This window comes from Arvicanthis niloticus, chromosome 1, assembly GCF_011762505.2.
Source record: "Arvicanthis niloticus isolate mArvNil1 chromosome 1, mArvNil1.pat.X, whole genome shotgun sequence".
Lineage (NCBI taxonomy): Eukaryota > Metazoa > Chordata > Mammalia > Rodentia > Muridae > Arvicanthis > Arvicanthis niloticus.
This window is the reverse complement of record NC_047658.1, coordinates 76,390,251-76,462,339: the sequence shown is the minus strand read 5'-3', so window position 1 is coordinate 76,462,339 and position 72,089 is coordinate 76,390,251. Positions and strand designations below refer to the sequence as shown.

At 36.9% G+C, this 72,089-nt stretch overlaps 5 protein-coding genes and 1 pseudogene across 6 annotated transcripts in view; 1 reads left to right on the top strand and 5 right to left on the bottom strand.

The window, feature by feature from the left end:
- Positions 1 to 2,083, bottom strand: part of LOC117703118 (olfactory receptor 10T2-like) — a 4,439-nt gene extending 2,356 nt beyond the window's left edge. Inside the window, exons 1-2 of one of the 2 annotated variants that reach the window (XM_076940451.1) lie at positions 1,908 to 2,083; positions 840 to 1,200 (exon numbers count right to left, since the gene is read on the bottom strand). The gene's annotated coding sequence lies outside the window, so the exon portion shown is untranslated. The remainder of the gene's footprint in view (positions 1 to 839; positions 1,201 to 1,907) is intronic. The other variant, XM_076940457.1, reaches the window with a different exon arrangement.
- Positions 2,084 to 15,835: 13,752 nt separating this feature from the next.
- On the top strand, positions 15,836 to 17,987 carry LOC117715814 (putative ATP-dependent RNA helicase DDX5 pseudogene; annotated as a pseudogene).
- Positions 17,988 to 19,542: 1,555 nt separating this feature from the next.
- LOC117721319 (olfactory receptor 5P80) lies at positions 19,543 to 24,195 on the bottom strand. The gene has a single exon (XM_076918273.1). The coding sequence runs from the start codon at positions 24,182 to 24,184 to the stop codon at positions 23,252 to 23,254; it is 933 nt and encodes a 310-aa protein (XP_076774388.1). The 5' UTR covers positions 24,185 to 24,195; the 3' UTR covers positions 19,543 to 23,251.
- Positions 24,196 to 30,337: 6,142 nt separating this feature from the next.
- On the bottom strand, positions 30,338 to 34,701 carry LOC117717200 (olfactory receptor 5P79). The gene is made up of 2 exons (XM_034514498.2): positions 34,641 to 34,701; positions 30,338 to 32,099 (listed from the first exon to the last, which is right to left on the bottom strand). Exon 2 carries the CDS (start codon positions 32,068 to 32,070, stop codon positions 31,126 to 31,128), a length of 945 nt encoding a protein of 314 aa, XP_034370389.1. The 5' UTR covers positions 32,071 to 32,099; positions 34,641 to 34,701; the 3' UTR covers positions 30,338 to 31,125.
- Positions 34,702 to 36,662: 1,961 nt separating this feature from the next.
- Positions 36,663 to 39,744, bottom strand: LOC117716891 (olfactory receptor 5P76-like). The gene has a single exon (XM_034513989.2). It carries the CDS (start codon positions 39,717 to 39,719, stop codon positions 38,775 to 38,777), a length of 945 nt encoding a protein of 314 aa, XP_034369880.1. The 5' UTR covers positions 39,720 to 39,744; the 3' UTR covers positions 36,663 to 38,774.
- A 21,183-nt stretch (positions 39,745 to 60,927) lies between these two features.
- LOC117716969 (olfactory receptor 5P69) lies at positions 60,928 to 64,005 on the bottom strand. The gene has a single exon (XM_076918149.1). It carries the CDS (start codon positions 63,990 to 63,992, stop codon positions 63,048 to 63,050), a length of 945 nt encoding a protein of 314 aa, XP_076774264.1. The 5' UTR covers positions 63,993 to 64,005; the 3' UTR covers positions 60,928 to 63,047.
- Positions 64,006 to 72,089: the final 8,084 nt, after the last annotated feature.

The window sequence follows — 72,089 nt, the reverse complement described above, 5'->3', positions numbered from 1 at the left end:
TACTACATTAATAGTTTACATTAGTTTTAAAGCAAATCAATGATTTTGAACATTTTCAGAACATCACAATGGACTTAGCTGAAGTGAAAGTATTTTGAAAACACTGTTTTATTTCAGACTGTCAATATTTGTCGTAATGGTTTGATCAACATTTTGCTAATATACTAAGCTAATATACTACAGTGGTTTTACAGCAGAGAGAGTCCTGAAGGAAACACTTTAAATTACTCAGATCAGTTTTTACATCATATTTCAACCTTATTTATGCTTTATTTTTTCACACCAAGCAGAAATTGATGGGAAAGAATAACAGATTTAGGAATATTATTTTCATTTAAACTTCATTCACTGCTAAATCATATGTAGTTGGAGATTGAAAAGAAAATGATGGAGAAAGACAGAGAAAGAAATGTTGGCTGGAAATTATTCTAGGGAATTCACAGAGATTAATGAAAAATATGATAAACTAAGATGAGAGTTGCTATTTTATAATTTATACCTTATATTTAGTAACAGAACATAATAAAACTCTGGCCAGTTAACCAGCCTCTATTTGATACAATGCACTATAAAGAAAGTGGAGTTAGACAGTGCTCATGGAACCCTCATAAGCACATGTGGTAGAGATTGTCACTTAGATTTTACAAAGTATGAAAGTTTAATGAGGGTGACTGTATGGTTATTAGCAGTCATGGCTTTTTCCATCTTATATTGACCAAACGCCTATAATGTGCATCTCATTGCCTGAGAAACACAGTGTAGACTCAGTTGTACAGATGGTTATGATGTTATTGTTTTGTCCATTCATCAGCAGAGGCCTGTGTGAGGAAGTTACTTACCTAAGTGGACTATACAATGGTCTCTGAACAAAATCAGGAGAGAGACAATTAGAGCTATGACTAACATAAGGGCTCTCTGTGAGCAATGAAAGTTATCCAGCAATCTTCTCTGATCCTCTTGTGCTTTGTCTTTAAGATCAGGTTTTTCCCTCTGAAGGTGACTCAGTGTAGTTATTTTTAAAACAAAATCCTGTCCATTAAATTCTTTCAGCTTTAGGTTACCTTTTGTGGTTTTAAGGTTTAACCATTTTTGTGAAAAGGCCTTCAGTTTCTTTTGGAAAAACTTTCAGTCTCTTCTACATATGGAATACAGATTTGCCACGTCATGCCTCTTCTGATTTTTTAAAGTTGTTAATAGTATCTGTTGAGATTAATGAGACCACTTTTAACTTGTTTAACCTTTTATACCCAACAGGTCACTTTCTGCATTCCAAATTCTATATTCTTTTTTTTTTTTAAATACAAGGGTTATTGACATAGAGTGAAATTGTATCTCCCAAGCTTATTAAACACACAAACACACACACACACACACACACACACACACACACACACACACACACACACACTTCATTCATCACACTGTGACCTAATGATAGCTTTCTAAGGACAGGCTATGTTAAACAAACTGTTGATAATTTAAAAAATAGTATATAGAGACTCACTGTTTATGAAGTGAAACTCAAATATTCCAGCCTGAATTTTAATGTTCTTTGCAAGTTGAAAAGTTTGTTGGTTCAGTCTCTGCCCTATTTACACCTATCCCAGACTGAAGCTAGATGATGCACTCTGCCTTCCAAATGCAACCTAATCCCACTGTTACTTTGCATATGAGTATGAAGATAAGTGAAGTTTACACAGACTTCATCAGACAATGTTGGTTGATGATCTCATACTCATTTTGATACTTTTCATGCATTTGATTGTAAATTTCTTAATCCATTGTAACGAAGTGGAACAGTGTCGGTGCAATGCCGTTCCAATCCCCCTTTATCCTTGGCTAGCACTGGAGAACAAGATACTTACTTACTGTATTGTAATAAATGATATTTTTTGTCTTGTCCTTACCAAGGCTAAATCTGGCTTTTCCCATCCTATTCTCTGCTTTCAGTCCATCACTTCCATGTATACGTTTTCCCACTTCATCTCTGTAAGAATAAGAAAGAGGATTTCTGCAAATTCTTTCTGGGATTTTTGTACATCTCATAGTACAGAGATAAGCAATGAAGTTATTTTCCCAATCAAATGTCTGTGAAATGTCTTTTTAGTATAGCTTCTTATAATTTAAGGCACTATTTTCAGCATTGCTTATAGGTGGGGCTTGGAACACTGAAAGATTTAATGAGAGTCATGGGGCCACTGGAGATGATTATCTTGAGACTGTTTTAGATAATAGGAAGTGTGGGTTTGTGGGGCTTTCATGGAATGCCCTGTCCATCAAGTGGTTTCTAATTTCTGAGAAATTTCCAAGATGTGATATGAACTTCTGTGGCTTATTATTGTTTTTCTGAATATCTGGGAATGGCTGAAGATAAACTTCTTAAAATATCTTTGGACGCAATAGGTTCTGGGGGTGTATTTACCACTTGCATAATCCCATTTAATTTTTTGACTTGGGAACTTTACTAGTCCTTCAGCTTTCTGCTAGTGTATTTTCATGGTTAAGGAATGAGTACCACAAGATTATTTCTGGGGAAAACAAGAGCCAGTCAGGAAGAGATAGATCAAGTGATATAATCCTTGCCATTCATTTCTCATAAGGCAATTGTGTTTCAGAATACATTGTTCTCAGAATATATCAGCTTTCATACAAATTCCTGCTTAGTGTACTGACATGTATTTTACCTGTAAATTGCTTCTAAATGTCCATATCAGCATCAAATTCTTTAACAATTTTTTACTATCAATCACATCATATCTTCCTATTATTTCTCATAACTTCAGAAATTATGGCAAAAAATCAATGCGTTATTTCTTTTACAAATGAAATTAAGAGCTGAGTGGCTCAGTCTGCAAGGTGCTTGATAATAAGACTAAGGACATGAGTTTGATTCCCAGCATCCATGAAAAGATCTAGGTGGCCCCTGCTCAAAATACTATCACTACAAACCTCTCTGGAATTCATTGGCCTGATAGACAAACCTACTTGTAGAATTCTAAGCCAATGAGAAATACTGAATAGTTCGAATGAAAGTAGATTGTTTCTTATCAATAATGCCCAAGGTTGTCCTATGCTCTACACACACACACACACACGCACACGCACACGCACACGCACACACACACACACACACACACACTCTCATGTGAACACATGAACACACATATACAAACACACTCATACAACTAAATGAGTTTTAGTTTTAAACTAGCATACAACATATAAAAAGTTAAGGCACTTATTTTTTAAATGAAAATTTAATTTATTTTTAACTAATACTAATAAGCTAGTTTGAAGACTATGGGTTATTATGTGATTTGGTGCAAATACATAATGTGTGTAGCATATATTAATTTAAACATAGATTGTTCCTCAAACCCATTATGTCTTTATAAAACATAATTACCATCTAAAGAAATTAAGGCCTCCATTGTAGAATTTCCATATATACATATGTCCACTCTATTTTCTCTCTCAGGTACCCATCTTCTCTTCTGCCCTATCTCAATTCTCTTCTCAGTCACTAATAATCCTTCTTTATTTTCAGACCACTTCTTAAAATATTTTCTGCATATTAGGAGGAACCTGGGATGTTAGCAATGATGCATTTGGCTCATTACAATTCTTCCAATCGCATACATCTTTTCTTCCACACCACAAGGTTTTTAATGACTGAATAAAACAGCCTATGATGTATATACAGAATCTTTTCTTTAGCCATTCTTCTGTTGGATACGCTTCTGGGCTAAATATTGGTACAATAAAGGTAGTTATGCAAGTAGGTCTTGTGTGATGACTTCATCACCTTTGGATCTATGTATTGAAGTGGTATAGTCAGATCATACGGTGATTCAGAAATATAGAGAACTCCATATTATTTTCAGTGATGGTTGTGCTAACTTACATGCCTACCAACAGTATTAAGGGTTTCTTTTTCTTTCTTTTTTTTTATTAGATCTTTCATTTACACTTCAGATACCATCCTGTTTCCCCATTCCCCCCCTTAGAAAACCCCTATCCCATGCCCCCTTTTCCTTTTTGCATTTATACATTTTTTAAAGAAATGTTAATCATAGGCTTTATAAGTTTGGTATTGTTCAATCAGAGGTGTAACCCACTACCCAACCTAGATATATCAACTATCTTTGACTGGTGGAGATACATGAACATCTGCTTCCCTGTCTCCCCCCTCTATCTCTCTTTCATCACCTAGCTTCTCCTCTCCTTCTTCTTCTCCTCTTCTTACTCCTTTTCTTCCTCTCAGTACTCCTCCCACCTTAGCTCCTCCTACACATCACCCTTCCTGTTAAAAGGAAACTTTTCTCTCAAAATACAATTAGAGCATAATTATGCCTATTTGTACCAGTGAGGTACAAGATAGTCCTAATACCCAGTCCATCCTTTTGTTGACTAACCAGCACCTCTGTCATCTATCCTAACTAAAACACTTAGTTCTGAACCTGGCTTTTTCCTTGGCTTTAGGATGAATGTCAGCTGATGACCATACACTCAGATCTTTTCTCTCAAAGTAAATAGCTATAAGTTTTCAACCCCATCAGAAATCCAGAATGACTGAGTTGACTATAATTGTGGGAAGCACAAAGCATAGCTTCTAAAACTTAGCCAATTTATAGAGACCTCTGAACACCTGGACACTCGCTCTACTTCAAAACGTTGGAGCATCTGTTCTTCTGCCTTCTGGCCCAGGATCATCTGACAGACCTTAGTGCTGCAGAATTATTAAGGGCTGATTACTCTGTCTAGGCAGATATAATCAGTCGACTATTCTGCAAGTGTGTCCTTTTCTGGACAGTAATTTGTCTGTAGAAGGAAACTGGCAATTCTTGCCTAGTGGCTGTCTCACCACAACTGGAGTAACTCCAAGGATGCTCAATTTCTTCTTAGAATTTAACATAGGAAGCTGTCCGGAGCAGACAGGTCTCTAATGAAAATGAACATTAATACTGAAATGTTTGTCATGTCAATTCTAAGGATTTCTGATGTTTTGAAAACCAGCTATCCATGTAAGGTAATCTGGACTGTTGCCTGTTAACTCCACTCAGCTATTTCTAAATAAAACATAGAGAACACCCTTATAATAAACTCCAAGTCATGAATTTGCTATAGTCCCTTAACTCACAGGCTGACCATCTCAAATCAGTTAAAAAAGTTAAAGAAGGACTGGGTCTAAGCTTTGTATTCCTAAGTGTGTTATACTGGTACAATGCCTATGAGAGTAACAATATTCATCTCACTCTTATATCACTAAGAAGCTCATGCCAATGAAAACCTTAAAATTTGTAAACAAAGTAAATTGGTGCCATTTAAGAATTTATATCTTCATCTTGATATTAATTATACAGATTTCTACTAATAGGTTATGGCTATGCAATAAACCCTAGCTAATCCTCTCTATTCCGACAAAACCACTACTTTTCCCTAGAGAGACAACCCAACATTTACCACCTTAGTCCTCATGCCCAGGGAATAGGGGCGCTGACTCATCATTAGCTTCTTCAAGCTGATTATGGGCGTTGAGATATTAGAAGAGGAGTGGGGGGGGGGAGAGCAAGTTGACAATCCTCTGATGCTGTGTCTTCGCTGCCTCCAGATGGAATTCACGGACCTCAGAGGTTTGAGCAGGTCTGCCCAGCTTGCTTGTTGAGTAGATACACCAAGGCTGATCATTCTGCAATATACAATTCTCAAAACAAATTTTAGTATCAAGATAGTTTTTTTTTTAAAGAGGGCTGACATTTTATTAAGAATGTTGGTTCTAACCGCTTTTCTATTTTTCCCCTCTTTTATTGGATATAATATTTACATTTCAAATTTTATCCCCTTACCATATTTCCCCCACCACCCAGGAACCCCTTATCCCATCCCCCCTCCTCCTGCCTCTATGAAGGTGTTACCCACCTACCCCCAGCCTCCCTCCCCACCCTCAGATTCCCCCCCCCTCAGTGCTCAGCCTTCAGGGTACCAATGATCTTGTCTCCCACCTATGCCCAACAGGGCCATCCTCCCCTACATATACAGCTGGAGTCATGTGTCTCTCCCTATGTGCACCTGGGCTGGTGGTTTAGACCCTGGGGAGCTCTGGCTGGTTGGTATTCTTGCTCTCCTCACAGGGCCACCAGCCCGTATGGTTCACGGTTCCCTCAATTTACTCTCTAACTCCTCCATTGGGAACTTTGATCAGATTAATGGATAGCTGTGGGTATCTGTCTCTGGGTATGTCCGACTCTGAGAGACCTCTAAGGAGACAGCCTTATCAGGCTGCTGTCAGCTTTCCCATCCTGACATCCCTATCAGCGTCTATTTTTGGTGACTGCCTATGGAATGAATACCCAGACACAATGGTCTCCCTACAACCCCCCCTTATGATTCTGACCCACACTTTGTCTCCATATTTGCTCCCTTGGTTATTTAGTTACTCCTTCTAAGAAAGACCTAGGCATCCTCACTTGTTCTTTCTTCTTCATGAGCTTCGTGTCTTCTGGTAGTTGAATCTTTGTTGTTTCAAACTTTTGGGCTAATCTCCGCTTATCAGTGAGTAAATACCATGTGTGTTCTTTTGTGATTGGGTTACCTCACTCAGGATGATATTTTCTAGATCCATCCATTTACCTAAGAATTTCTCGAATTCATTATTTTTAATAGCTGAGTAATATTCCATTGTGTAAATGTACCACATTTTTTGTATCCATTCCTCTGTTGAAGGGCATCTGGGTTCTTTCCAGCTTCTGGCTATTATAAATAAGGCTGCTATGAACATAGTGGAGCATATGTCTTTGTTATTTGTTGAGGCATTTTCTGGGTATATACCCAGAAGGGGTATAGCTGGGTCCTCAGGTAGTGCTATGTCCAATTTTCTGAGGAACCGCCAGACTGACTTCCAAAGTGGTTGTACCAGCTTGCAACCCCACCAACAATGCAGGAGTGTTCCTCTTTCTTCACATCCTCGCCAGCATCTACTATCACCTGAGTTTTTGATCTTAGCCATTCTGACTGGTGTGAGGTGGTATCTCAGTGTTGTTTTGATTTGCATTTCCCTGATGACTAAGGATGTTGAGCATTTCTTAAGGTGCTTCTCGGCCATTCGAGTTTCCTCAGTTGAGAATTCTTTGTTTAGCTCTGTACCCCATTTTTTAATGGGGTTATTTTGTTGTTTGGCGTCTAATTTCTTGAGTTCTTTGTAAATATTAGATATTAGCCCCCTATCAGATGTAGGATTGGTAATGATCTTTTCCCAATCTGTTGGTTGCCGTTTTGTCTTGTTGACAGTGTCCTTTGCCTTACAGAAGCTTTGCAATTTGATGAGGTCCCATTTGTCGATTCTTGATCTTAGAGCATAAGCCATTGGTGTTCTGTTCAGGAACTTTTCCCCTGTGCCTAGGTATTCGAGGGTCTTCCCCAACTTCTCTTCTAATATTTTCAGTGTACCTGGCTTTATGTGAAGGTCCTTTATCCACTTGGAGTTGAGCTTTGTGCAAGGAGATAAGAATGGATTAATTTGCATTCTTCTACATGTTGACCTCCAGTTGAGCCAGCACCACTTGTTGAAAATGCTGTCCTTTTTCCACTGGATGAATTTAGCTCCCTTGTCAAATATCAAGTGACCATAGGTATGCGGGTTCATTTCTGGGTCTTCAATTCTGTTCCATTGATCGTCCTTTCTGTCTCTGTACCAATACCAAGCAGTTTTTATCACTACTTCTCTGTAGTACAGTTTGAGGTCCGGAATGGTGATTCCCCCAGAGGTTCTTTTATTGTTGAGAATAGTTCTCGCTATCCTAGGTTTTTTGTTATTCCAAATGAATTTGTAAATTGCTCTTTCTATCTCTATGAAGAATTGATTTGGAATTTTGATGGGTTTTGCATTGAATCTGTAGATTGCTTTTGGCAGGATAGCCATTTTTACTAAATTAATCCTGCCAATCCAGGAGCATGGGAGATCTTTCCATCTTCTGAGATGTTCTTCAATTTCTTTCTTGAGAGACTTGAAGTTCTTGTCATACAGATCTTTCACTTGCTTTGTTAGATTCACTCCAAGATAATTTATTTTATTCGTGGTTATTGTGAAGGGTGTCATTTCCCTGATTTCTTTCTCTGCCTGTTTATCCTTTGAGTAGAGGAAGGCTACTGATTTGTTTGAGTTGATTTTATATCCAGCCACATTGCTAAAGTTGTTTATCAGGTTTAGGAGTTCTCTGGTGGAAGTTTTAGGTTCACTTAAGTATACTATCATATCATCTGCAAATAGTGAAATTTTGACTTCTTCCTTTCCTATCTGTATCCCTTTGACTTCCTTTTGTTGTCTAATTGCTCTAGCTAAGACTTCCAGTACTATATTGAATAGGTAAGGTGAGAGTGGGCAGCCTTGCCTAGTCCCTGATCTTAGTGGGATTGCTTCAAGTTTCTCTCCATTTAGTTTGATGTTGGCTACTGGCTTGCTGTATATTGCTTTTACTATGTTTAGATATGGGCCTTGAATTCCTGATCTTTCCAAGACTTTTAACATGAAGGGATGTTGAATTTTGTCAAATGCTTTCTCAGCATCTAGTGATATGACCATGTGGTTTTTCTCTTTGAGTTTATTTATGTAGTGGATTACATTGATGGATTTCCGAATAATGAACCATCCCTGCATTCCTGGGATAAAGCCTACTTGATCTTGATGGATAATTGTTTTGATGTGTTGTTGGATTCGGTTTGTGAGAATTTTATTGAGTATTTTTGCATCAATATTCATAAGAGAGATTGGTCTGTAGTTCTCTTTCTTTGTTGGGTCTTTCTGTGGTTTAGGTATGAGTGTAATGGTAGCTTCATAGAATGAATTGGGTAGTGTTCCTTCTGTTTCTATTCGATGGAATAACTTGAAGAGGATTGGTATTAGGTCTTCCTTGAAGGTCTGAAAGAATTCTGCACTGAAACCATCTGGCCCCGGACATTTTTTGGTGGGAAGATTTTTAATGACTGTGTCTATTTCTTTAGGCGTTATGGGACTGTTTAGGTGGTTTATCTGCTCCTCGTTTAACTTTGGTACCTGGTATCTATCTAGAAAATTGTCCATTTCCTCCAGATTTTCCAATTTTGTTGAGTATAGGCCTTTGTAGTAGGATCTGATAATTTTTTAAATTTCCTCTGTTTCTGTTGTTATGTCTCCCTTTTCAGTTCTGATTTTATTAATTTGAGTGCTGTCTCTGCGCCCTTTGGTTAGTCTGGCTAAGGGTTTGTCTATCTTGTTGATTTTCTCAAAGAACCAGCTCCTGGTTTTGTTGATATTTTGTATAGTTCTTTTTGTTTCGACTTGGTTGATTTCAGCCCTGAGTTTGACTATTTCCTGCCGTCTACTCCTCTTGGGTATATTAGCTTCTTTTTGTTCTAATGCTTTCAGGTTTGCTGTCAAGTTGTTGATGTATGCTCTTTCCACTTTCTTTTTGTGAGCACTTAGAGCTATGATTTTTCCTCTTAGTACTGCTTTCAATGAGTCCCACATGTTTTGATATGAAGTGTCCTCATTTTCATTTAAATCTAAAAAGTCTTTAATTTCTTTCTTAATTTCTTCCTTGACCAAGTTATCATTGAGTAGAGCATTGTTCAGTTGCCAAGTGTATGTCGGTTTTCTGATGTTTTTGTCCATGTCAAAGACAAGTCTTAATCCATGGTGGTCTGATAAGGTGCTGGGGATTATTTCAATCTTTTTGTATCTGTTGAGGCCTGTTTTGTGACCAATTATATGGTCTATTTTCGAGAAGGTACCATGAGGTGCTGAGAAGAAGGTGTATTCTTTTGTTTTAGGATGAAATGTTCTATAGATGTCAGTTAAGTCCAATTGGTTCATAACTTCTGTTAGTTTCATTGTGTCTCGATTTAGTTTCTGTTTCCATGATCTGTCCATAGCTGAGAGTGGGGTGTTGAAATCTCCCACTATTATTGTGTAGGGTGCAATGTATGCTTTAAGTTTTAGTAAAGTGTCTTTTATGTATGTGGGTGCCCTTACATTTGGGGCATAGATGTTGAGAATTGCAAGTTCCTCTTGGTACATTTTTCCTTTCATGAATATGAAGTGTCCTTCTTTATCTTTTTTGATTACTTCTGGTTGAAAACTGATTTTATTTGATATTAGAATCGCTACTCCAGCTTGTTTCTTGGGACCATTTGCTTGGTAGATTGTTTTCCAACCTTTTACTCTGAGGTAGTGTCTGTCCTTTCCACAGAGGTGCGTTTCCTGAATGCAGCAAAATGTTGGGTCCTGTTTACGTATCCAGTCTGATAGTCTATGTCTTTTTACTGGAGAATTGAGTCCATTGATATTAAGAGATATTAAGGAAAAATGAGTGTTGTTTCCTGTTATTTTTGTTATTGGCAGTGGAGATATGTTTGTGTAGCTACCTTCTTTTACGGTTTTTGGAAGATTACTTTCCTGCTTTTTCCAGGTTGTAGTTTCCCTCCTTGTGATGGAGTTTTCCACCAATTATCCTTTGAAGTGCTGGGTTTGTGTTGAGATACTGTGTAAATTTGGATTTGTCATGGAATATTTTGGTTTCTCCATCAATAATGATTGACAGTTTTGCTGGGTATAGTAGTCTGGGCTGACATTTATGTTCTTTTAGGGTCTGTATGATATCAGTCCAGGATCTTCTGGCTTTTATGGTCTCTGGTGAGAAGTCTGGTGTAATTCTTATAGGTCTGCCTTTATATGTTACTTTGCCTTTTTCCCTTACTGCTTTTAGTATTTTTTCTTTGTTTTGTACATTTGATGTTTTGACTATTATGTGGCGGGAAGTATTTCTTTTCTGGTCTAAACTATTTGGAGTTCTGTAGGCTTCTTGTATATTTATGGACATCTCTTTCTTTAGGTTAGGGAAGTTTTCCTCTATAATTTTGTTGAGAATATTTACTGGTCCTTTAAGTTGGGAGTCTTCCCCCTCATCTATTCCTATTATCCTTAGGTTTGGCCTTCTCATTGTGTCTTGGATTTCTTGTATATTTTGGGTTAGTAGCTTTTTGTATTTTGCGTTTTCTTTGACAGTTGTGTCAATGTTTTCCATGGTATCTTCTGCACATGAGATTCTCTCTTCCATCTCTTGTATTCTGTTGGTAATACTTGTATCTATGACTCCTGATCGTTTTTTTAAGTTTTCTATCTCCAGGGTGTTCTCCCTTTGTGATTTCTTTATTGTTTCTACTTCCGTTTTTAGATCCTGCATGGTTTTGTTTAATTCCTTCTCCTGTTTGGTTGCATTTTCTTGTAATTCCTTAAGGGATTTTTGTGTTTCCTCTCTAAGGGTTTCTATCTGTTCTTTGAGAGTGTTATTTATGTCTTTCTTAAAGTCCTCTATCATCATCATGAGAAGTGATTTTAATTCTGAATCCTGCTTTTCTGGTGTGCTGGGGTGTTCAGGGCTTGCTATGATGGGGGAACTGGGTTCTGATGATGCCATGTAACTTTGGTTTCTGTTGCTTAAGTTCTTGTGCCTGCCTTTTGCCATCTGGTTAATTCTAGTGCTACCTGTACTTCTGTCTCTGATTGAAGCCTGTCTTTCCAGTTGTCTCGCTTTTGTTTGGTCTTCTAGGAGTCCAGATGTCTTTGTGATTTTTTTCCAGCTGCCCTGATTACAGTGGTATCTCTAGGATGCCTCAGGATATGGTGCCTCCAAGGTAGCAGTCCAGCTAGATGTCCGCTGTTCTGGGTGCAGTGTCTCCTCTTGGATATCTCAGGGTATGTTGTCTGACACTCTGAGTTCAGTTGTTCCTCTGTGGCTCTGGGTTGAGCGGACCTTCCAGTATGTCTCAGGTGGAATCCGGGGTCCACACAACTGCAGACCTGGTAGAGGTCTGGTCTGGGACTCAGACCCTGCAGGCCTCAGACCGGAGGGGGGGGCGAGCAGCAGAAGGAGCGTGCTAGCGCTGGCTATGGGTTCTATGGATCCCCCAGAGTGTGTCTGGGGGACTCCTGGGTGCACTCACCCGCAGGCCTCAGACTGCAGGAGGGGCGAGCGGCGGAAGGGGCGTGCTAGCGCTGGCTATGGGTTCTATGGATCCCCCAGAATGTGTCTGGGGGGCTCCTGGGTGCACTTACCCGCAGGCCTCAGACTGCAGGAGGGGCGAGCGGGGTTTCTTTTTCTCCACATCTTCACCAGTATTTGTTACTATTGGTACTTTTGATAATAGAAATAAAAGTGTGGCAGGATAAAATTTTGGTTTTCATTTCCTGGTGGCTAAACATGGGAAGCATTTCCTTATATATTTATGAGCCAATTATCTTTTTTGAGAGAAGGTATTATTGTGTGGCCTACAATGGTCTTTTTTCATTTATTTATTAAATATTTTATTTACATTTCAGATGTGACCCTCTTTTTCTATTTCCCTCCCACCCAGGAACCAACCCCCTATCTCATCCTCCCTCCTCCTGCTTCTATGAGGATGTGCCCTGACTCACCCACCAGTTCCTACTTCCCCACCCACAAATTCCCCCAAACTGGGGCAACCAGCCTTCACTAGACTAAGGACTTCCTCTCCCACCTATGCCCGACAAGGCCATCCTCCCCTACATATACAGCTGAATCCATGGGTCACTTCCTATGTGCTCCCAGGCTGGTGGTTTAGACCCTGGGAGCTCTGGTTGGTTGGTATTGTTGCTCTCCCCATGGGACCACAAACCCTTTCAGTTCTTTGAGTCTTCACTCTCACTCCTCCATTGGGAAGTCCATGATCAGTTCAATGGTTAGCTGTGAGTATCATCCTTTGTATATGTCAGGCTCTTGGAGACCTCTAAGAAGACAGCTATATCAGGCTCCTGTCAGTATGTACTTCCTGGCATCCACCTCAGTGTCTTACTTTGGTGACTGCACATGGGGTGGATACCCAGGTGGGACAGTTTCCAGATGACCCCTCCTTCAGTTTCTGTCCCACACTTTGTCTCCATATTTGCTCCCATGAGTATTTTGTTACTCTTTCTAAGAAGGACCAAAGCACCCACACTTTGGTCTTTCTTCTTCATGAGCTTCATGTGGTGTGTGAGATTTATCTTGGGTATTGTGAGCTTTTGGGCTAATATCCAATTATCAGTGAGTGCATACCATGTGTGTGTTCTTTTTTGTGATTGCGTTACCTCACGGAGGATGGTATTTTCTAGTTCCATCCATTTGCCTAAGAATTTCTCCAATTGATTGTTTTTAATAGCTGAGTAATATTCCATTGTGTAAATGTACCACATTTTTTAATCCATTTCTCTGTTGAAGGACATCTGTTTTTTTCCAGCTTCTGGCTATTATAAATAAGGCTGCTGTAAGCATAGTGGAGCATATGTTCTTGTTATATGTTGGAGCATCTTCTGGGTATATGCCCAGGAGTGGTATAGCTGGGTCCTCAGATAATGCTATGTCTAATTTTGTGAAGAACCTCCAGACTGATTTCCAGAGTGGTTGTACCAGCTTGCAATCCCACCAACAATGGAGGAGTGTTCCTCTTTCTCCACATCCATGCCAGTATCTGCTATCACCTGAGTTTTTGATCTTAGCCACTCTGACTGGTGTGAGGTGGAATCTCAGGTTCTTTTGATTTGCATTTCCCTGATGACGGAGGATGCTGAACATTTCTTTAGGTGCTTCTCTACCATTCGAGTTTCCTCAGTTGAGAATTCTTTCTTGAGGTCTGTATATTTTTTTAATAGGGTTATTTGGTTGTCTGGAATCTAATATCTTTAGTTCTTTGTATATATTGGATATTAGCCTTTTTTTCAGAAGTGGGACTGGTAAAGATATTTTCCCAATCTGTTGGTTGCTATTTTGTTCTATTGACAGTGTCCTTTGCCTTACAGAAGGTTTGCAATTTTATGAGGTTCTATTTGTCAATTCTTGATCTTAGAGCATAATCCATTGGTGTTCTGTTCAGGAACTTTTCTCCTGTGCCCAGGTATTCAAGGGTCTTCCCCACTTTCTCTTCTATTAGTTTTAGTGTATCTGGTTTTGTGTGAAGGTCCTTTATTTACTTGGACTTGAGCATTGTACAAAGGGATAAGAATGGAGAATAGGATTCTGATGATGCCAGGTAACTTTGGTTTCTGTGGTTTATGTTTTTGTGCTTGCCTTTTGCCATCTTGTTAACCCTACTGCTACCTGTACTCACTGTCTTTGACTGGAGCCTGTCTTTCCAGATATCTTTCTTGTGTTAGAACTCCTCAGAGTCCAGATGTCTCTGTGATTCTATTATCCTGAGCTCATGGCTGGAAGAACTCCTAAGACTTAGGCTGCCTCTGGGATCCTGAAATCCTGATGCACTGAGTGCAGTGGTTCTTTTGATGCTCTGAGTGCCATGGTTTCTCTAGGATGGCTCACAATATGGTGTCTGCTGCTCTGAGTGCAGTGGCTCCACTAGGATGGCTCAGGATATAGTGTCTTCATGGGAGCAGACCAGCTCTGTGTCTGCCCCATCCAACAAACCAAGCAAGGGGCAGAGTGGAGTGGTATTCTGGAGAGGCTGGGTTTGAGTGGCTGATGGGTCCTGAGATCCCCAGGCTCTCTGTTGTAGCTCTGGGGAGTAGGGTGGTAGAAGAGGGTTCTTGCCTGGTGGTCTGAGTGCAGTGGCTCCTCTAGGATGGCTCAGGATATTGTGTCTTCACGGGAGCAGTCCAGCTAGGTGTCTGCCCCAGCCTAAAGGACCAAGTGCTAGGATGGTCTTATACTTTCTGTATCCCAGCTTGGCCATGAATTTGTAACCTTCTTGTAACAATTTCTTGAGTGCTAGGATTGCAGATATATCATACAATGCCTTCCGCTGTGCATCTCTTTTATTTATATTTTTATTATGTTTGTTAAGTATATAAAACAATGGCCTTCATTGGGACATTTTCTACATACATAGCCTTATATTTCGTTCTTATATGACATGAAATACATGTATATATTTTCAGGCATAGGAGAAAATATTGTTTTTCTACATGGCTTAGTTTTCTTAACACCATATCTTAAATTTCATCAATTTTTCTATAAATTAGATAATTTCTTTCTTCTTTACTAATGAATAAAATTCTACTGTGCATATGTGTAATGCCTTCTTTGTTTTTAAGATTTGTTTATTTATTTTATGTATGTGAGTACACTTTCACTTTATTCAGACATATTAGAGAAGGGCATTACTTATGTGTAATTACCTATGGGTTGTGATTCCCATCATATTATGTGGTTGCTGGGAATTGAACTCAGAACCTCTGGAAGAACAGTCAGTGCTCTTAACCACTGTGCCATCTCTCCAGCCTTGTGTTATGCTTTCTTAATTCACTGATGCCTTGATAAACCTCCACATTGTTCCATGTCTAGACTACTGTGCAAAGTTCAAAAATAAGCATGAACATCCAGGAATCTCTCTGGTCTTCTTACTTAGAATTCCTTGAGTTCATACTAAAGAGTGGTATGAATGGATCATATGGTAATGCAAATGATTAAGAGTGTGTTTGTGTGTGTGTGTGCGTGAGACAGAGAGAGAGAGAGAGAGAGAGAGAGAGAGAGAGAGAGAGAGAGAGAGAATCTTTATTTTCCCTCTCCACCATTTGTGGTGATTTACATAATAGACTCAATATTTTTTTATTTCTATTTCCTTAATGGATAAAAATGCTAAACACATTTTTTCACATACCTATTTGGATTTTTCTTATTATTTTAAGAAATGCTCAATTCATTATTGTGCCAATCATCTGCTTTATATTTGAATTTGTTTTAGTTTGCTTTGAGTTTTTTATTGATTGTAGATATTAATCCACCATTAGACATTTAGGAGTTAGAATCACAGTGTACAAATTGTTTGAGTGCTTCAGCCTTAGCTCTGTGAAATGAATATTGAGAATAAGAAAAAAACCATCTATATCCTGTCCTACTGTGAAGATTTTCTACATGTTAAATGGTTAGCATAATTATTAGTATTAAGGAAGTTGATAGAAATATTGGTTGTAATTATGGTAGTGATTGTCAAACCAACCCTCCAATAAAGGGCTACAAGTGTTCTGAAATTAAAGTTATCAAGAGAATTAGAGTACTGCCGAGTCTTTTGGGCTGAAAGAGTTAATGTTATCCCGTGACCTATCTACACTGGTCACTTAGACTGTATTTCTAATTTTGGAGACATCCAAGACATTTTAAAATCCTACTTCAGTGTGTAATATTAAAACGTTCATGTTTGACCTTACTCATTTTCATCTGTCCTTGGATTTACAGCTCCAGCCCTTGTCACCACTATCTCTGCTGGTGAGGCCCCTGCAAAGGCTTCACTGTCTGGATTCTCTTTCACTGAGTTCCTCCCTCATACCATTGATGCTATGTTGAGTTATTCTAGTGACTGAGACCATGGCCAGGATCAATGGTTTGGTGTACCTTGATTGGAGGGAGTAGAACAGGACTCCTCTCCTGAAAGAAGTTAGGAAATATTGGCAAGAAACTATTTAAAAAGAACTGACCTTAATACTTGCATGTAATTAAAATGGTATAAAAGCAAAAAGGAGGAGGGGGATGGGATAGGGAGGTTCTAGGGAGGGGAAATGGGGAAAGGGGATGACATCTAACATGTAAATAAATAAAATAGCCAAAACAAGAAGAAGTGGAATCTTGATGAGCTGCCCAAATTTGAAAAGAATTTTTATTAGGAACACCCTGATTTGGCAAAGCCCACCACACAAGAGGTAGATACATACAGAAGAAACAAGGAAATTATTGTTAGAGGTCACAACTGTCCAAAAGCAGTTCTGAATTTTTACAAAGCAAACTTTCCTGTGAATGTAATGGAGTGATTTCAAGGCAGAACTTTATTGAACCCACTGCTTTTCAAGCTCAGGGCTGAGCCAGTTTCTCTCAGTGGATTAGATATGGTTGGAGTAGCTCAGACTGGATCTGGGAAAACATTATTGTACTTGCTGCCTGTCATTGTACACATAAACCACCAGCCATTTCTAGAGAGAGGTGATGGGCCTATTTGTTTGGTGTTGGCACCAACTCGATAACTGGCACAGCAGGTGTAGCAAGTCACTCCTGAATATTGTACAGCTTGTCACTTGAAGTCTACTTGCATCTATGGTGGTGCTTCCAAAGGACCACGGACTTGTAATTTGGAAAGAGGTGTAGAAACCAGTACTGCAACACCTGGAAGACTGATTGACTTTTTAGATTGTGGAAAAACCAATCTGAGAAGAACAACTTACCTTGTCTTTGATGAAGCTGATAGGATACTTGATATGGGATTTGAACCCCAAATAAGGAAAATCACAGACCAGATAAACCTGATAGGCAGACACGTGTGCAACTTGGCCAAAAGAAGTAAGACAGCTTGCTGAAGATTTCCTGAAAGACTACATTCATGTCAACATTGGTGCATTCAAGTTGAGTGCAAATCATAGCATTCTTCAGATTGTGGATGTATGTCATGTTATCGAAAAAGATGAAAAACTTAGTTGTCTGATGGAAGAGATCATGAGTGAGGAGAGTAAAATCATTGTTTTTGTTGAAAGCAAACAATGTGATGAACTTACCAGAAAAATGAGGAGAGATGGGTGGCCTGCCATGAGCATCCATGGTGACACGTGTCAGCAGGAATATGACTGGGTTCTAAATGAATTCTAACATAGAAAAACTTCTATTCTGATTGCTACCTGTGTGACCTCCAGAGGCCTAGATGTGGAAGATGTGAAATTTGTCATCAATTATGACTACCCTAATTCCTCAGATGATTTTATTCACTGAATTCTAAAAGTGCTCACAGTACCAAAACAGGTATAGCATACACTTTCTTTATTCCTAGTAACATAAAGCAATGTATCTCTGTGCTTCAGGAAGCTAATCAAGCAATTAATCCCAAGTTGCTTCAGTTGGCTGAAGACAGAGGTTCAGGTCATTCAGGTGTTGAGGAGGCATGAAAGATGATCGATGAGCACTGTGACAGACACTCTGCAGGCAAAAGGGGTGGATTTAATACCTTTAGAGTCAGGTAAAACTATGACAGAGGCTACTCTAGTCTACTTAAGAGATTTGGAGGCTAAAACTCAAAATGGTGTTTACAGTGCTGCAAATTACACCAATGGGGGCATTGGAGATAATTTTGTATTTGCTGGTATACAGACCAGTTTTAGGACTGGTAACCCAACAGGGACTTACCATAACAGTTTTAGGATTTTCTTTGTATAGAAAATACAGGCAAAAGTTTTCACAAAAATAACTGTAGAGTTGATTTCAAATACAATAAATGAAGGCAAAGCAATGCATGGCCTTCCAATAAAAGATATTTGAAGACTGAAAAATTCATATTCTGCCTTCTTATGCAATGATAGAAATGTACATTTTTGTTATTTAAATTTTAACTTTATATAAAGTTTCACTTCATGCGCCTCTGGGCTACTTGATGGCATATGTTAAACACCTATTGATAAATATATAGAGAATGAATGAAACTAGGTTTAGTTTTTATAACTTAAATATAACATTATTTATTAGTACAAATATCAAAGTAAACTTAGAAATAATTATTCTTAGCAAAATCTTCATATTATGATGTGGTAAATAGGAAACAAATCCTATATGACTGTGCATAAACACCTAAGAAAGAACAAGATAATAAATTGATGTCTTGAGAATTGTCAGGATCTTGGGAGCTTAGTTACTCTAGCCTGTGAATTGGATCACTCAGTATCTACCACAGGAAATTGTAATGTTCCATGATACTTCAGAGTTCACATTTGAATCTTTAACATCTTCTGGGATTTATCCTCAAAATATGCAAACACTAAAAGATGACTACATAACTATGCAATCTTGACTTTTCACTGAAGGATAAATGAGTTCTCATTTCAAGGTAGGACTTTTGCTTTTTGTAATGAATCTGGCTGAACGGTTTTCATGTATAAACTGAGAAAAATATTTCTGTACTCAAAATAAAATTGTCTTAGCTATGAGCTGAGTATCTCATATGTTGTTTTCAAACTGAGCAGATAGATATTTCACATTATATGGTAAAACAACATTTTTGTTTCAAATATATTAAAAATATCAATCAATTTTCAGTAGATAATTTTATTGATAATTTAAAATTTCTAATCAGTTGGCATATGAACAATAACTTTATTTATATAGAAAAATCTTACACAATATATTTTAAAAACTTTACAAAAACTTCCAATCATTTTTGGTATAAAGGAGGCTAAAATTATTATTATTATTTAACCATATTATTGCATATATGTGTTAAGTAGTGGGGTTTCAATAGTTAAGGTTCTAATTCTGCTTTTAAAAGCTATATTGACATGCAAGTGAAATAATGTCTTTAAAGTTATTAAAACAGTGATGAAGATAATATTTTAGGCAAATATAATATCAGATTTACTTTTTAATTTTTAATTTTTTATTGGGTATTATATTTACATTTCAGATTTTATCCCCTTACCCCACATCCCTCCACCACCTAGAAACCTCCTATCCCATCCCCCCTCCTCATGCTTTTATGAGGCTGTGCCCCCACTTCCCCCTCTCCACCTTCACATTCCCCCCCACTCTGTGTTTGTCCTTCATTGGACCAAGAATCTCTTCTGCCACATATGCCCGAAAGTCATCCTCCCCTACATATACAGCTGGAGTCATTAATTAGTAGAAATATGCTAGTTTAATTCAAAAGCAGAAGTTGATATTACTGATGAGACAAGATCTGTTATTCAAATAGATTCATTCTAATTACAATTGTCTTGGCAGCTGAAGACTGGATGAAAGGCCATGCAAGGCAAGTGATGACCTAAAGGCAATGGTGAAAAACCTTGCTGATTTTGAACTGAGGAAGAAGGCTAGAAGCTAAGGAACATGATAATTTCTGGGATCTCAAAAAGCAAGCAAATGAATTTTTTCCTAAAGCTCTAGAAGGAGTCTAGCTTTTCTAATTTCTTGATTAAAAATTAATTAAAACCATATTGTACTTATGACATAAGATTCAAATTTCTCAAAGCCACTAACTCATATAACAGAACATATAGAGGGAGCTATTTAGTGTGGATATTCCTCCTCGAATCCTTAGACATTGAGTCTATGTGTTCTGGCTTACACTTTTGCTTAAGGCATATTTATACAAGACAGCAACAATCCAAATTATATGGGGAAATATTTCAGTTAGCATTACAACCTAATTTTTTCCAAGGCTGGATTCACTTGTCAACAGATGGCCAAGTGGGTTAGTGCAAGGCTGGAGTGTAACTGAAATCTTATAATAGCATTCCAATTGATTTTTGTGAGTGAAATCCAGAGAAAAGTTAAATCTGGAGATGTACAGGAAAATACTTCACCTGGGACCTTAAATATTGCCTTCCCAGAGAAGTTAATCTTACTCTTTTGTGCCTCCATAGCATATTCTAAACATTTGCATTTATTAATCTAAATTTTAATTTTTTGAGTCTATCTCTCCTAAGTCTTTGTTCTCACTTTGAGGAAAAAGCCTGGGTCACTTACTTCCTTAATATCTATACCTTAATATGCTTTAATGGGCTTTACTAACATATAGTAAGTGGATAGATTGGTAGATGGATGGATGAATGGGTGCTAAACATGACCTTTCAATCAAAAAGGCCATTGACACTGATAATGTGAACTGTCAAGACCTAAAAAATTAAGGGCAGTTGGATATTACAGAGAGCTTGTATAGGATGTGTATACATATTGTGATACATTTAATTTGAGGAATTTCTAGGAAGCTGAATTCACACATTAATGACAACACTTGAAAAAATCCTTAATCACACTGGAAACTATGATCTCTTGATTTCACTGTGGATTTACATCTCCCCTCATCTCCCCTTGTCCACTCATATGAGACTAAGTCCCATACTCTACCACAATTATCATTTCCTTAAATATATTTCTAAATACCTGATTTTTTCTGTTAATCTTGTCTACTGATAAACTCTTAATTACAGTCATTACACCTCTCTGCCTTCTCTAAACCCCTGTAAGTGGTAACATATGAAGATAATTATAATACACAATCACCCTAATGAAGCTTACTCAGTTCTAACTGAAAAATATAAGAAGAGCTAAGTTTGTTTGGAATATAATTAAAAAATATTGGACAGATGATGGGGAAAACCCAAATCATAATTTTGTGGTTTGGGTACTTAATATGCCTAATTTATTGCCTACCAAAGGTTTCAAATTATTACATGAAAACTACATTAAATATAATCATATGCCATTATGATTTGGATGTTGGGAGGATAAAATCTCAAAAATGAATATTAAGGACAATGAACCAAAGTTGAAATCTGGAAATGACACATATGCCATGCATCTTCTTCTGAACATATTTATGTCAGATATGCTCCCAAGCTAAACATTTAAATTGTTTTTCTATTTTTTTTCTTAGTGAATGCTGTATCACTAGCCTAGAGGTGGCACCACCAATAATGGGCTAGAACTACCCCATCAATCACTAATTAGAAAAATGCTCTACAGAATGGCCCACATCCAAATCTTATGGAGACATTATGGAGGTGTCATCTTACATCATTGTGTTTTGAGTTATGGGAGAATAAAGGTTTTAAGGTCACATATGGAATGCATCCTCTTTCAAAAACCTTTACGACCCCCAAGAAAATCATTTACATTGTTATTCCTTCTTTTTTATTACTGCTAAACTCTGGTGGAAAAATGTGCACTCATAAAAGTAAATCAGTAATTTTCTGATCATTAGAAAAACATATCAGTCAAAATACAAGATACAAAACAGAATTGTATCATTTCCTCTCTTGATATGGTTAAGGAGTTTCACTGACCACATCATGATATTTGTGTAGCATTTATGTATATAATGTTTAGTCCTGAATATGCGCCTCTTATGCTTCATGCAGGAGGTAATTTCAGTTAAGACTTTCAGTTAAAGCTCCTAGTTATTTTGAGAAAAAATTTAATTCATGTAATTCTCTATTGAAACATTATTGGAAAATCCTAAAGAAATAGAATTTAAGAGGCTTCAACCAACCTCTAAATTACTTGACTGCTACAGAGATGCAGAGATTTGGGTGCTGCTTAATCTAATGATTAAGGAATTCAGACTAGGGCTTGAAGATTGAAGAAACACTGCTGGAAATAAAATAGAAAGCATCATCCTAGTTTAGCCTTTTGGCCCAAGTCAAATACAGTATGTGTTCTTATCAGCTAAAAATTTAAAAAATCTTGTAATATAATACATTAAGATTAATCTTATGTTAATTAACATTTTTATTAAAGACAAAAATAATTATTAAAAAGTTATATTTTTGATGAAAGGTTATGCTTTTGATGAAAAGGCATTCATACAGAACACCATCAATATGTAAACAGCAAATGCATAAATCAAAGTGCAAAATTTTTAAATTATTAAATGGAAAATTACTCTGATTCCGGATACTCATTTTTATATTATGACATTATGAGTGTTTTATGCTAAGAATTTCCAGTTTGAGAGGCATCAAAGAAATATATTATTCAAAGATATGGCAGAAATTCACAGTATATCCCAGGACTAAAACAATCCAAGAACTCTGAATTCCTACATCTTCATCTCCACAGGCATGCACTCTGGTGAAAATGTGCACTCATAAAAGTAAGTCAGTAATTTTCTCATCACTAGAAAAACATCTCAGTCACAGAATTGCTTCTTTTCCTCTCTTGATATGGTAAGGTGTTTCCCTGACCCAAATTATCCCCAGTAGGATATCTTTAAGGACCTCCTTTAGGTATTGAGTTCAACAGGTTCCTAAATTGGAAGAGTCAATAGACGAAGGAGAATATGAATAACCTCTGGAGTTGGCTGGATGAGGTTCAGAAGAAGCCTGTTAATAACACAAGTTTTCTATTACCTATTCCTCTGTTTTCAACCTTTAGATTTCTATAATGCAAAAGGTAATTTCTTTCAGGTTAACATCTTACATAACAATTCCACTCTTATTCCAAGCATTCCAAATGATTATTCAATTTCAAATATAAAGGCTACACTCAAAAGAAACAGAACTTATACGAGAGACTTATGTTTATAGATGCGAAAAAATGGTGACTGATGAAAGGCTAAAACAATGAGAAATTTGCTAAATACCACTATATTAGTTAATCCACTGATTTTATGATGAAGATCTTGATTGAAGGATGATAAAATTTATGCATAATATCATAAATACAGTTTTAAATTTCCATAATATACTCTTCATCATTTGGAAGTTCAGAGTGTATTACACTGCTTAAAGTTGCAGATATTATGGCTACCAGTGAGTGTTAGCCATCAGTTTTTTCATGGCCTCTTTAACATCCTTGTTTCTGAGGCTATAGATGATGGGGTTCAACATTGGGATTATCACTGTGTAGAATACAGACACCACCTTGTTTTGGTCTGTGGAGTAGCTAGATTTGGGCATCACATAAATGAATGTGATGGTCCCATAGAACAAAGTGACAGCAGTGAGGTGGGAGGTGCAGGTGGAGAAGGCCTTCTGGCGGCCCTCAGTAGAGCGCATCTTCAGGATTGACACAAGGATGTAAACATAAGACAGTGCAATGATAAACACAGTGACCACAATGATAGAGCCTGAAGAGATTGCTGGAATGACTTCAGAAGAAAAGTCATGAGAGCACGAAATCTTCAAAAGTGGTGAATAGTCACAAAAAAAGTGATTAACTTTATTTGGTCTACAAAAGGACAGATTTAATAAACATCCAGTAAATGTCCAAGCATTCACACAACCTCCTAGGTAGGAAGCTCCCACTAGGAGAATACAGACTGTGGAGGACATCTGCGTGGCATACAGCAGTGGTGAGCAGATGGCTACATAGCGGTCATAGGCCATGGCAGCCAGCAGGAAGCACTCAGCTGACCCAAATGTCACTACAGAACAGAGTTGAGCCACACAGCCAGACACAAGCATAAATGTTTCTTTTCTGAGAAAGCCCCTCAGCATGATGGGTGTGACTGATGAGGAGTACCCAATGTCTACAAATGCCAAATGGCTGAGGAAAAGGTACATGGGAGTATGAAGCTGGGGGCTTCTTCTGATTAGCATAATTATGCTCACATTGCCCATTAAGGTGACAGAGTAGATTATTAGAAACACAACAAATAAAATGGCACGGACTGTATCATCCTCTGTAAACCCTAAAAGAATCAACTCTGTTACAACTGTATAGTTTCCAGGTTCCATCTATGATAGGAATACTGCCATTGGGGAAAAAAACAGACAACTATTAGAGTAGAATACAATATTGCCACTTACTGTTTTTTTCAGAAGCTATAGAATGACAGAAATACAGATACTATGTATACATTCCAGGAGAAACATTTCTTGTACCATCTTACATAAATACTAAAATAGTAAACATCAATTAATTCATGCAAAATAAAAATGAGTATTTTTTCTTTGTAACATATCATTTGTGCCTCATGTTGTTAGTTTACATTCCAATGAAGAATAAAGAACAACTGAAACTGAACAACTCATTTTTTTCAAGAATTAAGTGAAGGGAACTGCATGCACACACTCACACACACACAGACACACTAAAACATACACAAACAGATACAGACACAGGTACACACACACACATACACACACACACAAACTGGCCTTGAATACTGTGTGATCTGATGTTACACTGTTACATTTTCAGTTTATTTAAAATGATCAGTTTATTTTTACTGAACCAAACCATAGGTTTTGTGGCGGTTTTATCCAAGTATTTAACCTACTTTGACTACATTAACCTCTATTTCCCTCTCCTAATTCTTTACTCTTATTTCTTCACACTAGTCTTTTTCCACTTCCCAAATATTCCATCATCTATATCTATATCATGTATGTGTATATAAATATTAGTACTTTTTATTAGCAATCTATGTGAGTTGACTGACAAATAGCAAGTTACATTATGAACACTGTATATTCATGTGTCTGAACTCCAGTGTATTACTTTTCTTATACAGGGTAGATATATAAAATGTGTCAGTGAAACCTAACCTTTAAAAGAAAACATATGAACATAACAGTCTCAAAGATGAAATAAGCATTGTATGGCATAGATGCAAAATGTTATACAGAAATGTAATGACTAGCAACACAGACCAAAGATGAGGATCTGACTTTGTCATTGACAATTTATGCTACCCTAGATAAGTGACATGCACTATACAACACTTATCATTGCTTTACTTTACAGCATACCATATTGTGATATTTTAATTTGAATATGATAGTATATATTATGCCATGTGTTAACTATAAATGCAAGCAAATGTGGAACTAACTATTGCCTTTTAAAATGTGTTTATAATTTCAATTACTAAAATGATAAATAAAAATTTTTGTATCAATATAAAAGGGAAATTATTACCTGTGAGTGGCTCAGCCTCAAGGACAAACAACAAAGGATTGCTAATGTAAACCAAGGTTATGTTTTATGAGAAATAGTGTCTTATGGGAAATAGTCCCTTGAGAACCTACCTTGCTTGTTAAAATTCCACTGAAAACTATCAGGACTGAAAATTGGAGATACTCATATTCATACAAATACCTGTTATCTACGAACATCTATCAACTAATCTTTTTGTGCATTAACTTTATGAAAACTTCAAGGATTGATAAATATTCTACTAGCAGTATTGGAGATACCATGAATGCACAAGAACACAGTACAGTAGAAGTACTTTTAGCTCAAAATTGAAAGATTTCTGGAAAAATGAGCATTTTATAAATCCCTAAATGGTATTATTCTTATTTTTTAAATTTATTGTGTGGAAAATTCACACAAAATAGTAGGAGATAATACCACAGAGATTCTAAGTGTACTCCACACCTTAGTACAATGTCCCAGTAAATATAGTGACACAGAACAGGAGTACAGTCAAGTCACAGATCATGTTTGTCATCAAAAGTTTCTTATGATGTTGCTTAAAACCACAGGAATCTCTTTCCATTCTTAATTCTCCCATTTATCTTTCACAACATATGTCTTCTGCATCTCTTAGTTTTGTTTCTTCAAACTTTTATCATTATATAAATATACCTAGTCATCTTCATTTGTTCTGAGCTCTGTACTGTCAAGTATACATGTGACAATTCATATTTTTCAAATTAATGTTTACAGTGACATTGTTTCTTTTTAAATCTTAACCCATGCCATTAGAGTGCTGAGGGTTTTTTTTTCCAAAATCTACACATACTTAGCCATCTCTCTACCCTCCTACCATAGAGAGCTGGAAAGAGTGGGGAGAAAAAGATATTAAAATGAGAAAATTGTACTTTAGGAAAGCTTAACCTGGAAATAAAAATCCATGGTGTGAACAGACAACCTTTTTAATAGTACTGAAGAGATCAGGCCCGAGGAGATGTTCAGTAGGTAAAAGCGCTTGCCAATCAAAGCTGATGACCTGATTTTATTTCTCCAAATACCCATCAAAGGCTTGATGGGATAATGTGCTTCTGTATTTCCAGTGCTTCTATGATGAAATGAGAGCAGAGTCAGAAGAATCCTCTGGAAGACTGATACCAACTAACCTGGAGTACACAGTGGGACAGACAGTAAAAGAAACCATGCTTCAAAATAAGTTGAAAAGAGATAACAGACTCCTGGAATGAGGTCCTCTGACCTCTTCCTGTGCTTCATATTCATCTGTACACACACACACACACACACACACACACACACACACACACACACAGAAAGAGAGAGAGAGAGAGAGAGAGAGAGAGAGAGAGAGAGAGAGAGAGCAAAAATTGAAACAAAACAAAAAACCCACATGAAACAACAAGCAAAACAAAAGAAAACAAAACCAAGGAAAATATTATACCCCTCAGTTTGACTTTGTGGTTATCTTCATGAAACCATCCTTCAGACCAGTTTTACTCCCTAAATGATGAATTCTTTGTCTTTGGCTACTTCAATATATTTCTGTCTTTCATTTTAAAAGTTTTATCTGGAGTGGAGGCGATAGGACCTGAGTCCTCTGAGCTCCTCTGGGGTCCCAGAAAAAAATAAATCCCCACACTCTAACAGAAAAAAATGCTTAACAATAGAATGATGGTGCTATTGTGCATTTTTTGTGTGTATGGGGAATCTCATTCAGAGATCATGCTTATGAAATGCTTAGTGTGGAGGATTGTATGTCTAGGAGTTATCCTAGAAAATGAGATGAGACCATACATATTTCCTGACACTCACAGAGAGAATACACAGGGAGAATGAAGATGTGGTAGGAGGGATATGATAGATTTAAGGAAAGAGTAAGGGGTTGATGATAATGTGACAAAACTGACTCAAACCTGCTGTATCCTGTGAAAGAGAAATGTCATTGTATATGTCCATTTCCTCCCACACCTAGAAAAGTCATATAGAAATTCAGGTGTTAGTGTAGAACATATCTTACCTTGCCTTCAATTTGTCTTTGCTTTTCATAAGCATGTTTATTCAGTGAAAATTTAATGAATGCTAATTTTGCACTATATATATATATATAAATATATATAATAAATATATATATTTGTGCAAAATATATATTTGCACAAATATATTTTTTGATATATTTGAACATCCAGGCAATTTGCTGACAACTTGGTGTCTAGTGGAGGAAACTATGGTGATTTGGATGAGATATCCCCAATACTCTTGGTAATTTGAATACATGGTCTCTAATTGGTAGCACTGTTTGAGAGGATTAGGATATATGGTCTTGTTGGAATGGGTATGAAATTGATTGATTTGGGTGTTAAATTCAAAGGGTAAAACTCCCAGTTTCTAGTTGCAGCTATTGTGATTCCACTTTGCTATCATAGATTCTTATCCCTCTGGAAATGTAAGTCCAAATAACCTTTTCTAAAAGTTAGAATAAAGTTTTATCTGCATATAAATTTCTCTGTGCTTCTTTAATAAAAGTTATACGTAGCTTTCTGAATTTGTGTCTACTAGGACCTAGAGGGCATCTCAGTGTTGGCCTCTATGTTTCTATTAATTTTCATTAGGATGTTATTAATTGTACTGCTTCTGCTGTTTACTGTGGAGAATTTATATATGCTACTGTTGGGATGTTTTCATGTTATATTACTTTGACTACTGCATCATCACCTCAATGGCATTGTTCTCTGTATTTGTAGCAATATTTGTTGTGGTTAAACTCTGACCAAAAACCAACTTGGAGAGGAAAGGCCTACCCACAGACGCCAAAGTCCATCATTGAGGTGGAAACTCAAAGATAGAACCTGAAGGCAAGAAATGAAGCCAAGACCATAGATGAAGTGTACTTACTGGCTTGCCATTCATAGTATGCTCAGCCTGATTTCTTATACCAGACTGGACCACCTGTTCATTGGGTGACACCACCCACAGTAAATAGGACCTTTCCATGTCAATTGCTGAGTGAAAAATACTTAACAGAAGTATTCATAGGCAGTGTGTTGGAAGCATTTTCTCAACTGCTTTCTTCTCTTCCCAGATAATTCTAGCTTGTTCCAAGTTGACCAAAATATTCTAACCCTCACATCATCTCAGTAGGCTGCAGGATGATAGAGAGCTTATTTCCCCAGTATAATTGTTGGCCTAGGCAGAGAGTGGAAAGTAGGATAGGGTAAATCAGCTCCCTACCCATTAATCCACTCAAAAGAGGGGAAGGGTGTTACTTTTTAATTTTTGTTTGTATGAATTATGGCAAGTGTTTTCCAAGGAGTTTCTGCTCTCTAAGGTCAATGCTCTCTAAGATCATTGTCTCTCCATTTTTTTCTTTAGGATTCTCAGGCATACAGTTTTGTTGTTTGGGTCTATCTGATGTTCTGATTAGGAAGCTCCACATTTTCTTCAGTAAATGAAAACATGAAACTAAAGAGATTCACTTGTGTGCTATCCCTCCAGTCCTCAGGTACCTGAGCAGTTCATCTCTTTTTTTTTAAAATAATGATTATGAAAAGTATTAATTCCAACTCTCATGAACCTTTAAAGAATTAGTTGGTTGAATACAACCCAGCATGAAAGTTCAGAAGTGGATGCCTCCATATTTCGGATGGAAAGAGCTTACTGGAAGCAATGCATCAAAACCAGAGTCTCCTCAAGTTAGGAATCTACAAAGCTGATCATTCTCCTCCTCAAAGAGAGAGCATTAATGGATGGAAATGTCTGTGACCATGACCTTTTTCTTAGTCTGTAGAGGCTCCTTACCTGCTCTGTAATATATTCCCAACCACTGGAATCAAGATTGTAGACAAGGAAAGCATTTTATTCCATTAATTAATTTTTTTATTTATTAAGGCTTACTATTTAAGTTTAGCAAGGTCCTAGAAGTATGTGAAGATTAGAGTCTAGAGAAAAAGAGAGAAAATTTAAATATCTAGATGAAACATCTGGGTTAATCCTCTATTAGATGTAGAGTTGAGAAATATTTTCCCTTGTTTTTTGGGTATCCTCTGTGCTTGACTTATGGGTTCTTTGATGTGCAGATATTTTTTAACTTTATGAGCTAAAAAGATTACCAATATCTTCAGCCAATGGTGTTAGGAAAATGGAGGTCTGTATGAATAAGAATAAATTAGACCCATATTTATCACCTGTGCAAAAATCAACTCCAAATGGTACAAAAACCTCAAAGTGAACCCTAAAGCTCTGAAACTTCTAGAAGAAAACATTGGGAGTTCTCTGCAAGACATAAATACAAGAGAAGACTTTCCAGATAAAACTTCATTTGTCTGTGAATTAATGCCAATAATTGACAGGCAATTAGGACCTCATAAAGCAAAACAACAACAACAACAACAACAACAACAACAACAACAAAACTGCACAGAAAAGGAAATCATCAGCTGAGTGCAGAGAAAGCCCAGAAAGTAGGATAATATCTTTTCAACATATATGATAGAAGATTAGTAACCTGTTGCACTGGCTGGTTTTGTGTCAACTTGACACATGCTGGAATTATCACAGAGAATGAAGCTTCAGTTGAGAAAATACGTCCACACAATTCAGCTGTAAGGCATTTTCTCAATTAGTGATCAAGGCAGGAGGGCCCCTCGTGGGTGGTACCATCCATGGGCTGGTGGTCTTGGGTTCTATAAGGAAGCAAGCTGAGCAAGCCATGGGAGGCAAGCCAGTAAGTAACATTCCTCTATGGCCTCTGCATCAGCTCCTGCTTCCTGATCTGCTTGAGTTTAAGTCCTGACTTCCTGTGGTCAACAGCAATGTGGAAAGTGTAAGCTAAATAAACCCTTTCCTTCCCAACTTGCATCTTGGTTTTGTGCAAGAATAGAAACATTGACTAAAACACCTGTTACACACAAAGAATTAAAAATTCAACAATCAAGAAAACCACACAACTTCGAAAATTGGAAAGTTACCAAAGAATATAATTTATTTAGGTTTATAGTTGTTGATGGTTTACATAAACTGATATAGAGTTTGAGCTAGAGAAATAAAATCTTAGTGAGCCATGGTATTAATTAGGATTCCCCAGAGAAACAGCCTATAAAACATATAGATGCATATATGTATATAGATGTATACGCAGACACACATTCACACACACTGTCTGTCTGACAGATTTGAGATTGTCTCATACAGTTCATGTATACAAGGAGAAATAGGGAGATGATTAGAGGAATTATATATATATAATATATATATATTAGATATAAAATCTCTTCTAATGGCTATAACTATGAAAGACCCATCCAAATAGATAATACAACCACAATAAAAACATCTTTAACATTATCATTGCCTGTGCTACTTTGTAATCTTCTCTCCAATGTACTTGGTTTTAACTATAGTAACTTTATACACTTAAAGGTAGCTGTTACTGAAAATGCATATAGCCTTAAAAATGCAGTCAATATTTCAACATAGAAGGAAATTACTTTAAAATATGAATAAAACTGAAATATATTTTTAACATCTGATTTTTGTCTGGAATTTTTATTTCTAATGAAATGTGTTATTATGAATATATAATTTACTTTATGATGTATGAATACTTACCTGGTACATTTTCTACTAAACTTCAAGACTAGTTATATACCATAACAAGTACTTCAACTATCAATATCAGTTTCTTTTTAATACAATGCCTATGATATATCATTACTGTACAGCATGTGACAGATTAGCAGAAAGTCTAAGAAAATGTTGTTTTACTAAGCTGTCTCTTTAGAGCAGTCTTAATCTCATTATTTCTAAGGCTGTAGATGAGAGGGTTCAACATGGGGATTGCTACCATGTAAAACACAGACAACACCTTGTTTTGGTCTGTGGAGTAGCTGGACTTTGGCAGCACGTAAATAAATGTAACAGTTCCATAGAACACAGTGACAGCTGTGAGGTGGGAGGTGCAGGTGGAGAAGGCCTTGTGTCGACCCTCAGTAGAGCGCATTTTTAGGATGGTGATGAGGATGTATGTGTAGGAGATGACTATGATAAACACTGTGATCACAATGATAGAGCCAGCAGAAAAAGAATCAAGAATTAGGAGGACACTGTTATCAGAACAGGAGAGTTCAACTAAAGGAGCAAAATCACAGAAAAAGTGATTGACTCTATTTGGTCCACAGAAGAGAAAAGAAAAGAAGGAAAGTGTAAAAGAGGAAGCATTAAGAAACCCTCCTACATAAGATCCTACAAGCAACTGGATACAGACTTGTGTGGACATTTTGGTTGAATAAAGCAATGGGTTGCAGATTGCCATGAAGCGATCATAAGCCATGGTGGCCAGAAGAAATGACTCAGTTGATCCAAAAAAAGCAGCTGAGCCAAGCTGGATGGCACATCCAAGGTAAGAAATTGTGTTTCTCTCCAACAGGAAGTTAACGAGCATATTGGGTGTGACAGAAGATGAAATTCCTATGTCAATAGAAGCCAAGTGGCTGAGAAAAAAGTACATGGGGTGATGGAGCTGGGAAGAGACTCTGATGAGAAGGATGGTGCTGAGGTTCCCAGACACAGTCACCAGGTAGATGCATAGGATTATGGTGAAGAGGATAGCTTTAAGGACTGGGTCATCTGTTAAACCCAGTAAAATGAACTCTGTCACTGTAGTGTGGTTTCCACTCTCCAGGAAAGCCATGAGACAGTGAAGCTGCTGCTAGATCCAGGCTGTGATGGAAATAGTACAGGGAGAGATTTGTAAATAAGTGGCTGCATTTCCATTAACATATAGAAATTATTATGAAATGCATTATTCAAGACATAATTGGGGTAGTACATTGAACACCCACTGTATATTCATGTGCCTTAACTATTTAATAAATTTTAAAATGAAATGCTAGTATTTCTTTTAAACAATGTATCTTTATTTTATGTTTATAATAAAACTCACCTAATTATATTTAAGACTATATATGTAAACTGTGAGGCTAATGAAAACAAAAAGTATCACATTTGCAAAACAGGATTAAGCTTTACAAATGTGAAAATATTTAATGTTTTAAATAACTTCTGAGCTTTCAGAATCTCTTGTAAGGGGACTATAATAGTCATAAGAGGGAGATGGAACTAGGGAATTTGGGTGAGAGAGGGGATGGGGAGGGGATGGGGGTTCAGAATCAGATATGGGGAGGTATAGGAGGGATGTCTGTATAATCATGGGAATGAATGGAAATTTGCAACTGACAGGGGTGAGGAGGTAGCAGGCATCTCCAGGAAGAGACAGAAACCTAGGATTAAGGAGGTGTTCAAGAATCAATGGGGATGAACTTAGCTGTGACTCACAGCATTGGGGATATTGAACCTGGAGAGGTCACCTCCTGTATCTAGGCAGGAACCCCAATGGAGGAATAGGGAGAACCAACACACCCAGAAAACATTTGACTCAAAATTTATCCTGTCTAAGAGATACAGGGATGGAGGATGGAATAGAGACTGAGAGAGTGTTCAACCAATAATTGGCCCAAATTAAGAACCATCCCATGGGCAAGTACCAATCCTCAATACTATTAATGATACTCTATTATGCTTCCAGACAGAAATCTAGCATGGCTGTCTTCTGAGAACCTCCATCCAGCAGCTGACTCAGAGGGAGGCAGATACTCAAAGCCAAACAGTGGATGGAGCTTGGGGACTCATACAGAAGTATAGGATGAAGGATTATGGGGCACCAAAGGGGATGGGAACTCTACAGGAGACCAACAGAGTCAACTCACCTGGACCCTTGGGGCTCTCAGATGTTGAACTGCCAACCAAAAAGCATATACAGGCTGGACCTAGGCCTCCAAACACATATATAACCAAAGTGAAGCATGGTCTTCATGTGGGTCCCAAACAACTGAAGTGGTGTATGTATGTGGAGGGGTGTGTGGGGCTATCCCAAAAGCTGTTGCCTGAACATGGGACGTGTTCTTCAGTGGGAGAGGATTTTTCTAGTCTCTGAGATATGTTCTTCAGTGGGAGAGGATTTGTCTAGTCTCACAGAGACTTGTGCCAGGGTAGGGGGACAGTTGGGGGGGCACTACCTGCTCAGAGAAGCAGGGAAGGGGAATGGGAAAAGAACTGTGGGAGGGGTGATTGAGAAGGGGCAATGAGTGAAATGTAAAGTGAATAAGTAAAATTAATAATAATAATAATATAACAATATCCCTTCAAAATTATCTGTACTAAATTTAATACATTATAAGATGCCCAATTGCCATTTCCATGAAATAATATTAAGACCCTTATTAATACAAATTTAAATTGATGGAACATGTGATTTGAAATTGTTAGGTAACTTAGTGTTACATTAGAAGCACAGTGTGAAGGCATGAGCTGCAGCTAGAGTGAATTCAGACTGCTCTTATTATACTGTCTTTGAAAAGTGAAGAGCATGTGTTAATTTGAGAGAGGCAACAGGTCAGTTTTTGAAACAAGAAATCCTTGTTTGTTAGAAAAACAGGTCATCAAGTCTGTCAGCTACCTGTTTTTATAAGGCTAATATTTATAATAAGAGCTACAATTTCTTACAAGAAATGGGGTGGATTCACACTAAAATCATAAATGTGAGGACCTGTAAAATTATTAAACTCTTACTAATTAAACGATTGCTTTATCAAGTAATTTTCTCTATTAGTCTAATCACTTGCAACTATGTGAGTACTACTTCTAATAATACTAGTATAAATTTATTCATATACTTACCAAATCCTCTCCTAATGTAATGATTTTTCTAGCTAAATACAATGGAACGAAATGTGGTTGCCTATAGAAGACAGGGGTTGAATATTCAAACTAGAATCTTATGTTTATTTTGAGCCCTATATTCTTAAGTTTGTTTATGGTGCCTGAAGCCTGTGATGCTAGATCATTTAGTCAGTAAACAAAGTCTGTATTTTCATGAGACATTTGTCATTAAATCACTAATTTATCACAATGTTAGTGAATTTATCAGCATTTCTGTTTCTTGAGAGCTAAGCTTATTTTATACCAGTAGAGACCATGTGGGTTTCTCCTCTTCTAAGTGTTTGGATAAATAAGAAAGCTTTGAGAATTAAGTTTTATACATAGTTATTCAGAGGTATTTGCCTTAAAATAAAATTTGATTCAGTTTTTTTCATGATTATACCTGACTACTTTCCAAACTACAAATACATATATATTCATATATACACACACTTTCAAAGATCAAAATATTCCTCAATGGTAGAAGGAAGCCAGGACACTCACCTTCTGAAATAAGGATTCATTTTAAAGTAAGAAAGTCATAATAATTATACATGATTTTATAGTGTTCTAACTATCTCCCACAATCATCTTTTTACCATTTAGTATAAGTCTCTGAACTGTCTCGAGATTCACATGTGAATCAAATCCCCAGGGACCATTGTCTCAGGTGGAAAATACATTTATTACACATAAGAAGAAATTTCAAGGAGTCAATATGAATTTTTTTATTTTGAGTTGAGAATTGGCTTACTTTCATTTGATAATTGTTAGAAGTATAATGATAACAAAATTATCTCAGCTAAGTGTTGGTTCTAGGTTCATTTTATGCTTCATGTTAGTGGATACTGAGATAAAACTATACAACTTGGGCTATTTTCATTTAATATCTTTGCATTTGTGCAACTTTTTGTAGTTTTTGGTGTTGATGCTCTTTATTATGGACCTTAAGGAATATGTGGAGGGAGGAGAGTAAAGCTGATATAAGGATATAAAATACTGATGTATAGAAAACTGTAAGAGAAAAAAAATTGTGAATAAAAATCTGCACGGCTGATCCTCAGTGAAGAATTGGGATCTCACAATTCACACCATAAAGACGTTTTGGCTTCCTCTTTTCTTCTTCTTCTTCTTCTTCTTCTTCTTCTTCTTCTTCTTCTTCTTCTTCTTCTTCTTCTTCTTCTTCTTCTTCTTCTTCTTCTTCTTCTTCTTTGATGGAGGATTGTAGAAACACGCACTGCTCTCCAGTTAGAAAACCTGGTCTGACTCCTGCTAATCTTAATTTTATGGAATTATCCTATCTTTGATGTCCCCTGATGTAAGCAGCTGGCCACTGAACAATGAACAACTTTCACAACTCCTCTGCTCAGTCTCTAATGTATGCTGTCCAACTTTTTGAGTATGGTGATTCATAAAACTCAAAAAACCATTGCAGGGACCATGAAAAAATATCAGACACAATTTTATCTCATCCTTCTTCCAGAGAGTCACGGGGCTTTTAGGCAGGCTGCTCCTTTGCCTCACAGCCACTGGAAATATAGTCTAAAAACCAAAGATGAAAGTGCTCTTCAAAGAGAAAAGTCTGCTGTAAGTGCTGGCATTGTAAACTTTTAATTTATGATTTTATTTAATATTTGATGTTACTGTGTACATTTCACCTGTCCCTTACCTTTACAGTGAATGTTGTTGATGTTGATTAAGTTTTATATCTTAAATTCTAGTGGTTTTGTTTTTCTTGCATACTTCTATTGCTTCACTGTTTAGTAACCCTGGTTTCCAGTTAGTGGATCAATATTTTCTCTGTGTTTGATAGGGATAATTGAGACTTGTCTATTCATTTAATCAATTAGTCCAGATGTAGCACTTGTTCTTGACTGTATTAGAGCCAAGTTCAAGGACTGATATTCCTTTTTCTACAGTGGCTGCAATCTACATAAGGGTTGCTTCCCTGTAGTTTCTCTATATTTGCTTATATGCATTATTTCTATTGATCATATGTCTCCCAAGGATATATCTAAGTTTATGATTCAGGACTCTCTAATCCCACGTCTCATCTTAAATTTGACTCAATTTTATATCATTTTTTCTGAATTGTCAAATTCTGTCAATGAAAAGAAAAGTGTATTTATTTCTGTGTGGGTATGTGTAGAGGCAGGAGATTTTCTCTCTTCTACTTTTATGTGGATTCTAGGAAATGAACTCAAGTCATCAGGGTTTTGTGGTCAACGCTTTAACCTGATAACTCACCGCTGACATAAAATATAATAAACAAAATTTTAGGTCTAATTCCTTGAGTTGTTGGGTTTGGCGGGTGCTTACAGAGTGCTTATTTTGTAAGCTATAATTTAATGTTGAAGATATACTTAACATCTTATCATTTGTTCCAATTGGGTGCAGCACAGGGCTAGTTAAAGTGAAGAGCTGTGTCATTGTTTCAACAGAAGCCTCAATGTACATGAAACCAATATTACACTCACACAAGTATCTCACATGTGTACTGCTTTATTTTACATGAGTGTCCTCACATCCTGCAATCTTTTCTCAGGTATTAGGTTCTCAGTGAAAAGTACACTGTCAACCCTTTTCCTGTGCACATCAACCTAACACACATGATCTTGGCTTTTGTTAAGTTTTATTTTATTAATAGTGTTCAACCTCTTCTGATAGTCTACATCACTTCCTTTTAGTTTTATTGTCAAGATCCTATATGAGTAAATAAATTGCACTGTTGCCAGTTTTTATTTGTAACCATTTCCACTGTAATAAACTAACATCTGAAATGTGAGAATAATTGTACAGATTCTAGAATGTGGGAAAATATAACTGAATGAGAAAAACATCAATGCCTTTGGTTCTATCAGCAAGATGGTGGAATTTTTTCTGGAATATTAAAGTAGAGGGGAAATGGGAGTAAATGTGATCGTCACCCACATATGAAGGTTGATTTCATCTCTCCCAAAGGCAGTCAGATTTCGAAGGAGATATAGCCAGGTCTGCTCACTTGTTCACATGAGCATAAGTGGCTTGACCATGAAGCCTTTTTAAAAATGTCCTTTTCACAGCCTCACTGTTGAAATTATAAACTTAGTTTTCTTTATACACAATTTCTCTTGTTTTTATTAATTTGTTTCCCTTGGTCCTGGCAAGCTCAAGAATATGACTCAATAGGAAGACCAGAAGTCTCAACTAACCTGGACCCCTGAGACTCTCAGATACTAAGCCACTAACCAGGCAGGATACACCAGCTGATATGAGGCCCCTGATACATATACAGTTGAAGACTGCCTGGTTTGGCTTTAATGAGAGAAGAAGCACCTAATCTTCAAGAGACTTGAGGCCCCAGTTAGTGGGGAGTACTTATGGCGTGAGAGTGGAGTATGAGGTGGGGACATCCTCTTGGAGATGGTGGAGTAGGTATGAGAAGAGGAACAGTCAGAGGTCATACTGGAAAGGGGATAACACCTTGTCTGTAAAAAATTAAATAATAATAATGATAATAATAGTATTAATATTAATAAAGGTATTAACTTTTGAAACTGAGAGAAAATCAGATTAATGAGGAATGGGTTTCCTGTTCTTTTCTATGTATCTAAAAATTGGGATTATCACCACCCTACACCATGTATCAGATTTTTATGGATATACAAAGTCCATATCTCATAGGCAACATTTCTATAAAAATAATTTCTACTAATTACTCCCTGCTTTCTCTCTATCATTTATTTTACAACGTGCACAATACCTATAGTCATCAGACTTATCTCAGGAAATCACATGTTGAAACATACACTCTGAAGGATTGTAATAGGTGTCATTAAGCTGTATGTAGCTAGAACAAGAAGCTAAACTAATCAAATAGCACTGAAGATAAAGATTAACTTTTAGCACAGTTTTTGAAATCTCTGTCTCTTATGACTTGATGTGTACCTGCAGCTGTATATCATTAAAGGAACATATAGTGGGAAAATACCCTCACATTATGGTCAATAAAGAGGAACAATATTCTGAGTCCCAATACCTCCATTATTACATATTTTTTATAAACTAAAGATTGCCCACTAGACTCAAGCTTTGTGATTCTAACCTTTCCCAACATCAATAAAGAACAGACCTTGACAAACACATAAGACTTTGGGGACAGTTAAGATACAATTTGTAATAAAGTTGACTATGAAATATTTTTAAAAAATTAGAAAAGGATGTCAAAATATTTTCAGCATATTGTTTTATATGAATCACCTTAACCTGTTAATTAAAAAAATTTGATTTCATTAAAGTTAATTTATAATGACAGTTTTATTTCTTCTGTAGTCTAAAAACTGAACACTAATATTTATTACTAACTTCCACATTTGCTAATAATAGATCAATAGACTTTTAAACCATAGAAACTCAACTTTTATTACTATATCCATATTACTGTTATAGCAAGTCCAACAATATAACAGATATTTCTTTTTTTTTTCTTTTTTTCTTTTTGGTTTTTTTCGAGACAGGGTTTCTCTGTGTAGCCCTGGCTGTCCTGGAACTCACTCTGTAGACCAGGCTGGCCTTGAACTCAGAAATCCGCCTGCCTCTGCCTCCCAAGTGCTGGGATTAAAGGCGTGTGCCACCACTGCCCGGCTATAACAGATATTTCTAAGAAAATATTTTCCCACCAAGGAGTCTCTTCAGAGCACCCTTAATCTCACTATTCCTCAGGCTGTAGATGAGGGGGTTCAACATGGGGATCACCACCATGTAGAACACAGAAACCACTTTGTTCTGGTCCGTGGAGTAGTTGGACTTGGGCATCACATAGATGAATGTGACAGTGCCATAGAACAGAGTGACTGCAGTGAGGTGGGAGGTACAGGTGGAGAAGGCTTTGTGGCGGCCCTCAGTGGAGCGCATCTTCAGGATGGTGATAAGGATGTAGATGTAGGAGACAACAATGATAAGTACTGTGACTAAAATGACAGTGCCAACAGAAATAGTCGCAAGAATAATAGAGACACTGTCATCAGAACAGGAGAGTTCAACTAAAGGAGTAAAGTCACAGAAAAAGTGATTGATTATATTTGGTCCACAGAAGAAAAAAGAAAAGAATGAAAGAGTGAAGGAGGAAGCATTAAGAAAACCGCTTATGTATGCTACTATAAGCAACTGGACACAGACTTGTGTGGACATTTTGATTGGATAAAGTAGTGGGCTACAGATTGCCACAAAGCGATCATAAGCCATTGCAGCTAGAACAAAGCACTCAACTGTCCCAAAGAAAGCACCTGAACCAAGCTGGATGCCACATCCTAGGTATGTAATGATATTTTTCTCCACCAAAAAGTTGACAAGCATATTGGGTGTGACAGAAGATGAGTAGCCTATGTCAGCAGAAGCCAAGTGGCTGAGAAAAAAGTACATGGGGTGATGGAGTTGGGTAGAGAGTCTGATGAGAAGGATGGTGCTGAGGTTCCCAGACACAGTCACCAGGTAGATGCACAGGATGATGGTGAAGAGGACAACTCTAAGGACTGGGTCATCTGTTAATCCCAATAAAATGAACTCTGTCACTGCAGTGTGGTTCCCATCCTCCAGAGAAGCCATGGGACAGTGTAGGTGCTGTCAGATCAAGTCTGTGATGGAGACATTATAGTAAGGGTTTTATGAATAGATGACCTCATTTTTTCAACTCAACCATGGGGGTGTCACAAATAAATTTATCATTCAAAGAGAATTGACAGTTCTATTGAACAAAATTTAGGTCAAGACTATAGGAGTACATCTGTATTTGTGTATAAATGTGACTTAAAATTTTAAAACAAATGAGAACAAACTTCCATCAAATAATGTATCTGTTATCTTTTTAACTATATATAGTAAAATATACCTCTGTGGTTTTATAAGTAAGGTTTTAAAATGTGAGACTTATGTAAATAGAAGAAGTTATTGTAAATACCACAAGATGTAAAATCCACAACCAAAGAATTGTGTGATAAAGGCTAATAATGGCTAGCCTTACTGATGTTACTAAGCAGCAGGATAAGACATAGAGTTTTATATATTGTTCTTTAATTTTTAAGCATTAAGAACTTTTATGATTTTTATTTCTTTGAGAATATTTAGTTTGTAATTGGTGACTACATAAGAAATCTAGAATGAGGATATGAGCTGCAAACAGGCTGTATTTGATCTAACTTTTAGTAATTGCTATATATGAAAAAGTCACAGTGAAGTTGAGAGCACATGCAAACTTGGGACATAAAGCAGCTATGTGGTTAATATACAAAAGATGAGTTTCCATCATAAGAAATTAGTCGGTTAGTGAATCAAGCCTACATCAAGATAAATTTTCTTATTAGAACATTGAAAACTAGAAAAAAATCTGTGTTTTCTAAGTGGAGTGTGATAGAATGAAATCACATGGTTTTCTACACGGTGCAAATGGGAGGAAATACTCAACTTAAAATGTTAAGTTCACCCATGTTCATCAAGTTCGGGATCACATGAACTCTTACTTCAATGTTTTTGACATTATACCTTTTGATTGTCAAAATATCTGCTGCTTGTCATACTAGAACCTTCAGTCAATATACAAAGCAAATATTTCTACAAGGCATTACAAAAAGTACTCCATGAAAGCATTTTAAAAATAGTGACTTCGTTTCCATGAGTAGTAAGTTCCTATACTGTTTTTGATCATGCTGGACTCTAGATTCACTGGTGTCTAGATAAATAAGAAATCTCTAACACTGGAGATTAATCAAACTGGAGATTAATCACTTAATCAAACTGGAGTTTGATTCAGCTAGGAATTTTGGTCCAGTATACTGCCTGTTCCACCAGATGTGTGTATCCACTAAAGCTTATAAGTTTGGATAAATTTTCAAAGAATGATGTATTTGCTAAAGATAAGGTCAAATAACTAGCCATATTTACTTACAAAACTCTAAACTTACCTCTTCCAACTGGAATTCATTTCAAAGTAATAAGGTCAAAGTTATTTTGCTTTTGTAGCTGCACAGCTGTCTCTTGCCGTCATTGTTTGTCATTGAGGATAAATCCCTGCTGAGACTTTGGATTCAAGTGTGAATTCAAGTCACAGGAGAACATTATCTCATTTCCAGTTCATTTCACACACACAGAAATAATTTTCAATGAGTTTATCTAGGTACTTTCCTCTTATGTAAGAATTAATATGCTTCATCTGATAATTATTCAAAGAATATGATAAAAATTATATCAGGTGTGATTCAAGCATCTTCCCTTGGGCTCATCTTGTTAGTTATTTCTTTGGTTTTAACTTTTGTAGTGCAGTAATCCTATACATTATGACTAATATCCACTTATAAGTAAAAATATGCCATGCATATCTTTGGTTTGGTTGGGTTGGTTTATATCACTTGGAGTGATACTTTTTAGTTACATTCATTTTCTGGAAAATTTCATGATGTCCTTGTTTTTAGTAGCTGAGTAGTATACTATTGTATAAATGAACAACATTTTCTTTTTCCACTCTTCAGTAGAGGAACATTGAGTTTTTTTCCAGTTTCTGGCTAATACAAATAAAGCTGCTTTGAACATGGTTGAGCAAGTATGCCTGTGGTATAGTGGGGCATTTTGGGGTATATGCTCAGGAGCAGTATAGATGGAACTTGAGGTAAAATTGTGCCCAGTTTTCTGAGAAACTGCAAAATTGATTTCTAAAGTGGTTGTGCAAGTTTGTACTCCTATTATCAACGAAGGAGTATTTCCCTTGCTCTACATCCTTGTCAGCATGTGCTGTCATTCAATTTTTTTGATCTTAGCCATTCTGATTGATATAAGATAGAATCTATTGGTTGTTTTGATTTGCATTTCTCTGATGACTAGGGACTTGGCCATTTGATATTCCTCTGTTGAGTGTTCTCTGTCTCTGCATTCTTGTTTTAATTTTAGTTACTTCATCTGTTGTTGTCTATCTTCTTGAGTTCTTTATATATCTTGGATATTACCACTCTGTTGGTTATAGGGTTAGTGAAGATCCTTTATTCACCAAATCTGTAGGCTACAGTTTTGTCCTCTGGATGGTGTCCTTTGCCTTACAGGAACTTTTCAGTTTCTTGAGGTCCAATTTATCATTTGTTGATTTTAGAGAGTAGTTATTTGTGTTCTGTCTTTTTAAAAAGTTGTCTTCCATACCAGTGAGTATAGAGATATTCCCCACTATCTCTTTTAATAAATATAGTTTATCTGATTTTATGTGGATTTTTTTTATTCACTTGGACTTGAGTTTTGTTCAAGGTGATAAATATGGATCTATTTGTATTCTTTTACATGCAGATATCCAGTTAGAACAGTGCCATTTGTTGAAATTGCTTTCTCCTATTTTATGGGTTTGCTTTCCTTGTTAAAAATCAATTGTCTATAGATGTGTTGGTTAATTTCAAGTCATCAATTCAATTATATTGATCAACCTTTTGTTCCTAAAGATACCAATATCATGTAGTTTTTATCACTATTACTCCATAGTACAATCTGAGGTTGGATGGAGATACTGCCAAAAGTTCTTTTATTATTCAGGATTATTTTAGCTATTCTAGATCTTTTGGTTTTTTTTTTCATATGAAGTTGAGAATTGCTCTTTTCAAGGTCTGTAAGCCTTGTGTTAGAATTTTGATGGGAATTTTATTGAATCTTTAGATTGCATTTGGTAAGATGGCGATTTTCACTATGTTACTCCTACTGATTCATGAGCTCTGGGAGATTTTTCCATCTTCTGATATCTTTTTAAATTATTTATTCAAAGACTTGAAGTTATTGTCATCCATGTCTTTTACTTGCTTTGTTGGAATTACAGGGAGATATTTTCTATTATTTCTGGCTATTGTAATGGTGCTCTTTCCTTAATTTCTTTCTCAGCCTGTTTATTGTTTGTATAAAGAAGAGCTACTAAATTTTTGAGTTAATTTTGTATCCAGCCATTTTGCTGAAGATATTTAGCAGATGTAGGAGTTCACTAGTAGAATTTTTCAGTTACTTATGTATACAATCATAGATTCTGTGAAGAGCAGTATTTTGACTTCTTCCTTTTCAATTTGTATTCCCTTTATCTCCTTTAGTTTTCTTTCTTCTGTAACTAGAACTTTAAGCTATATTGAATAGGTAGGGAGTGAACAGTTTTCTCTTGTGCCTGATAATAGTGGAATTGTTTTCAGTGAAAATGTTTCTCTCCATTTAATTTGATGTTGGTATGCTGTATCTTGATTTTATTATGTTATGTATACACTTTTTAATCCCTGATCTCTCCAAGATTTTTCCATGAAGTGTTTCTGTGTTTGAAGTATTTGTGTGACTGTAACACTACAGAATGAGGATGGCAGTGTTCCTTCTATTCCTGTTTTGTAAAATAGTTTTAGGAGTACTGGTATTAGCTCTTTGTTGAAAGTGTGGTAGAATTCTGACCTAAAACCATTGGGTCCTGGGCTTTCTTTGGTTGGGGGACTTTTAGTGACTGTTTCTATTTCCTAAGGCATTATAAAACTGTTTAGACAGTTTACTTGATGTTGATTTAAATTTGGTAAGTGATATCAGCCTAGAAAATTATGCATTTCATTTAGACTTTCCAATTTTCTGGAGTGTACACTTTATAAGGAAGACCTAATATTCTTTGAATCATTGTCTCTTTTTATGTTTCCCTTTTCATTTTTTATTTTTGTTTGGATTCTGTCTCTCTGTCTTTTAGTTAGTTTTTCTATCTCATTAATTTTCTCAAAGAACCAGCTCTTTCTTGGTTTTGCTAATTCTTTGTATTGTTTTCTTTGTTTCTAATTGACTGGTTTCAGGCCAGACTGTGATTTTTTTCCTGCCCCCACTCCTTGTGGATGTGTTTGCTTTTCTTTTTCAAATAGAGCTTTCAGATGTAGTTTTAAATTGCTAGTATAAGAACTCTTCAATTTCTTTATGTTTGCACATAGTGCTTTGAACTTTCCTCTTAGCATTGCTTTTATTGTCTCCCATAAGTTTGAGTATATTGTGTCTTCATTGTGATTAAATTCTAGAAAGTGTTTAATTCCCATCTTTATTTCCCAACATAGAGATCATTGATTGAAGAGTTGTTCAGTTTCTGTGAGTATGTATGCTTTCTATTGCTTCTGTTGTTGAATTTCAGCTTTAATTCATGGTGGTCTAATAAGGTAAAAGGCAATTTTTAAAATTTCTTGTGTTTGTGGAGTCTTGCTTTATGACAGCGTATATGGTCAGTTTTGTAAAAGGTTCTGATATATGCTAAGAAATTATATTTTTGTGTTTCAGCAAGATGTTATGTATATATCAGTTAGGTCCATTTGATCCATAACATTTATAAGTTTTACTACTTCTAGTTATTGACTGGATGACCTGCCGATTTATGAGAGTGGTTGTTGAAATCTCTCACTATTAATGTGTGGGGTTCAATGTGTGACTTAAGATTTAGCAATGTTTCTTTTATAAATGTAGATGCCCTTGTGTTTGGGGCATAGATGTTCAGAATTGAGACATTACCTTGGTGGAATTTTTTCTATTTTGAATATGAAATATCTTTCCCTGGCTCTTTTGATTAATCTTTTTTGTTGAAAGTCTATTTTGTTTAATTAAAAAATGCATCCATATTTGTCATCTTGCACAAATCACAAGTCCAAGTGTATCAAGGTAAAACCAGATACCCTAAATCTAATAGAAGAGAAAGTAGAAATGAGCTCTGAACTCATTGGCACTCGGGAAATTTCTTAAACACAACTCCAATGGTCTCTAAGATCAAGAATTGATAAATAGAACCATATGAAACAAAAAAGTTCTATAATAAATATGACATAGTCAATATTGGCAACCTAAAGATTGGAAAAAAATTTTCACTAATAATAGAGGCTATTATCCAAAATATATAATGAACTCAAGAAAGTAACTACCAAGAAACCAAATAACCCAATTTTTTAAAAATGTGGTATAGAACTAAACAGAGAATTCACAACAGAATGGCTGAGAAGCACTTTAAAGAAATGTTCAAAGTTCTTAGTGATCAGGAAATACAAATCAAAACGAACCTGAGATTCCATCTTACACCAATCATAATTGCTAAACTAAAAAAGTCAGGTGACAGCACATGTTGTCAAGAATGTGAAAAAAAGGAGCACTCCTTCATTGCTGGTGCAATTGCAAATTTGTACAACTACTCTGGAAATCAATTTGAAGGGTCCTCAGATAATTGAAAATAGACCCATCTGATACCCAGATACACTGCTCTTGGATGTATAACTAAAAGATGCCCCACCATTCCAAAGGGGCACATGTTCCATGATGATTATAGTGGCCTTATAGCCAGAAGCTGGAAACAACTCAGATGCCTCACAGTGTAAGGATGGATACAGAAAATGTGGTTCATTTACACAATGGAATACTATGCAGCTATTAAGAACAATGACATCATGAGTTTTTCAGGCAAATGGGTGGAACTAGAAAATATCATCCTGAGTGAGGGAACTCAGACCCAAAAGGACATGCATGGTATGTACTCACTTATAAGTGGATGTTAGCCAAAAAAGTACAGAATATTCAGTATATAATCCACAGAACGCAAGAAGGTTAACAAACAGAAAGGTCCAAGTGAGGATGCCTCAATCTACTTGGGAGGGGGAAGAAAGCAATTACAGGAGGGGAGGATGAAGGGAGGGACCTGGGTGGGAAAGGGAAAGAGAGAAACATGATCAGGTATTGGAGGTGGGGGTGAACAGTAGTGAAGCCCTGAGGGCCAGTGGAATGAATGGAAACAGTCAACCTTGGGAGGTAGGAGTTGGCGGGGGGGGGGGGGCTTCTCGGATGCACCAGAGAACTGAGAGGTGAGAGATTCTCAAGACTCAAAGGGAGGGACATTAGATGAAATGTCCAACAGTGGGGAAAGGAAACTTTCACCTCCAGTAGAAAGACAGGGCATCAAGTGAAGGGATTGGGTTGCCAGCCCACAGTCAAAAACTCTGATCCAGAAATGTCTCTGTCTAAAAGAACTTCTGGGACAAAAATGGAGAAGAGACTGATAGAAAGGAGGTCCAGTGACTGGCCCAAATTGGGATCCATTTCAAGAGGAGGATCCAAGGCCTGACACTATTACTGATGCTATGGTGTGCTTACAGACAGGAACCTAGCATGGCTGCAGTCCAAGAAGCTCAACAAGCAGCTAACAGTCAGATGCAGATACTTACCAATGGACAGAAGCTGGGGACACCTGTGGTTGAATTAGGGAAAGGCTGGAAGAAGCTGAAGAGGAGGGTGACCCTAGAGGAAGACCAGAACCATCTACTAACCTGGACCCCTGGGATCTCTGACACTGAGCCACCAACCACACAGCACACACCAGCTGATATAAGGCCCCCAAAACATATACAGCAGAAGACTGCTGGGTCTGGACTCAGAGAATATGCACCTGGAGAGATTTGGAGCCCCAGGGACTGAGGAGGTCTGGTGGGGTGGGAGAGTGTGGGGACATCCTCTGGGGAATGGTGTGTTGGGGGGACAGGAAGTATGAGAGGGTGGACCTGGAAAGGGATAAAATCTGGACTGTAAAAAATGATTAAAGAATAAATAAAACATAAAAAGAAAATTAAGGATTCAACACTGCATCCAACCTATGAACACAATCAATAAGAGCAAGAGTAATATGGCACCACCACAGTCCACGTAACTTGCTACGAGTCCTAGATATCCTAACAGAGACCATGCACACGAAAATGACTTTGAGTCCAATTTTATGAAGATGATAGTAGCCTTTAAAGGGGAAATAAATAAATCCATTAAAGAAATACAGGAAAATATACTGAAATATGGGAAGGAAATAAATAAAACTGTTCAAAACCTATAAATATAAATATAGAAATACACACACACACAAACACACACGAAAAAATCCTGAGGGAATCCAAGAGATGGAAAACCTATGTAAGAGAACAGAAACTATAAATACAAGTATCATCAACAGAATACAAAAATAGAAAAGAGAATCTCAAGCATAGAAGACATGATAGAAGAAATTGATGCAACAGTCAAAGAAGATGCCAAATCTAAAAAGTTTGAGACACAAAACATCTAGGAAATTTGGGACATTATGAAAAGACCAATCCTAAGAATAATAAAAATAGAAGGAGATGATGTCCAGCTCAGAAATCCAGTCAATATCTTCAACAAAATCATAGGAGAAAATTTCCCACACCTAAAGAGATGCTCGTAACATACCAGAAGCTTACAGAACAACAAATATATGGGAACAGAAAAGAAAATCCCCCCACTATGTAACAATCAAAACACTAAATGTACAGAAGAAAGAATATTAAAAACTGCAAGAAAAAATGGCCAAGAAACATACGAAGGCAGTCCTATCAGAATTATACTCGACTTACAATCAGTGGCTGTAGAAACAAGAAGGGCCTGGGTAGATGTCTTACTAAGAAAGCACAGATGTCAGCCCAGACCACTATACCCAACAAAACTTTCAGTCATCATTCAAGGAGAAAACAAAATATTCCGTGAGAAAACTAAATTTAAACATACCTTTGTACTAATTCAACCCAGAGCAGATATTAGAAATAACACTCCATCTCAATGAGAATAACTATACCCAAGAAAACACAAGTAATACATAATTTCAACCAGTAAAACCGAAAAAGATAATCTCCCCTCCCTCTCTCCCCTCATCTCTTTAGTGAGTGCATGCACATATAAACACACAAGTGCACACATATGTACATACACATACCCACACACTACCAACATCAACATCAAAATAACATAAATTAACAATAATTGGTCACTGGTGACTAATATCTCTCAACATCAATGGAGTCAATTCAATGAATAAAATAACACAGACAAGCAGAGTGGTTGCATAACAGGATGCACCATTCTGCTGGATACAAAATAACACCTCAGCAACAAAGGTAGATATTACATCAGAATAAAGGACTGGAAAAGGTGTTCAAAGCAAATGAAGCCAACAAACAAGCTGGAGTAGCCATTCTAATATCTAATGAAATATTCTTTCAACAAAAAAGTAATCAAAAGAGATGGGGAAGGACATGTAATACACATGAAAGAAAAAAAATTCAAGAGGATGTCTCAGTTCTGAACATCAATGCCCCAAATTCAAGGGTACTCACATTAATAAAAGAAACAGAATTAAAACTTAAATCACACATTGAACCCTACACATTAATTGTGTGATACTTCAACACCTGACTCTCACTAATGAACAGGTCAAAGAGACAGAAGTTAAACAAAAAATAAACTCACAAACATTATGAATCAAATATACCTAGCATATCTACAGAACATTTCACTCAAACATGAAAGATTTATCTTCTTCTTAGCACCCAAACAGAAAATAAAGAGAAATAATGGAATTAACAGGCATTATGAATCAAATGGGTCTAGCAGATATCTATAGAACATTTCACCCAAACAGAAAAGAATATTCTTTCTTCTCAACACCTCACATTATTTTTTCTCCAAAATTCACCCACCAGCTCAGCTTCACTGTTTATTTTTCCAAATGCTTTCTAAGGATGGTGGTTATTGCTGACAACTTACATCTCTAAGTTAGTTCTTTCCAAGGGTGGTCACTAAATCATTAATCTGCTTTAACAACAATGCTTGAGAAAGATCAAATGCTATTATTGTGAGTGCCAGTGATACTGTCCAGTGATGGGCTGGAATCCCCCTTAGAGTTTTCATACAATGAAAGGGATTTGAAGGCAGCAAGTAGAGAAAAACCTCACAGCAGCAGCAAGCTGGCAGGATATGCAACACTCAGGGCTCTGTCTCTTTAAGCACATACATTGTGGTTGTGCTCACTAGTAGGACACAGCCTACAGGTTCTAAAGCCATTTGTTGTTCCTCCTTCGTGGTCCTTGACAAAGATCAACAATTACAAACTGGGACCTCATGAAACTAAAAAAGTTTCTGTAAGGCAAGGGACACCATCAACTGGACAAAATGGTAGCCTACAGAATGGGAAAAGACCTTCATCAACACTATATCCAACAGACCACTGATATCCAAAATATATAAAGAACTCATGAAACTGTACATCAACAAAAATAACCCAATTAAAAATAGGATACAGATCTAAGCAGAGAATTCATGACAGGGGAATCATTAATGGCCAAGAAGCTCTTTAGGAAATGTTTAACATTCATAGTCATCAGAGAAATGCAAATCAAAATGACAGAGATTCCACATTATAGACCTCAGAATGGCTAAGATCAAAAATTGAAGTGACACCTCATGCTGGCAAGTATGTTCAGCAAGGGGAATCCTCCTCCATTGCTGGTGGGAACAAACTTGTACAACCACTCTAGAAATCAATCTGATAGTTCTTAGAAAATTGGAAATAGTTCTACCTGAAGACTCAGCTACATATATACTATGCATATATGTATTTTGTGCATATACTCACCAGATGCTCCAATATATAACAAGGATACATGCTTCACTATGTCTAGCCTTATAAGCAGTCTTATTCATAATAACCAGAAACTGGAAGCTACCCAGATATACGTCAACTGAAGACTGGATATAAAAAAATGTGGTTCATTCACATAATGAAATACTATTGAGCTATTGAAAACAAAGACAATATGAATTTTGCAGGCAAATTAATTACTTATTTTCATTAACAGGGATAATTCACATGAGATAGAGCCTGGAAACCACACTGTCATGACAGAGTTCATCCTTTTGGGGGTTAACAGTTGATCGTACACTTTGTATCATCTTCTTTGTGCTTTGTCTTAGAATATACATTATCAGTTTAGTTAAAAAAAATCAGCACAAGCAATTTAGTAAGAAGCTGTCCCCAGTTCTACAGCACCATGCACTTGTTCCTTAGCCATCTAGCTTTTGTGAACATTGTATTTTCTAGATCAACTATACCCATAATGCTGAGTGGATTCATAGTACATGAGCCAGCCCTCTCTGTGCATGCCTATGAAACCCAACACTGTTTTGTGGTCATTTTTGTGACAGCTGAGTGCTTCCAACTAGCTGCCATGACCTCTATATGGCCATCTTCTCATCGGTACTCTGCCCTCATACATGTATCTCCCACATATGCTTCCTTTTAGTTGGGTTTCCTATGTGGGTGGCTATGTGAGTGCTTGGACACTTACCTGTTTTTAAGTCTGTCCTTCGGTGGAGCAAATCAGACATATCATTCCTGTGACTTCTCCCTATGTTGAACCTGTCTGGTTCTCCATTATTAAACTCATACCCTCCATCTCTGCTGGATCCATCATTGTAGTGACAGTATTTGTCAAAGCCACATCCTACATCTAGATCCTCCTCACCATCCTGAAGACACACTCCAACGAGGTCCACTGCAATTTATTCTCCACTTGTACCTCCCACCTCACTGTAGTCACTCTACAGCAAAATGAATTCATAGTTCTAGCTAGCCCATATAAAAGACACCTAATCCCCATATTTTATTTGTAAACTGTAATCTAGGTTGGGCATGTTTGGAGCTATTCTAACTTATTCACCAGGTATAAATTCCTTGTAACTTCCTATTTCTCCTGGCCATGTGCTCACTTTCTATTTCCACTAATGGCAGCCCACTGCACCTCTGTCTCCCTTTTCTTCTCTTCCTCTACCTGTAACAACCCCTACCGCACTAAATCCTCAAGTTGAACCTTAATCCCTCCACTACCCAATCACCGGCTTTATCCTTTTATTGACTAGTTAAGTTAGGTAGCAAGTTTACCATAGCTTTATTTGTTATGCTTGAGAATCATCTGGTTGTGAGCAATCACATCTTGAGAAACAGCATTTAGCATTAGAACACGAGCAACATCAGAGCAACTCACTACACTCTACTGTAGAGCCATTGCTTTTATTTATATGATGCCAAAGTCTAACTATTCAACTAATCAGAGAACATTGGTATCTCTATTCTGTACATTGGTAATCTCCACCCTAAACCCCTTCATTCAAGGAACAGTGATGTAAAGGAGGCCCTGAGAAAGAGAAATGCTAAAATATATACATAGTATCTGGTATTTGAAGAATGTTATAAAGGTTTAGTTTATCCATCTGACTCTAAGTGTCTACCACATGGTGCTTAAGTTAACATCTTATTGTGCTATTCTAAATCTCATTGGTACATTTCTGTACTGCTCAAAAGCTATCTTGAAGTAATTAAAAATATTCTAACAATTAGAAATTTTACGTTTTAAAATTTATGTAGCCAATAATAATTTGCATTACTGTGTGTCAGCTTCACTCTAAATGGATACTATCTAAAACACAATAACATAGGAAGTAATATCATCTTTATTTTACAAATAACTTGTCTGAGGAGATAGTTAGATCATCATATTCATGTTTATAAATTGTAAGATTAACATTAAACCCAGAAAACCTGATTATACAATTTTTATTTCTACAGTCAATTTCAATAATAAATCTTTGACCTGTCATTAAAAACTCCCAATTCACAGATGAGAAAATATCAGCAAAAAACTGGACTTATATATACATTAAACATGTTGTCCAAAGTGACTCAAGTCACATAGTTCTGTCTTTCATACTCTGTGCTTATATTCTCCATTACATTAAATAATGTGATTTGGGTTCTGAAAATGATATAGGGGACTTACTAGATGGTACGCTGTATCACTGTGTACAAATATAACTATGGCATACAAACACTGAAAAATTGATTGATTTCAACTGTAAGTTTTTTTTAAGTAATTATATCTTAAAATTATCATGAACCATTTGGCTGGAATTCCAATCATGGTGCAATTAAATACATTAAAAACAAACATGTGGACTTGGCATGTTGTAATTTTATTCTATGTAAAGATTTACAAGGGATAAACTCTACAATAAGTGCCTTTTCAGAACTATAGGTTGTTAGGCATAGATCTTTACGTAGAACTTGCAGACAAAGATCACACTACACATACACTGTAGACAGGACTATCTTTCACATGAGTCATCACTATTATGAGTCAGAAAATAGTGTGTCAAATTTTCTACATATGACCTTACACCAGATTCTATCACAACTGATAACAGGACCAGAAACCAAGACCTAGATTCCTTCTCTGCTGAGATGGGGTTAAATATTACGTTTGGAGATGCTTTAAAGTATCTCTTTATCTTAGTTAGGGGTTTACTACCTTGAACAGATACCAAGGCAATTATTATAAGGAGAAAATTTAATTGGTGCTGACTTACAGGTTCAGAGGTTCAGTCCACTATCATCAAGGTGGAAACATGGTAGTGTCTCTGAAGTCATGGTGCTGGAGAAGCTGAAAGTTCTACATCTTCATCTGAAAGCTGCTAGAAGAAGACTGGTTCCCAGGCAGCTAGGATGAGGGTATTAAAACCCAGGTCCACAAAAACACACCTACTCCAACAAAACCACAGCTCCAAATATTGCCACTACTTGGACCAAGCATATACAAAACATCACACTATTCAAATGAATGTATTCATATTTTACTACCAGGTAAAACCATGCCATACTTTTTAATGAAAGGTGCTAAGCTTATGATCACTTGATCTTTGACAAAGGAGCTAAAATTGTGCAGTGGAAAAAAGACAGCATTTTCAACAAATAGTGCTGGTTCAACTGGAGGTCAGCATGTAGAAGAATAAAAATCAGTCCATTCTTGTCTCCTTCTACAAAGCTCAAGTCCAAGTGTATAAAGGACCTTTGCACAAAACCAGATACACTGAAACTAATAGAAGAGAAGGTGGGGAAGAGCCTCAAACACATAGGCACAGGGGAAAAGTTCCTGAACAGAACACCAATGGCTTATGCTCTAAGATCAAGAATTGATAAATGGGACCTCATAAAATTGCAAAGCTTCTGTAAAGCAAAGGACACTGTCAACAAGACAAAACAGCAACCAACAAATTGAGAAAAGATCTTTACCAATTCCATATCCGATAAAGGGCTAATATTCAATATATACAAATAACTCAAGAAATTAGACCTCAGACAACCAAATATCCCTATTGAAAATGGGGTACAGAGCTAAGCAAAGAATTCGCAACTGAAGAAACTCGAATAGCTGAGAAGCACCTAAAGAAATGTTGAGCATTCTTAGTCATCAGGAAAATGCAAATCAAAACAAACTGAGATTCCACCTCACACCAGTCAGAATGGTTAAGATAAAAAACACAGGTGATAGCAGTTGCTGGAGAGGATGTGGAGAAAAGAGGAACACTCCTCCATTGTTGGTGGGATTGCAAACTGGTACAACCACTCTGGAAATCAGCCTGTGGTTCCTCAGAAAATTGGACATAGCATTATCTGAGGACCCATCTATACCACTCCTGGGCATATACCCAGAAGATGCTCCAACATATAACAAGGACACATGCTCCACTATGTTCATAGCAGCTTTATTTATAATAGCCAGCAGCTGGAACCAACCAAGATGTTCTTCAACAGAGTAATAGATACAAAAAATGTGGTACATTTACACAATGGAGTATTACTCAGCTATTTTTTATTTTTATTTACATTTTATTTACATTTCAGATGCCATCCCCTTTCCCCACTTCCCTTCCCTAGAAAACCCCTGTCTCATGCCCCCTTTTCCTTTTTGCTTTTATACAACTTTTTAAAATGTTAATCAAAGGCTTTATACGTTTGGTAATGCTTGATCAGAAGTGTAACCCAATACCCAATCTAGATATATCAACTATCCTTGACTGGTGGAGACCAGTGAACATCTGCCTCCATGCCCCCTTTTTCTCTCTCATCACCTAGCTTCCTCTCTCCTTCATCTTCTCCTCTCCTTACTTCATCTCTTCCTCTCCGAACTCCCTCCCCCTTAGCTCCTCCTACATATCACCCTTCCTGTTAAAATAAAACTTTTTTCTCAAAATACAATTAGAGCATACTTATTCCTAATTGTACCAGTGAGGTACAAGATAGTCCTAATACCCAGTCCATCATTTTGTTGACTAACCAGAACCTTTGTCATCTATCCTAACTAAAACACTTAGTTCTGAACCTGGCTTTTTTCTTGGCTTTAGAATGAATGTCAGCTGAAAACCATCCACCCAGATCTTTTCTCTCAAACTAAATAGCCAGGATTGGCTATGAGACTATAGGTCTTCAACCCCATCAGAAATCCAGAATGACTGAGTTAACTGAAATTATGGGAAGCACTAAACATAGCTTCTAAGTCTTAGCCAATTTATAGAGACCGATGAACACCTGGAAAGCCCCTATACTACCGAACGTTGGAGCATCAAATCTTCAGCCTTCTGGCCCAGAATCATCTGACAGACTTTAGTGATGCAGAATTATTAAGGGCTGATTACTCTGTCTAGCCAGCTATAATCAGTCGACTATTCTGCAAGTGTGTCCTTTTCTGGACAGTCATTTGTCTGTAGATGGAAAGAGGCAATTCTTGCCTAGTGGCTGTCACTGCACAACTGGAGTATCTCCAAGGATGCTCAATTTCTTCTTAGAATCCAAGACAGGAAGCTGTCAGGAGCAGACAGGTCTCTAATCAAAATGAATATTAATATATAAATATTTGTAGCATCAATTCTATGGATTTCTGACGTTTTGAAAACCAACTATCCATGTAAGGTAACCTGGACTGCTGTCTGTTAACTCCTCTCAGATATTTCTAAATAAAATACAGAAAACACCCTAACATTAAACTCAAAGCCATGAATATGCTCTAGTCCCTTAACTCATTCATAGGCTAACCATCCCAAATCAATTAAAAAAGTTAAAGAAGGACTGGGTCTAAGCCTTGTATTCCTAAATGTGTTATACAGGCACAATGCCCATGAGAGTATCAATATTCATCTCACTTGTATATCAATAAGAAGCTCGTACCAATAAAAACCATGACTTTGAAATCAAAGTAAATTTTGTACCATTTAAGAAATTATAGCTTCATCTTGATATTAATTATACAGATTTCTACCAATAGATTATGGCTATGCAATAAGTCCTAGCTAGTCCTCCCTGTTCCAACAAAACCACTACTTTTCCCTAGAAAGACCGAGCAATATTAACCACCTTAGTCCCCAAGCCCAGGGAATAGGGATGCTGACTCTTCTTTAACTTCTTCAAGCTGATTAAGGGCATTGAGATATTAGAAGGGGTGGGGAGTAAATTGAAAAGCCTCTGATGCTGTGTCTTCACTGCATCCAGATTGAATTCTAGGACATCACAGGTTTGGGCAGGTCTGCTCAGTATGCTTGATGAGTAGATACACCAAGGCTGTGTATTCTGCAATATACAATTCTCAGAACAAGTTTTAGTATCAAGAAAAAAAAATTTTTCCTAGAAGGGTTGGTTCTAACAACTTTTCTTTTTTTCCCTTTTTAAAATAGGTTGTAATATTTACATTTCAAATTTTATCCCCTTATCCCATTCCCCCCACCACCCAGGAACCCCTTATCCCATCCCCTGTCCTTGTGTTTCTATGAGGGTGTGATTTTCCAGTTTCTATGATGCTGTTTCCATTAACATAAACTGCCTCCTAAATTTCTAAATCCTTCCCTTTGTGTTATTGAGTCTCCTATTGTTTTCTTTACTTTTTCTCTTTTTTCTCCTGTTTTTCATCTCTTTTTTAAATTGGGTATTATATTTACCTTTCAGATTTTATCCCCTTACCCCACTACCTCCCACCATCCAGAAACCTCCTATCCCATCCCCCCATGCTTCTATGAGGCAGTGCCTGCACCTACCCCCCCCCACTACTCCTTAGTCCCCAAAAAATCCCTCACCCACTCTGTGTTCATTTGTTATGGGACCAAGAAACTCCTCTCCCACCTACTATGCCCAACAAGGCCATCCTCCACTACATATACTGCTGGAGTCATGGGTCCCTCCCTATGTGTTCCCAGGCTGGTGGTTTACACCCTGGGGGACTCTGGTTGTTTGGTATTGTTGCTTTCCTCCTGGGGTCACAAACCCTTTCTGATCCTCCAGTCTTCTCTCTAAGTTCTCCATTGGGAAACCCTTGATCATATATGAGTGGTTAACTGTGAGCATCATCCTCTGAATATGTTAGTCTTTGGCAGACCTCTAAGTAGACAGCTATATCATATTCTTGACAGCATGCACTTCCAGCATTCCACATCGGTGTCTAGCTCAGGTGACTGTACATGGGATGAATACCCAGGTGGTATGGTCTCCTGATGGCCCCTCCTTCAGTTTCTGTCCCATGTTTTGTTTCTATATTTGCTCCCTTAAGTATTTTTGTTACTCGTTCTAAGTAGAACTGAATCATCCCCTCTTGGTCTTCCTTCTTCATGAGCTTCATGTGGTCTGTGGGTTGAGTTTTCGCTAATCCAAGCTTTTGGGCTAACTTCCACTTAACAGTGAGTAAATACCATGTGTGTTCTTTTGTGATTGGGTTAACTCACTCAGGATGATAATTTCTAGATCCATCCATTTACCTAAAAATTTCTCGAATTGATTATTTTTAATAGCTGAGTAATACTCCATTGTGTAGATGTACCACATTTTTGTATCCATTCCTCTGATGAGGGACATCTTGGTTCTTTCCAGCTTCTGGCTATTATAAATGAGGCTGCTATGAACATAGTGGGGCATATGTCCTTATTATATGTTGGACCTCTTCTGGGTATATGCCCAGGAGTGGTATAGCTGGATCCTCAGGTAATGCTATGTCCAGTTTTCTGAGGAACCGCCAGACTGATTTCCAGAGTGGTTGTACCAGCTTGCAATCCCACCAACAATGGAGGAGTGTTCCTCTTTCTCTGCATCCTCACCAGCCTCTACTATCACCTGAGTTTTTGATTTTAGCCATTCTGACTGGTGTGAGGTGGTATCTCAGGGTTGTTTTGATTTGCATTTCCCTGATGACTAAGGATATTGAGCATTTCTTAAGGTGCTTCTCAGCCATTCGAGTTTCCTCTGTTGAGAATTCTTTGTTTAGCTCTGTACCCCATTTTTAATAGGGTTATATGGTTGTCTGGAGTATAGTTTCTTGAGTTCTTTATATATCTTGGATATTAGCCCTCTATCGGATGTAGGATTGCTTAAGATCTTTTCCCAATTTGTTAGTTGCCAATTTGTCTTATTGACAATGTCCTTTGCTTTACAGAAGCTTTGCAATTTGATGAGGTCCCATTTGTCAATTCTTGATCTTAGAGCATAAGCCATTGGTGTTCTGTTCAGGAACTTTTCCCCTGTGCCTATGTATTCGAGGGTCTTTCCCACCTTCTCTTCTATTAGTTTCAATGTATCTGGGTGTCTGCTCCCGCTACCTGGATGGATCTGAAGAGGAGCAGAAGGGGGGTGGAGTTCCGCAGGGGTGGGGTTGGGTACCTGTGGAGGGGCCCTGTGAGCTTTCTACTCCCAGCTGTGGGTCTGGTGCATAGGACAGTGCGCCACTGGCCTTGCCTGTCTCCCTGAGGGCCCTGGGCTTCCAGGGATGGCTCAGGATATAGTCTCCCCAAGGGCGCAGACCTTACTCAGCTATTAAAACTAATAACTTCATGAAATTCTTAGGCAAATGGATTGAGCTAAAAAATATCACCCTGAGTGAGTTAAGCCAATAACAAAAGAACACACGTGGTATGCACTCACTGATATGTGAATATTAGTCCAAAAACTCAGAATACCCAAGATACCATTCACAAACAACATGAAGCTCAAGAAAAAGGAAGATCAAAGTTTGGGCGCTTGTCCTTCATAAAAGGAGTAACCAAAAACTCATGGGAGCAAATATGAAGACAAAGTGTGGGACAGAAACTGAAGGAGGGGCCTTCTGGAGGCTGCTCCACCTGGTTATACATCCCATGTGCAGTCACCAAAGGCAGACACTGAGGTTGATGCCAGAAAGAACATGCTGACAGGAGCCTGATATAGCTGTGTCCTTAGAGGTCTGCCAGAGTCTGACATATACAGAGGTGGGTGCTCACAACTAACCATTAAACTGATCATGGGGTTCCCAATGGAGGAGTTAGAGAGAAGGCTGAAGGAGATGAAGGGGTTGTAGGCCCCATGGGGAGAGCAATGATACCAACCAACCAGAGATCCCAGGGTCTAAATCATCAGCCTGGGAGCACATAGGTAGGGCCCCAGGGCCCCAGATGTATATGTATGGCCTTCTTAGGCGTAGGTGGGAGAGGAAGTCCTTCGTCCTGTGAAGGCTGGATGCTCCAGTGGGGGGGAATATGAGGGTAGGGAGGGAGGAGTTGGTGGGTGGGGATACATCCTCATAGAATTAGGAGGAGGGGAGATGGGATAGGGGGCTTCTGGGTAGATGGGGGAATGGGGAGAGGGGATAACATCTGATAAGTAAATAAAACATCCAATAAAAATTAATCTAAAATAAGATATAAAAAAAGAGAAAAAAAGAACCAAAAAAGAAAGGTGCTAAGCAAAGGTGAAAAGAAAGCAAGGTAAGTTAAATACAGAAAAGTACAAGATTCTATATAGGCATGTGTGTTTTTAAATTTCTTATGCTTCAATGCCTTAATTTAAGTAGATAGACCTAGAAAATTAAAAGAAAATAAGTCATAAACATGACTAAACTGAGTAAAATTGTTTGCTACTAAGTTTAATGACCTGAATTCACACACACACACACACACACACACACACACACACACACACACACACCACATACTACATACAGACCATCACAAAATTAAATGGAGAAAACATAAATATAAAGAAAAAATTAAGTATAGGGAAAGAATTAACACATATTAGCACTCAAATCTCACATCTGCTCCAACAATCAGAGAGGAAAGGTCTCAGTTTCCCCTTTAATTCATGACATGAAATTCCTCTATTCAGCTATGGACAGTACAGGTATAGTCATATCTAATCTCTTTAACCCAGAAAAGAAAGGCTCTCTATTCTCCAGGAAAGCATTTTGCATATCACCATAGCACAAGTTTCTCGTGGTGTTGTTAGGAACAATTAAATTGAGTGCCACCATTTATTCAGCATTTATTAAGCAATAGGCATTGTGTATGTACCAAAACAGCCAGGTTATCATCTGACTCCACATGATTACAGCCTTGTACAAACCCATGTGTTTCCTTTTCTAGAGGTATTTTGTACTTAAGTTTAAATGTGGGAAGTGAAAGAAAAAGCTGTAGACTCAAGGAAACTCAGTCTCAACCAGGGTACCAGGATTGTAGAATAGCACTTTTTAGAAAATAGAGAACATACACAAAATCTTATAATATAACTAGATAAAAATGGGATTAAGTCAATAGAAGAATGAGAATGTGTGAACATTAAGATTAATTAATTGGCAGAGCAGGGTTTGTGGTAAGTGTCATTTATGAAGCATTAAGAATGGGATAAAATTGGTTAACCAGGGAAGATATTTTCTCAATATGTTATATGCATGAGATTATCAAAATGGAAGCTACTCTGTGATATCCATTCACTAGTGAAAAATATATAAAAAGAGAAGTGGCTGAGAAATGAAAGTGGTGACAGATGGTGTCCAGTGGAATGTTTGGATAAATTTAACATCTATCATTCCAGGAGACTTACTAGGAAGCAAACACTAGGTGTCCTGAAGACAGAACCCATGTAAATCAGTTATATAGGGAAGTAAAAGATAAGGAAACTATGGATTGAAAAATATTACGTCACATAACTTTCTGAGTGTTAGATAGGAATCAATCAGAAAGGACAGGGTGGCATGACTCTCATGACCCAGATGTGGTGAATTCATACTATTCTCTTGTTGAGGTTCCTAGGTAAAGTAGGAATGCAGAGGCCAATGTGCATATCAGTAAAATCTGTTATTAATTCTGTGGCTGGCATAGGAACAGGCACTATCAATTCAAGACTGGGTACAGGAATTCCTTAAATTCCAATAGACTAACACTCTACAGTATCCTCAATAAATCTAAAAAAGATTTATTTCTTTTTACTTTTATGTGTATGAGTGTTTTGCCTTTAAGGATGTGTATCATATGTATGCCAAGTCCCTTTAGAAGGTAGAAGAGTGTGTTGAATTTTTAGACTTGGAATTATAGACGGTGGTAATGAAGGTTCTGAGAGCTGAACCCAGGTCCTCTGCAAGAGTATAGTGTGCTCTTAAACACTAAGCCATTGCTTTAGTATACATTCAATCTTCTCTTAATTCTATCCTACACACCCTTGTCATATATTTCTAGTCTGTCTGGCTTGTTTCTTTTAGTGTGTGTGTGTGTGTGTGTGTGTGTATGTGTGTGTGTGTGTGTGTGTGTGTGTGTGTGTAACAGTACAACTTGTATGAGTTTGTTCTTTCCTCCACCATACAGGTTTCTGGGATCAAAGCCAGATTATCAGATTATCATAGTGACATTTACTTTTCCCAGTAAAACTATGCTTTTTCATATTAATAACTCTCATGTTGGGAACTTTATGCCTATCTCTTCTCTATCTCTTCTGACAGCTTAGTCTTTAACAGTTGACAAACTATCAGACAAACTGACAAACACAAAATCTTTGCTAAAATTTTAAGGTGCTTCTGACTACTACACAGTTCTACTACATGAACTTTGGAACTTTAGTTATGTAACCCCCAAATTTCTAAACATAAAGATTAACCTCCCCATAAACCCTGAATCTGCATCTTTAAGATCCATGTGCTCAAATGTTTTTTGTATTTTACATTAGGTATTAGCTGAGCATGAATAGTTGAGAAGTAATAAGTTAATGACTAATAAGAAACATCAATTTATGTTTCAATGAAGATGATATGTTCATTATTTACATGTTTGAGACTAGTTTATGAGTAAAGCAGGAAAAAGGCATTAAACTCATCAGTGTCTTTATTCTTTATGAGAAATTCTTTCTGGAATATTGTGTCAGGTCTTTGAAATTATTTTACAGGTAGATACAGGATAAGTATTGAGCCATTAATTTCATCTAGATGTTTTTGTTGAATATTTATTAGATTGTTGAGCTAAGTACATATAAGAATTCTGCTACTAGATGAACCAATTCTCATGAAATTGATAGTTCAGTGGAAAGCACACTAGAGAAGAATTAAACTTTTAAATCATGGAATGTGGTGGGGAAGAATAAATAAAGATATGAGTAGTAAAGGTAGCTATGGAAGCAAGGGCTGGTGTTAGCTTTTGTAGGCTAACAATGAAATCCCCATGGGGAAAGTAGTATTAAAGCAGGAAAATAAGTTCTTGAGGGAAAAAAGAGTATCTGTGTTTTATTATAAAATGAATTTTAAAATATGTGTAGCCTAATATAACAGTGTTTTAAAAATATATGTTGTATAGACAATGTATAGTGTGAATACTTCAAGTACAATAACCAACAGCCAGAAAAGACATGCCTGTTGTTGCTTTGGTGACAAAATGCCATGGGAATAAATAACAATTTTCTTTCTGAACCTAAGTCTAACTCCACAAGATGAAAATCACACCTAATACCACTATGAGATTCAAAACCTGTGCTATACAGGTCATACCTCGGTGTAGGCTTAGTCTTTCAAAACCTACACTATTTGAGGTTCTTAAATGCTTCAACTTCCCTTCTAGCATACCAATTAGAGGTAGGAGGGAAAGAAGATTAGCAGCAAAAGGAGATTGTGGATCTATTTAGAAGTAGTTCCTTGGGAGTGATCCCACTCTTCATTGTCAGAATACCAACAGTCCAGTTTAATAACAAAAGCCAAACATAAACAGGTAGTGGTGGCTCAATCCAACAGGGATTCTACTGAATCTATTGATTCTGCAAGGTTCAGCTGAATCAGTATGAGTCAGCAGAAATGTCCAGAATCAGCTGGAATACCATGAGAAGTTCTTTGACATGTTTCTCTCTATGAAGTCAAGACCAGTAAAGACCTACAAAGACCAGTGAAGCATTGCATGGCATAGCAATGCAAAAGCATCCTCTCACTATTTCTAGGGTTCCATTTACATGCTTTCTAAACATTATATACACTCTCAAGTGTCTGTTTTCAGAAAAACATCACATGCCCTCTCACAAGACAACTTCAAGAAAAATATCATGTACCCTCTCACAAGACAGCTTCCAGAAAAACATTACATGACACAACTGAGTTTTTAAAGGAACCAAAAACTTCCACTTCATCTAGGGAATAACCCACCATCTTTATTGCCCTAAATGAATATAGTATTAAACCAGTTTGCAATGAATTATCATCATACTCATAGATTAGTACATCGCCTCAATCCTCATCATCAGGCTTCTTTTTGTAGTAGATAGTTAATATTAACTTATCAATGAGCAGATACTTAGGGACTATGGCAATTCCTATAGCATTATATGGTACATCTATATCATACCTCTTTCCAAGCTCAGGAAGCATCATGAAAATATAGGTAGAAAGATTAAAAGAGCCAGAGCTGGTGGATGACCACAAATAAAAAATGTTTTCAGGACACAAGAGAATCATCACAAATATGATCTCATGTTAGCTATGTTGGCATGCACAAGCTCAAACCAGACAGAATCAGAGCATGGAGAGAGAACACAGGCCTGAAGTCCACTGGTAGCTGTGGAGTTATTGGCAACTGATGCATTCTAGAAGGAAAGTCAGTTTTCTATAAGGGCATGACCCCTGTCAGGTTAACATGCTTCAGTCAAAGCCGAAATATCTAAGTATGTACAGATAGCACTAGATGGGTTTGAGACAAAAGAATGATCGGGTGTGTAGGAGATGGAGTTATAATGAGAAGAGTTAGGATAGAGGGTAAATACACAACACACACACACATACTACATTGTATAGTATTCTCCAAAACACATTAAAATACAAAAGCAAAATGAACTAAATATATAAGCTATTTATACTAGGAGAAAGGGGAGATAAGGACAAAAAGACTAACAAAAAGGTGAATGACCAAATTTGAAATGATATTCCTGTTAGTCTGGGGTAATTACCATTATTATATTAGGTTTTATAGATTATTCTAAGTAAATATTTTCTTACCAAGAAGTCTCTTCAGAGCACCTTTAATCTCATTATTTCTAAGGCTATAGATAAGAGGGTTCAACATTGGGATCACCACCATGTAGAACACAGAGACCACTTTCTTCTGATCAGTGGAGTAGTTAGACTTGGGGATCACATAGATGAATGTGACAGTTCCGTAGAACAGAGTGACTGCAGTGAGGTGGGAGGTGCAGGTGGAGAAGGCCTTGTGTCGGCCCTCAGTGGAGCGCATCTTCAGGATTGTAATGAGGATGTAGGTATAGGAGATGAGTATGATAAACACTGTTAGCATAGTGACTGAGCCAGCAGAAAATGAGGTAACAACCACAGAGACACTGACATCAGAACAGGAGAGTTCCACCAAAGGAGCAAAATCACAGAAAAAGTGATTGATTCTATTTGGTCCACAGAAGATAAAAGAAAAGAAGGAAAGGATGAAGGAAGAAGCATTAAGAAACCCACCTATATAAGATCCTGCAACCAGTTGAATACAGACTTGTGTGGACATTCTTGCTGAGTAAAGCAGTGGGTTGCAGATTGCCACAAAGCGATCATAAGCCATGGCAGCCAGAAGAAAGCATTCAACTGTCCCAAAGAAAGCAGCTGAGCCAAACTGTATAGAACATCCAAGGTAGGAGATGGTATTTTGCTTTACCAGGAAGTTGGTAAGCATATTGGGTGTGACAGAAGATGAGTAGGCTATGTCTACAGAAGCCAGGTGGCTGAGAAAAAAGTACATGGGATGATGGAGCTGAGGAGAGACTCTGATGAGAAGGATGGTGCTGAGGTTCCCAGACACAGTCACCAGGTAGATGCACAGGATGATGGTGAAGAGGACAACTCTAAGCACTGGGTCATCTGTTAATCCCAATAAAATGAACTCTGTCACTGCAGTGTGGTTCCAATCCTCCAGGAAAGCCATGGGACAGAATAGCTGCTTCCAGGGCAAGACTGTGATGGAGAAAGTACAGGAAGAGATTTATAAATAGGTCTCTTCCTTTTATTTAATTCTGACAACAGGAACATTACTAACTACTATATTATTTAAAATCACATCAACAATGAATGTTTTACTGAGATTGTCATTATACATTTATGTACAACAATTTCTTCAAAATTATTTAAGCAGAAGTGCTAGAAACGTACTACAAATAAAAATGTTATTTATATTTATTTACAGTAATACATACTCAATTGTCTTTAAGGATAAAGTTTAAAATTATGAGGCTTGGACTGGTGAGATGATTTGGCAGGTAAAGGTTCTTGTTCCAAAGCCTGACAGCTTACAGCTACAGTTTCATTCCTGGAACTCACGAGATGGGAAGAAAGAACCAACTCCTAAAAGGTTTTCTTTGCTATGTTACCAATACCACTGTCTCACACAAATAAATAGAGAAATAAATAAATATAAAATAATGTGATTCATAAAAATATAACAATGTATTTATTTCAGGTATAACAAAAGAACAAAATGTAAAAGCACAGAATTATGTAATAAAGACTTAAGTGCATGTTATATTTTATTAAATGTTTACTACATTACCTGCACAATTAAAAATGAACTTGTATGTTTTCCTATTTTAATTTCAATGAAATAATATTGTCCTTTTTATTGTTCCCATTTTATAACAGAAGCAGATTTTAAGTAACACACATATACATACATTATATATATTATGAAGTAATTAATTTATGGGGTTTCAGAGATGGCTCAGTTATTTAGACCATTTGCTGCATTTGCAAAGGACCTGAGTTGGATCTGTAGCACCTATATGCATTCTCCCAGCAGTTTGTATTTCCAGTTCTGGGGACCTAATGCTTTCCTCTGGTCTTTGCAGGCACCACACATGCATGTGGTGTACTATGTGTATGCAGGTAACATTCATACACACAAAATTAAAGTAGCAAATCCTTAAAAGGAGAAGTAACACCAGGGGTTAAACTCAGAATATTCCCTTTAGTAACTACATAATAAATGAAGGGTGGACATGCAGTTGAGGGCACATACAAAGTTGGGCCAACATCATGGAGGCATTTTAGCTTTCTGATGGTTATGACACAGACATATTTTATTGTTAACAATGAACACAAAGTCTAATGATTCTCTATCTACAGACATGCCTTGATCAACTTTTACAAAGATGATAATTTTTTTTGTTAGAACCCAGAGGAAACACAAGAAGGATCACTCTAAAATTCCAAATGCAACCTCATATTTTAAGCTCATTAAATATTTAAATACTTCTAAATAGATCATCACTCCTCAAAATTATTTCATGTTGATGAACATTAGAAGACATTAAACTAATCATTAAACTACATTTTGTTCCATTCATGTGCACCAATTTTAGTGTTTGATGTAGTATATTCTATTAGGTACTTTGGTGAATATAGGGAGGAGGTATGAAATGCAAAGTGGAATAATTATTTTGGGCATATACAATTTTTATTGACAAAAGTTTAAGATGTCATTATTACTTAGAAATTAGAATATAGAATGAAGTATGTATGATTTCTACTAGTAATTAGCATTTCATAATCATCAAGCAAAATATGCACACTCAGCACATTATTATTAATTATTTATTAAGACACACTGAAGCATTTCCCAATGTCATAATGTTTTCTTTTTATTTACATGAGTAAAAATTATAGATTTTTTTAGTTCTTTAGTACTTATTTAATATTCTGAAATTGAATACAGAGTACTCATGTTGAATACTCAGTGTGGTGGTTGTTCTGAGGAAAGACAGATGTGGGCATGAGCACATGTGGTGGAACATAGTTTTCACTTAAAAGCATAGCTAACAAGACACACAATGGCTGTTTTGACTTGGTCCTTGGCAGACATTACCAAAAAATGAGCAAGGAGTCTATTCAATTAAGGAAATGCAACCCAAAGAGTAAAGAGGAGGAGGGAGAGGAGGAGGAAGGGAAGGAACAGGAGTAGGAGAAGGAGGAAGAAGAGGAAGAGAAAGAGGAGAAGGAGGAGAGGAAAGAAAGAAAAATATAAAGAAAACAAAAAAGGCATTTGATTCTGTTCTTTGTTAGTAAACTTCAATCTTTCAGGAACTTGATGGGTTTCCAACAGTTTTAAAAAACATTTCTGGTAGGATTGGTAGAAATATTAGGAAATGTTGTTTTAAAACAACATTTAAAACAACATTTTTAAAACAACATTTAAAACAACATTTGTAAGTCAGTGAGCCAGTACTTTTCAAATGGATGAATTAATAATGCTTCAGCTATATATGCTCAAAAGACCCAGGCAAGTACTAGAGGCCTTTAAGTCAGAGGGTACAAAAACATACTGAAATTCAGGCTTCTTGTCCTTGATCTTTGAGAAATTGCAACTTGTCGTTTTTTTTTATATAGATCAAAGAAAAAAATAGTCACAATTATCTGGGAAGGCTACAAAACTTTCTGTCTCTTTCTGAGTGTGTAGTTGTATAAAAATGGATACTTCTTACTGTTGTTACCAAACCAGCCTGTCAACAGTTTGACTTTAGTGGCATCCAGGAGAACATAGCTGTCTTTAGGGAAAAAAACATTTAAGAAATTTACAAAAGTGAGAAATAATACATTCCATTAACTATTATATTGTTTTTGTAGTAGATTTTTAAAAAAATACTTTTATTTTTTTATAGTCCAGTCATTATTCACTTCCTGTCTGACCTTTGACAGTTCCTCATTCCATTCCTCCTCTCCCCTGTCTCTAAGAGGATGTCCCCACCCAACCCAACCCCCATTATAGTGTTTTCTATAAAAAGTATGATGGAATAAATTCACATGATTTTCAACAGAAGACACTCACCTATAAATATTCAAACCAACCAGTTAAGTGGTTTATCAAGGTTTGCCCATCATTGCACAGACTGATTCTTATCCCTTATTTTTGATATTTACACCCTCATTTGTCCACATTGGTGCCTGTGATGCTTGAACATTCAGTCCATAAACAAAGCATGAAAATGCACATGATATTGCCTGACAGTAAGCCACCAAAGCACTTCAAAGCTAGTGAACTAGTGAGCTTTTTGGTGAATACTATATGTGTATACCTTTGAAGGTCATGTTAGTTTCTGAGCTTACCGATGGATAGATAAATTTAAAAAACCCCATGAAATCTTAGTTTTATGCTTGATAACTCTGGGTAATTTACTAATAGAATACAAGGTGAAAGTTTGGTTTGTGGTTTTTCGTTATGTTTAATAACTCTATGAATCCACCTACCTTGTTCCTCCACTATATTTGTAAATACAGTATACTGCAAACAGTAAAGTATCTCCACTTACTAACAAACTCAAAATCTTACCTCTTGAAATAAGAATTCATTTCACAGTAAGAAGTTCAAAGTTGCTATGCTTTTGTAGCTATAATGCTGTCTCCACTGTCATCGTTTGTCACTGAGGAAAAGTCTCTGTAGATGCTCTGGATTCCAGTGTTAATTCAAATCCTGAGGGATAATTACCTCATTCCCAGTGTGTAATGAGCAGTTCATTTCACACAAACACAATTAAATTTCAAGGAGTCTGTCAATATCAAACAATCTCTTATTTTCCTCTCTATGTGATTACTAGTACACTTTTACTGGGTAATTATGGGATGTACATGATGAAAAATTATCTTAGGTAAATATTCTTGCATGATGATATTGATTTCACATTAGTGAATGTTAGAAGACATTAAAGTAATCATGGAAAATGAACTATTTTTGTTCCATCCATTTTAACCATTTTTTCATTATTTTTAGTGGTTCATGTAATATACTCTATTACATACTTTGGTGAATATAGGAATATTCATAGTTAAATAATTATTTTTTGCCACATAAAATTTTTATAGGCAAGAGTATAAAATGTCAGCTGGGTCTCAGCTTGCATGCTATAATGGTGACTAAAAGCCACAATAATCCTCTCTCTGAAGACTCAGCTCAACTCTCTCCCAACGCTTATTTTGATTAAGGTCTACACTGAGGCTTTAATATCACTCTGATAAAAGCAGTTCAACACTGAGCATCAGTCATCTGTCATTCAGTGTCTCTTGTCCCTGCTGACAGAGGAAAAGAAGACACAAGATCACTGTTACAAGCTACCTTGTCTACTAGCCTGGAGTATGGAGCAGTGGAATGACAGAAAAGACCCTGTATCAAAAATGGTGGAAGATTAAAACTGACAATGAAGTTGTCTTCTGACTTTCATGTGCATACTGTGGCACAGATGCACCTGGACTCACATGAACTCGTGCACACTTTGGGCAGGTATACATCATACACCAATATACATATATAGCAGTTAAGACTCTCTTTTCTCAGCTTGATATAAACTATAAGATGCTATCATGTAATCCAAGTTAACTTAAATTTGCTAGGCAGCTAAGAAAGACTTTGAACTCCTAATTTTCCTGTCTTAATCTCCCAAATATTTAATTTTTTGATATGCAATACTCAAATTATGTCATACTTGAGATCTAGTATAGGATTGTATGCATGACAGACAAAGATTTTGCCAATTGGCTACACACACACACACACACACACACACACACACACACACACACCAGTCTTGTTTTACAGATGAGAGTGAGCAGAGGTTGAGCTTAAACTAATTTTCTAAATGTAAATTTATGAGTCATGTCATAATTTAGGATTATATCTCAGGTCATATTGGATACTAAAATGTATAGTTTTGCTTACTGTCACCAATGAGGTTTCAGAACCAGAAATAAGAAATTTCATTCATCCATTCCATTCAAAAATATTTGTTGTGTTCTAGAAACTATATCAATACTGTAGATAGGTTAAGGGAACTAGGTATTTTAGGAAATTTACATTTCATTAGATAAGCCACTAGAGATTAAATTAACAAATTAAATACCTTGACACTCCACTCAGTAGCCCCAGATACCATGCCATCCCAACACCAAGACTGACAGTACTATCATGTTATTAAAATCAAGGTCAGATATGTTCATTCTTATTAAGCACAGACCCTTTGATTTAAGATAATATAACCTAAAGAAGCACATACATAAATAAGTAAATATAAGCTGCTGAGTTAATGTTGTTTCTGTATAAATTATTTTAATGCTGACCATTTTATATTGGGGCTAATCTTTAGAAGAGACTAATTCTCCCTTTACTAACAACCCAATCAAGAGGAACAAACCATTCCTGATATTAGAAACCCAACCAGAGACCCAGGGCTTGTGAGGTTGTGCCTTAGAAGAGGCTACACTATTGCCACATTATTAGATCATCATAATTCCTCATTATATTCTAAAGCTCATTCTAACAGAGAAGTGAAGCTCTCATTCTACATCAAAGGAACTTCTCTTTGCAGCAGATGGAGACTACTATAGAAAACCACAATTGGTGTTAATACAGAGATCTAATGATCCTGGGGATTCCAGCCCAATGGTTATATTTATAACACAAGTCCTTCATCCAAAGCTCAGGAAATATCTTGAAAGGAGATAGAAATAATGAGAGCAAGAGTACTAACAAATCAGCTGTGAGACTGTGTCTCTTAGAACTGACAGGAAACTATACTCATAATACCAATTCAGAAATATGACGCTCTAGGTAATATATGAACACTGAAAACACCAATTCCTCTTGCCAAAATGGAGGGGTGAATCTCATGAGGTTCCACCCCTAGACATAATTTTTAATTTACTTTTTGATATTTTCATATACAAGTACACTATTTACATTATTTCCAAATAAATCAAAATAGAAATATTCCTGAAAATAAGATTCTTCATGCTCTCCTCTTTGCCCACTTCCACCTTCTTGGAAATTAGCCAAATGGTGAATATCCAGAGTTCCCCTTTATCTTCCTAGCTACCATTTTAACCATTCCATTTACTACATCTCCATTCCTTTATGTCTATCTGGTGACCAGCAGAACAGACCTTTATCAAGCATCTTAAAGCTACATTTTAGCTGGGACCCAAGAAAGCTGTGTCCTTCATCCTCACTTTCATCCTGCTATTTCTAGAATAATCTTAAACCTGTTGTTGTCTGCTTATCTGAGTCCCTCCTCCCAGACCATCTTCATCTCCTTAGTATTTGACTTCTTGGCACAGGCCCAGGTTTCCCTTACTTACTCTATACCACTCCTTTCAGCCATTGCTTGTAGTCCATTTCCATACTTTTGTGATTACATGGTGACTCACAGAACTTCTCTCTACCCGAGACAACACAGCCACTACAGTTACACACTATACTACCCTGTGCTGGGATACTTAATTTCAGCAGGATCAAGCACATACTCTTCCACTGAGGCCCAACCAGACAGTCCAGTTATGGGAAGAGAATCCAATGGCAGGCAACAGAATCAGAGACAGCCCCAACTCCAGTTGTCCAGAGACTCATATCAAGACCAAGCTGCATATCTGCTCCATGTATGTAGGGAGGTCTAGATCCAGCCCCTCCATGCTCTTTGGCTGATGGTTCAGTCTCTGTGATCCCCATGGGCCCAGTTAGTTGACTCTGTAAGTCTTTGCGTGGTATCCTTGACAACCTCCACGTCCCTCAATTCTATTCCCCACTCTTCCACAAAACTCTCAGAGCTCTGACTTATGTTAGGCTGTGAGTCTTCTGTTTCCATCTGTTGCTGGATGAAGCCTTTCAGGAGACAGTTATATTAGATTCTAGTCAGCAAGCATAGCAGAGTACCATTCATTAATAGTGTTTGGAACATGGGTGGGTCTCAGGTCTGGACAGTCATTGGTTGGCAGTTCCCTCAATCTCAGCTCCATCCCTGTGCATGTACATCTTATAGGCAAGACAAATTTGGGGTTATAGATTTTGTGGGTGGGTTGATGTCCTCCTTCACCCACTGAAGTCCTGCCTTACTATAAGAGGTGGGCACTTCAGTCTCTATATACCCGTCTGGTAGTAATTGCAGCTAGGATCAGACCCATATGCTTCCCAGAGTATCCCAAATCCCTGGTTTCCAGTTATTCCTAGTGATGACCCCAGTGATTTCCATTCTTATTCCCAGTCCTCTGCCTCCCCTCTCCCCATATCGGTTTACTACCACATTCCCTTTGCCCCACTTTCTTCTACCCAGTTCTCTTTATCCATCCACCTCTGTTGGTTATACTGTTAAGTGAATATAGCAAAATCTAAGTATGAAGACAAGGAAGTGTATGCACAGTTTCACCTGTAACAAAATAAACCATTTGCAATTTATTTAATTAGCAAAATGAAAAGCAATTTTCTTTAAGAGAGTGACACTAGGTTTATTAACCACACTTTAGGGCATGTTCCATGACCAAAAGTATTTGGCCAAAACAAAACAGACTCTCCAAGTTTTGTGTGCTTTTGTTTTTTATTGTTGTTGTTGATGATTTTTGGTTTAGAGGGAAAGAGGGAGGCAGGAAGAGAGGAAGGGAGGAAGGGAAGGAAGGGAAGGAAGGAGAAAAGGTGGAAGGGAGAAAGAACATGAAATTCAGTAGTTAAGGAGGTGGGAAAGATCTAGGAAGATCTGGGGAAAGAACATGATCAAAATATCTTTGGTGGATTTTTTTTATTAATAGTAAAAACTGAAATACAGCAAAATATTATTAAAATATAATAGAAAACAGAAAAAGTGAAAAAAGATAAAAGCATAAAACAAAGATGAGGAAATATGAAGGAAGTAAGTGGAATAAGGAAAGAAAAGAAAACCAATATTTTGTTCCTGATCTTTGCAACTTTTTGGCTGCAGGATATAGGTCCATGGTTAATTGCTGGTGTTTTATCTATATTTCCTGTTGTTTGGTGTCTAGCACAGCTATGTTCATGTAAGTAGCATTTTTCTTGTGTACTAGAGGTCTCTTCTAGTCAAATTTAGCTTTGTAATTTTTTGTCTAAACAAGTACTTTTATCCTCTGGAGAGTCTGCAGGTTTCAGCCATCCAGTTGCGTAACATTTTAGCTTGAGGATGCTTTTCAAGTGTGAGAAGGAAGGAAAGGACTGATATCTGTACAGATAAAAGACGTATTTTTATATTTTAAAAATCTCAGTATT

Excerpts from the sequence above, each read along its gene's own strand:
- LOC117721319 (XM_076918273.1), bottom strand. The coding sequence starts at position 24,184 with ATGGAACCTGGAAACTATACAGTTGTAACAGAGTTGATTCTTTTAGGG.
- LOC117717200 (XM_034514498.2), bottom strand. The coding sequence starts at position 32,070 with ATGGCTTTCCTGGAGAGTGGAAACCACACTACAGTGACAGAGTTCATT.
- LOC117716891 (XM_034513989.2), bottom strand. The coding sequence starts at position 39,719 with ATGGCTTCTCTGGAGGATGGGAACCACACTGCAGTGACAGAGTTCATT.
- LOC117716969 (XM_076918149.1), bottom strand. The coding sequence starts at position 63,992 with ATGGCTTTCCTGGAGGATTGGAACCACACTGCAGTGACAGAGTTCATT.